The sequence below is a fragment of the Daphnia pulicaria genome, chromosome 1 (assembly GCF_021234035.1).
Source record: "Daphnia pulicaria isolate SC F1-1A chromosome 1, SC_F0-13Bv2, whole genome shotgun sequence".
In the NCBI taxonomy this organism is placed as follows: Eukaryota; Metazoa; Arthropoda; class Branchiopoda; order Diplostraca; family Daphniidae; genus Daphnia; species Daphnia pulicaria.
Window position 1 is genome coordinate 17,269,092 of NC_060913.1, and position 72,089 is coordinate 17,341,180.

The window sequence follows — 72,089 nt, forward strand, 5'->3', positions numbered from 1 at the left end:
TGAGTCGGACGTCCAATCCGACGACAATAGGACGGACGTCGCCCATCCCAATGTCACTCCGTACGACGTGGTAATTTGAACAGCCCTTGAACGTCATCAAATATTTGTCCATACGACATCCAAGCGTGGACTGCTCATTGCCGTCACCAAAACGACGTTTTTGGATCACAAATTGCTATCCTGATATCTTCGTAGTTAGACCTAAATTGACTATACTTTATACAACTGCTTTAACTTTTGTATTTAACCATGGAAAGACAAACAGATTTACACGACGCAAAAGATAAGGATTGGCAGATCAGCGACAAAAGATAAGGTTTGACTAAATAGTTTTGATTAGACAATTTCCAAAAGATCACAGGTCCATTTTTTCATGGGTTCCAAGGAAAACATCGTGTTTCATTCCTCCATAAATACAGCTTCCATACACGAAGATATAAAAATGGAGGAGTTTTCAAAACTTTACCAGACATTTCTTCTATTCTTTCTGTCCATTGGTTAGCACAGGCCACAATCTATCCGAAAAGAAATATAGTCACAATAAATCTAATTTGCATTCAAGACCTTTGTTGTACCTGTCGACGAAATTTAAATTCACATGGTCAGCATTTCTCGTAAAATGATATAAAGCTTCTGAGTGACAGAACTTTCATCTCATATTTGCTTGTTGACATGAATGTTACATTCATTAGGAGAATCTCCAGTGGCATACAAACCAAGGGAATCCATATCACTCAAAATTTGTCTGAATAAGGTTAAAGTTCTATGACAAAAACAGTTAATAAGTGAAATAAAAGATTGGGAAAGTTCATACATTGCTCCTCTTTTGAGGAAGTAGTTATCCTAGAAGAACGGACATCGACATTCTCTTGGTTGGTTGTTTTAGTTATATAATTTTGGAATGGTGCACAAGCTGATTCTCTTTTACACCAGCAAAGCTGACGCGGAATTTTTGCACCAACACCCATAGACCTGTTACTGCCTTTTAAACTTTCTCAGCAGTAAAAGTTCGTGATATTTCGTCTCTTATTTTGTCCTGCCCTTTAGTCCTCCCCTCTTGATCCAATACCAACTTTTGTTCTCAAGGAATGTTTGTCTGATTTGACTCCTTCTATAACGAACATTATTAATCTGTCTCTTTCTTCTGGAATTTTCCCTCGTGAAATGAAACTCGCTCTAATCACTCCATTATTGAAAAAACAAGGCCTTGACCCTGATGTGCTCTCTAATTATAGATCTTGGTCCCTATTCTCTTTTCTCTCCAAACTTCTTGAAAGTGTGGTTGCTTAACAGCTAGTCTCCCACCTAGTATCCCAGTCTCTTTTTGTCTACGTGCAATCTGCTTATAGAGCTGCCGATTCCACCAAAACTGCCATTCTAAAAGTCTTGAACGATTTACTATCGTCGTTCGACAATGGCAATGCTGTCATTCTCACACTTCTCGATCAAAGCGCTGCTTTCAACACCATCACCATTCTACTGGATTGCCTGTCGCCTTTTTTTGGTGTCTCTAGCCTTTCTCTTGCATGGTTCGCCTCGTATCTCGACGGAAGGCGGCAGTCAGTCAGTGTTCGTGGCGTCACTTCAACTCTTACCCCCTCCCCCCTAGTCTATGGTGTTCCGCAAGGATCCGTGCTAGTCCTATTTTGTACATTCTTTACAATTCTCCCATCCACGATATTGCAGAATCAGCGGTAATCTCCGATCATTATTACGGTGATGTTTCACAGAAATACTGTTCTCGAATACTGAGTCTTTTGTCCGATCGCCATCTGTAGCCGACCAGCAACCTATCGGTTAAGTATTGGTCCTATTATAACAACCTATCGGCGTGCCTCAACGATCAAATCCTTAGCCGACGGGCAATACATTGTTGCAATATCATACGTCCCCTTTTTTAGTTAAAGTTGGCACTTTCACTTTTTGATTAAATGAATGATATTAAGAGAAGAGATAGGCATTGATAGAGACGATTGTACATGCAAAGAAAAAATGAAATTGTTCTATTTAGTGTATCGCGTGGGACGTTTAGTCTGGCGTGTTATGATTGTCTCGGCGTATTGTTTGAGATTCTCTTTGATTTTCCGCGCTTACGGCGGGTTGTTTCAGCTGTTCCGTTCGACACGGATTGATTTTCTTCCAGTGGAGTTGGGGCCGGCTGGACAGATGGCCCCTGAAACGGATTGCCTGGCATAACCGGCACTTTCTTTCGCAGCATTCGTCGATTGCGGAAAAGACGACCGGCTGGTGTATTTACGATATAATCCTGGTTTGGGCCCACCTCAACGACGACTGCTGTAGTAGCCCAGCATTTAACAAACAATCTCCCACTCAACCGCACCGAAATACCCCCTTTTTTTACGAAGGTCGTTTTCGGATTGTAATCCGTAAAAGAACTCTAAAAATCAAGACTAGGTCTATTCTGCTCAGAAAAGCAAGGCAATTCAAACGGAATAAAGTCCGGATTTTCATCTTGTTTCGTTCCCGAGATAATCGGGATTGAAAATCACGAAATATCACGAAAACCCAAAGTCTCTCCTTCCGACTACATCGCTTTTAGCCGTATATTCGGCTTCTACAAAAAAACTAATTGATACAAAATGTAGCCCTTTTATCTCTTTTTCATAATACAAAAGGATTTTTGATAATTCGCTGAGATGTCTGAGATATCATGATTTTCGTGATACCCCCATTTCGACACATTTTTCAGGCATTTTATTCGGCGTTGTCGATTGCCGTATATATGACTTTGCCCCCACTCTTTCGCTTTTTCCATTGTTTCCTATGTATCAAAACCCATCTGTATCGATATACAAGGCCTTGACACATGGGAAACGGGGAAAAGCGAAGGAGTGGACAGAAAAGGGGGCGAAAAGCACATATACGGCAATCGGCAACGCCGAATAAAATGCCTGAAAAATGTGTCGAAATGAACGTCAAATGAAAACAAGAAGAAATAAATGAACGAAAAATCGTCAGGCTTTAAACTGGTAACGCTGCATCTTGAGTAGAAGGCAGAGAATACGAGGGTTGTCAAGTTTATCGAGGCTGTGGTTATTCAGGATCGGTACTAACGGCTTGTTATCTGGGATGAGCTCAAACGTTGGTGAGTTTTAGATAAATTCCCGACACTTCTCTAATCGCGCTCCTAATGCATCGCCCACATTGCTCCTAAACACTCCAATTCGATCATCGCATAGCGCGATTCAGTTTCGGATAAATACTTGGAGCCTGCTTGGAGCATTCGCCAGCTCCCCTCGGTGTCTCTTTTCATCAAGATGAAACCAAGGCCGATAAGTCAAGATGCGTCGACGTGTAGAGCTGTCGGTCAATTCTGGTCATAAAAGGCTAGGTCAAGCGTTTCAGACAGGGCATTTTTGGCTTTCAGGAACGCGTTTTCATGAGTTTTCGTCCACTCCTACAATTTTCCTTCTTTCAGAAGGATTGTACAGTGGCTTCAGCGACTTGCGACTTTGGTAGAAAAAATTCCAGCCTGTTTACATAAACCATGAAATGCTCTTACGTCTGTGATGTTTTTTGGCAGCGGGAACTCGCGGATTTGTTTAGTTAGATCCGAATTGGGCTTGAAACCTTGGGAGCTCACGATGTAGCCCCTGAATCTCGCTGTTGGCTGGGCAAATACAATTTTTGTAAAGATTGATTGTGATGTTGTGGTCGGTCTCTCGTTGGAAAAAAGTGGGCGCCAGCTCGATATGCTCCTCGTAGGTTGCAGAAAAACCATCTCGTCTTCGACGATTTGGCGGCAGTTTGGGATATCATCAAAGACTTCAGAGACGCGACGGCTGTAGTCATCTCCTGCGGGTGGGATACCAAACGAAAGGCACCGATATTGATACCGGCCAAACGGAGTTGAAAACGTTGTCAAGGCTTCCGATTCTTCTTCCGGTCGCACTTGGTGGTAAACTTTTAGGGCGTCAGTTACTGTGAACAAATTAATACTTGGCAGAATCGTTCTCATTGCCTGAAAGGGTGTGGCCGTATCGAATTTCGGCCGGATGATGTTTTGATTTAAGATTGTGAATTCCACAAATACTCTTATGCCACCATCTTTCTTCGTGGCCAGCACCATCGAATGGACCCATGCTGTTGGTCTCGTTACTCTTTGGATTATATCGGATTATGCTTTTCGAGGAGGTCCAGCTCCTGTTTTAATCTTGGCATGAGAGGGACTGAGACAGGACGAGATCCGTGGATGGCGGCTGGAATTGCGCCTTCCTTGAGCTCGAAATGGCATGCCGGGCTCGCCACGGGTCGACAGTTCCGTCAAAGATGTGGGGATGGACGACCGTTAACTGGTTTAGGTCTTCTTTCTTCTTCTCTTCCGTCGGGTTGATCCCGACTGTAGTCATAAGATGTGGGAATAACTTGGAGCCAGGATTGTTTCGTGACTCATCTTTTTAGATCGCGTTGATGCTCTCGTGAGGGTAACAAGCTGTTAACATTCCGAATGCCTATTGAATCTGTTTCGATAGCACCGGTTGTTTCAGATCCTGTAATACGTGAAAAGTATTTTGATTGCTTTACTCTTTTTACCCGTAGGCCAATGGATTGTTGCTTCGATCGTTCCAATGCTGATAATGGAGATTCCGGTAGCTGTAATGGCGTTGGTGCCCCTGGGTAAGAGATTGGTGTCTTGAATCTCGTTATGGTACATATCGGCCGAAATGGCGTCAATTTGTGCCCCATTTTCTGGTAAAATTTGAATGAAAATTTCTTTCTTACTGCCACTGGGATGAATTCCTGCTTTAACGAGATCAAATCCTTCTATGCCAGCGATACATGCTGGAGAGTTGGGTTTGAGTGTGATACATCCGGTTTGAAGCGGTTTTTGCTCTTCTTCTAACTGCACATTCTGGCAAAAAGTCCGATTTTTGTGCATTTGCCACATTCCTTTCCATTGTCTGGGCATAGTTGGCGTGAGTGGCGAGTTTCACTGCCACAGTTCCAGAATCCATATTCTGATTTGTTGTCATCTTTAGACTGCTTACCGGGCGGTCTGTACTTTGCCGGCTGTTGAAATTGTGTGCTGGGAGGTTCTTGCGTTTTCCTTTTCTTTGTATGACGATTTGGACAGCGCTTTAATTGCTGCCGCGTAACCTGTATTCAGATTTAATGTTTTTTTTGGAAGCAGGCTCTGCTACGCGTAGGATGTCGATGGCTTGGTTGAGTGTTAGGGTTCCACCTTTCTCGAGGACTTTCCGGCGGATTTCATCAACGTAAACTCCATGGACTACTTGACCAAGGATGCGGTTGACAATTTGCGAAGCAGTCGGTGGCAAATTCGCACTTGCGAGCTAGATTGCGGAGATCGCACAGCCAATTGTCGGCCGCCTCGTTCGCTCGGTGCTTCCTTAAAGCGAATTGTTGGCGCTAGACATGTCGATTTTGTCCTGCATTTTAACGTTCACGCAATTTCTGAATCACAATCTTGTGATACCCATCTGAGCATCTGTTTTCCTTTAAAAAACAAGAAAGTAAAATATTAGTTTTGTAGGCTGGGCGCTCATCAAGTAAAAAGTCGATGTTTGAAAATTGTCCATTGTTGGTGCCAAAGCTCGAACGAATGCTTGTATTTGTCGAGATCAAACCTAGAAGGCGATCCATTCGGCTTGAATGCCTTCGGTGACATAGCTGTCACATGGGTAACTTATTCTTCTTCTTCTAAAGCCACGGGGAATAGTTGGGATAAACCAAAAATATCTGCTAGTGATTTTCTGCCTTTAGTTTTGCGTTTTACCATGAATAATTTACTCGTCGATCGTAGACAGCGTTCAATGCAGCAGTGGATGTAGCTTTGTTAGCTTGACTTTTCAAATGCCCCAATACATACACAACTCCGACCAATTGCTGAGACCAAGAGCACAGAATGACAGCAAGCAGAAAAAATTTGCGGAAAAATGGCGGACGATCAGTCACCTGGGGTCGTTTTTGCTTCGACCCTTACAAAAATGATATACTGGTTTGATAGTTAACAATACTTAAGACCAGATACTTAAGGGTGGTGTAGAATAAGTAACCAACTGCGCCATGTAATGACGTCAATTAGCAAAAAATTTTGAAGTAGACTATGCAGCTATGTATTTCTCAGCGAATAATTCAGACATTGCACTTGAAGGTAACACTGTTCGTTGGAGTACATTGTAAAAATCAGTTGCTAACTTTATACTTAATACCACAGGCAGAATGTCTGTTGGAAGTATGTCGAGGGGATATCACAGTTTGCAGAGTGAATCTAGAATGTCAACAACCACAGAATTTCACGTTGAGCTGCACCAAATGCTCGGAGGTATATAAAACCTTAATATGTTATTAAACCTGTAAAAACATTTACCTGCCTATGTATTTGTATAGATGTAAGTAAACCAAATCAGACTCACATCAGACAGAAATGTAAATCACTGCTATCATCTTGAACCAATAGAATCTCCAACACCTATTTCCAACACTGAAGAAACGCAGAAAGTTGAGGATTTGTTTGTCAACTCATCAGACATAGATCTCTAAGGTAACATTACTGTTGGAGTATATTTTAACAACTATCCTTCAAAATATATTTACTATTACAGGCAGAATTTCTGTTGACAGCCTGTTTAGTGGATATTACAGTTTGCAGTGTGAATCTATATTGTCAACAACCACAGAATGTAATATGGCTCTGCACCACGCCCTTGGAGGTATAATAAAACTTTATATGTTATTCAACCTGTTTTAACAGTTGTTATGTCTTTGTATAGATGCTTGTGAACACAATCATACTTCTTTTAACAACTACTATCGTCATGAACAAATGGAAACTTCTACACCTATTGTTGTCAACAAAGAAACACAGACTGATTACAAGCAATTTCTCTAATCACTTTCAATCAAAGAAACTCAAAACAAACTGTTAGCAAGAAATCACAAGTTAAGTAAAGGAGTTCAACACAATCTTATTACTTGGGCTCAAAAAGATGCAGCGTGTAGTCCTTACTGGAAAGTGATGCCACTTTTGGCAACTAGTCCTGTTCTGAAGTTGAGGAGCTCGCAATTGTCAAAAGTGAATCCGTGGGATGTGACAGCACAGGATTTTAACAGTCCATCACCTATCAAGTGTACATCACCACAGCAGTCTTGGCAAATCAGTTCCACCCCATTATCTGCTAAACGAAAACTGATAGATTCACTCGCTATTGAAACGTCGTCTTACGGTAATGTGAGAAAGAAGAGGAAATGTGCAAGATCTCTTTCATATGAAGAAATCTCTTCAAATAAAGGTGATACATCTTCGTGTGGAAAATCAATGCCGAAAGAAGATTCATCTTGGTATCAATAATTCACGTCAAATGGCATATCAGTACTGCCCTCCCCCTGTCGTTTGTTTACTGTGCGACTGAATTTAAACATAGAAGTTCCAAACGTGCAATACAACTAATGTAATCTGATCCCAAAACTTATCTCGGTGTTGATCGCGATTGGATTTCTGTACTTCTCCTCGTTGGCTCTAAGTTTAAGGTAAAAGGAAACCTAACATGATTGCATGTTGTATAACTAGTATTAAGAAAATTACGTTTGAATGAATCGTTCATGGTACTTGGGCACGAGTTTGGAATATACTACAGTCAAGCCTCGAGATATTTCACACGGTTTTTTCACTTGATCTCAAGTAACTTCAGACAACTAATTGTGTGGCCAAGTGATGAATCGATTCATCGAGCAATGCCCATTGGCTTCCGTAAATCATTCAAAAAAGTAAGTAGGGTTGGAGATTGCCTCGAAATAGCTATACAAAAGCCAGTTCATGCTTTCGACACAAGCATTGACACGGTCAGACTACAAGAAGGCTAACACTATTAAATACTATGTTGTGATTACACTTAATGGTTTATTCTCTTTCTGTTCAGCTGGATATAGTGGAAGAGCAACGGACAAAATGATCGTCTCCCACTGCGGCTTCTTGGACTTGTTAAAGCAAGGCATGGTCATTATGTTTGATGGAGGTTTAAAAAAAAAGTCCAAAGTATGGTGTTGGAAAAAGGATGTGAAGTAGTTCGTCCGCCCAGTGTAAGTGAAGGCAAACAACTCTCTAAAGAACAGGTTCTTAATGGTCGCAAAATTGCTGGCGTCAGAATTCACGTAGAGCAAGGGATCCGTCGCATCCGCGAATTAAAGTTACTTGCCCCACACGCATGTATTCATAGTTCATTGGTTTCATTTGCGGACGATGCTTTTTTCTAGTCTGTGGATTGATTAACATTCAGAGTTGCTTAACTAGATGCTAATTACTTTATCAACGCTTTACTTGTATTCAGAAACTCTCATCTGTTTGTGTTTTTATCTGCTTATGAATAACCGCCTGTAACGTTTTTTACTCTATGCTGTCAATCTGTAAAAATTTTTTCCTTATCGTGGTCTTATCTGTTTTATATTTCCTCGGTATATTTCTGGTTGCGTACGGATACAATACAGAATTCAACATGAACAACAAGTTATTCCAATACAAATTTTCCAATAGTATTTGTCTAAAATTGTTCAGCTTTAACCATAACGGCTCTTATGTAGTTCTCATCATAGTCTACTGGCAAAATTTTTACTTTTCTGTTGTTCTCGAATGTGGGCTCGCAACACAAAAAATACTTTTCTTCCTTCCATATAGATGCATTTGCAGCTGAACTTGGGCCTTGCACTGTGGTTTTATTTTTCTTAAAATATAAAATTTATTGCAGTCATTGTAAGTGATGATTCTATTTACCTGAAGAATCAATGAAATTGAAATAGCTTTTGTAGTTATATATAGTTAGGCACTTGATCTCAACAGTAAAGTTTTCATTGATTCCGTCTGGTTAGGCGCCAAAAATCGGGTGTTTCGGATGAGTAATCAATCCGCAGCATTCAAATGTCATTTTTTGCTTTTTTGATACGATCTGTAGGACTTGGGACTCTAAACGAGTACCTCTGGCCACAGAAGACGTTTCTCTATTTTTTCCCCATGAAGTACTGTTTGTCGACGAGTGACCCATCTACAGTATTGCAGTGAGCGACTGCATACAAGTTTGACGCGGTGATACGTAGGTATCTATTTTATTAGGAGACATTAAATGTTATTGTAGCTGCCATGAAAGTTACAAATAGCCAAGAAAATTTCTATAATAAAGTATTAATTACTTGAACCGTCTCCACAGAGAATTATCTGTTTGATCACTTGTTGACTTAGCGACTTCATTACACAGTTATTCTGTCATGCTAGATTTGCAGAAACGTAAGAAATCAAGAACATTTGTCGACGTCGGATTTCTTTTTTTGAAGTCCCTCGACAGGGAATGGATATTTTTGCCAGTTCCGGAATCACTTTTTCGTTTCCCTTTTTGAATTTCCAATCCATGTGAGCAATTATTTCTTGTAAAAATGAAACGCCATCGGGATCCTTTCTGACATTGATTTTACTTTTCATTTTGTAAATTTTCCTATTCGGTTTTCTTTTCTGGATGGTTTCTGCAGACAACTTATTCTTCTTCTTACATCTATTTTTTCTCCTTTGTTATTTATTGTTATTTATTATTTACTTCAAGATCTTTGACCAAAATGAACTTTATGGTTTTCCCGACGTTTGACAGCTTGGACTTTTTCCAATAACAGGCTTTTTCCGTAGGGGTTTGATCTTCAAAACGACGATGCATCCATCCGAGAAGGGCAAGCTGGTGCTTGCACCTTCCCAGTGCCACAATGCAGCCATAACATTTACATGACGTTATTTCGCCTTTAGAAGAGTCAACTACAATTTCTACTTTGTAACCATTTGAAGTTACTTTATGTTCGGGAGAGACACAAGATAATACAGTGTTTATGTGGCCTTCTCGTTTGAGTTGAACATAATCAATGGCAGACTCACCGTACGATTCCCTGCCACTACGCATAGCTTTGATATTAGAGATTTCAGGTAAAATAAAATTACTGTCCTTGATGGCTATAAAATTGGCAAGGGCAATAATTTTTACTTCTGAAGGTTATCACTATTAGCCTCTTCGTAACCTTCCAGCAATTTGTGAGCCTTGTAAGCCATTCAAATAAACGGAAGAATGAAGAAACACGAGCCATGAAATACATAATAAAATTTAAGATACAGTTTATTGTAATTACATATTATTTTAAAATTTGTCATACCGTAATTCAGGAATTCAAATAGAAACAAACACAAACATTAAAATTATTTTAGACAGATTTAATTGTCTTTAACAGATTAGATTGTCCGAGTTATTGCCAATCTAGTAAAGTGTAATTTTGACCAGTTTCCCACCCAGCCTAGTCGCCATTTTTTATTACCCTCCCTCGCGTTCCTGGCGGATGACAGCCAAAACATACGAGTTCTCTGCACCTCGGGCTTCATATTGCTGGCCACTAGACTATATGAAAGGGCCTACAGTATGTCCCCCGTTGTAAAGTGAAGGCCAGGAAAGCGTAGCTTCGGCTGTTGTGATTTTTGACGCGAATTGATTCGAGTGGGAGCGCTAGTTCAAACCCACTCAAGACCAAAAACAAGAACTTGTCTAATAACAAGTTGAAGATGAATAAATATTCCACGCTGGACTATATAACCATAAACACAACAACCAGATTCCCGTCAAAATTTTAAAAGTAGTAAAACTGTTATTTCACCAATAATATTGTGAGCCAACAAATTTGGGTGCAAAAATATATTGGAAAAATATTTTAAAAAATTATTTTACCAACATCTCAATTGTAGGAATATAATATTTTAGCAATATTTGGGAAATATACTCTGCTAGCTGGGCTGTATCGTCTTGGGAAGATTCGAAATCAGCTGACATCATCTGCTACAAAAACCATGGTTCACTCCCTGGTCATCTCTCATCTGGATTATGCTAATTCTCTTCTCGCGGGTCTGCCGGCCTACAAACTCAATTCTCTTCAAGCAGTCCAGGATTCAGCAGCTCACCTTATCTGCCGCGGCCGGTCAATCTCGACCAAGGACGCAAGGTACCGCTTGCACTGGCTCCCAGTTCAGCAAAGGATTGACTTTAAGATCCTCTTGATGGTCTTTGACTGTCTTACGGGCTCGGCACCACTCTACCTCCAAGAGACAATCAACTTGCACGTTCCGGGCCACACACGACTTCGATCCTCTGCTCGGACACTCACTGTTGATGTTCATAAGGCTTCTAGCAGAAGATTGTCGATGAGGGCGATGCCCAGAGAGGGGAGACGAGGAGTTTACGCAAGACCATTCGCCACAAAGGGAAAGCTGCTGATGAGGTCTTTCGCCAACAGTGCCCCGCACACTTGGAATCGTCTTCAAGCTCTGATTCGCTCCACAACCAACCGCCCAGTTTTCAAGAAACTTATTAAGACTCATCTATTCTCCTTGGCGTTCCCTTCATTTTCTAAATAATGTAAATCGTAGCACACTCTGCCGTCATTTGATCTTTTTTGTGAAAGTGCGGGATACAAATGCAATACATACATACATACATAATATAATGACCAAAGCCATTTTAGTTTTTTGCGGAGGTATCTGAAACAAATGATTCTCTTTATAATCCTTTGGCGACCTCAGAAGAAGAAGAAGAAGATATTTATAATAGTATAATTTAATTTCTCAAACGAAACAACCCAAAAACTCATTGAACTTTATGAGAAAATACTAATAGGACGAAAACTCGTTAGCCCTCCATCTTTCTTGTTCTTCAACACTAACTTGAGCTCCGTGATTTCGTATCTGCTGTTTGCGAGGTACTCGAATGGATAGGTTGCCGAATGCCAAATGGGCTGCGCTTACAAAAAATAATTTGCATTGCATACTCAACTTTGCAGTACCGACGAGATCGTAACTTTGGCTGTGAAGGTTCCATGTATTCTAGAGCATAGTCTCAAGCTGGAAAAAGTAAAAAGAAGTTTGCAATTACAGCATAATCCTAGTTACATCTATATTAGTTGAAGACTGTGACTGATGTTTATGTATATTTTATTGACATTTGTGCCTCTATGAAAGACGACCTCAACACTTGATTTGACTTCATTATCGACTTTGTAAACCTCGTATTGTAAAACTGCTGTTATGAAGTCATGACCAATTTTGAAAAAGTGGTCCTTTGAGTTAAGCTTGTGATCCTACGGTTAAGATAACAAAGTGCCTGCCTAGTAAGCAGGAGATCACGAATTCCAGTCTCGTTGCGACCTGCAAGAAATGTCATCATAATCATCCCGTGTCTCTTTGAAATCAGAAGAAGAATTGATAGAATCGTAAAACAAGTTGTATTTTAGCGCAGAATTCCGTAAAATTTCTAGTTACAATGATGTAGTCTAATTTTGACTGCCTACTAGAAGAAGAACTAAAAAAATCGTTAAAACAATTTCTATTTCAGCGCAGAATACCGTTAAATTGTAGTTATAAAGATTATTTTCTTCGTAGTCTAATTTTGACTGCCAACTCGGGTAACATTCCATAGGAATTTTCCATACTGAAATTTAAACACCGAATCATAATAACTAATTATGCTGCATGGATCTGCTTTTCTTAGTAAGAGACCAGGACTCGTAGTGTCGTTGAAAATCTTTTTGATTTTTTTGTAAATTGTTCTTTGTGCTGTAGAACAGTTGGGAACTTTCAAATAGAAGTAATCAATTGTAAAACTGCTGTTATGACGTCATGACCAATTTTCAAATTGTTGTCTGAAGCATCCTATTTGTGGTCCTATGGCTTAGATGGCTAAGCGCCTGGCTAGTAAGCAGGAGATCACGAGTTCCAGTTTTGTTGGGACCTGCAAGAAATATTATCATAATAATCCAGTGTCTCTTTGAAATCAGAATAAGAAATGATAAAATTGTTAAAACTTGATGGATTTTAGCGCAGAATGCCGTTAAATTGCTAGTTATAAAGATTTTTTTCTTGGTAGTCTAATTTTTTGCTGCCTACTCAGGCAAAATTTTATAAAATTTTTCCATGCTGAAATTTAAAAATCAAATCAAAATAACTAATTGTGCTGCATGGATCTGCTCTTGCTAGTAAGAGACCAGAACTCGTAGTATCGTTGAAAATCTCGTTGATTTTTTTGTAAATTGTTTTTTGTGCTGTGGAACAGTTCGGAACTTTCAAATAGAAGTTATCAATTGTAAAACTGCTGTTATAACGTCATGACCAATTTGCAAATTGTTGTCTAAAGATCCCATGTGTGGTCCTATGGCTTAGATGGCAAAGCGCCTGCCTAGTAAGCAGGAGATCACGAGTTCGATTCTCGTTGGGATCTGTAAGAAATGTCATCTTAAACACATCCCGTGTCTCTTTGAAATCAGAATAAGAACTGATAGAATCGTTAAAATAAGTAATATTTTAGCGCAGAATACCGTTAAATTGCTAGTTCTAATGATTATCCCTGAGGGTGTGTGTGTGTTAATGGGGTGGGGGGAGTGTAAGCTGTTCTGGGCCACACTTCCAGAACCTTTATTCAGATTTCAGAATCAGAATAAATTTATAGAAATCTAAACTACTGCATCGATTTCCTTCAATTTTTTTGTGTAAACTTACAGTAATTTATCTCAGCGGATAGGTAAGTTTCGATTCATTTGGCAATACTAAATTTTTGGCATATTTGATTTTATGCGGAATTAGTCATTAGCTTTTTGTGACTTAGGACAACCATAACATCAATTCGATTGTCTGTTTGTTTTGTTTTTCTTTTCTGATTTACCAGTTACCGAACGTCGTCTTCATGTTGACATGGTTAGCTTGCAATTTGTAATTATTAAAGTAACGCATAATTTCAACATTCTTGTTTCAATTCTTAGGCAAAAGACTATACTATGGATTACCTTCTTCATGATTGTCATTGTAATTGTTTCGCATAGCTAAATGCTTCATGAAGGGTAAATCAACGCAATATCATTTGTTATTTTGAGTTTTCTTACATATTTTGTTTGCCTAACTAATTTTGTTGTGACGCCCAGGAAAATGACCATAAAATGGGTTTGCTTGATTTTCATGGTAGTGCACTAAACCATTTCTGTGAGTCACTCACTGATATCAATACCATATGATGAGTTGTCATCATGTATGGTAAGCAATGAAATAATTTACCATATTTGTAATGCCCTAACGAGAAATTTTATTTTGACTGTAAGGCTAATGATTAGAAGTTAGACATGAATAGGTATCGTCCTCACCTAAATTTGGATGTGCACATGTCTGTTTCAGAAAGAAAGTTAAGGACAGTAGAAGATGAGCACATAAGCTCAGGCATAGCAGTGATTTTATATCTACGTTGATTGCATCTGTTGGAAAAATGGAAAATTTATTTAACATTTGATTTTAACTGAATAGTCGTATGTGTAATATTTTTCAAATGCAATCATTGATGTTGTAAAATCTTTGAGAGTTGACTTGGCATTGTTGTAATCATTGTAAATTTTTTCATTTTCTAACCAACGTTTTAACTCTTCGTATACTCGCTTTTCCGATTGCATAATAGTTAGCACAAAAACAATTTTGTAGCGGTAAGAATCTCTTTTTTCGCGCCTTTTTTTCGGGGGGGGGGGGGAAGGGGGTATAGGGGGTAGATATTTATGGACTTGAGTATTGTTATATCTTGACTTGCCCCGGAAGTATTCGTTCCGTGCTGTCTGTCAAACAGGTTGATTTACTTGGAATTTTGCTAAAAGATGCCACCAAAATCAAAAGAGTGTTTTTCAAGTCCAAAGGATAAAAGGCGGAGTTAAAAACGTCAGCAGCTTAAAGCTACAAATTGCGAACAGAATAACATTATGGATAATCATCTCAGAATTGCTAAACAAAATTTTTCCGCACTACAGATTCAGGTAATTAGTTTAATAGAAAAAAAGTAATCTTAACATGGAAAGGTAGCCAACTGTTTTTTTCTGCCCAACCATAGTGATATTCAAGAACTTTTGATTACATTGTTTTTCACCAGCAATTGGTATTCCTCTCCATTTAGGAAGGTTCTTCCGAAACGACAGATATTGTGGATCAACCAATTGACGATAGTCCTACACCTGATGGATTTGTCGATGTTGAAGTTGAGGTATTTTAAGTTCAAGAACATTGGGAATAATTTCAAATGTTGTATTTAGATTCCTGACATGTTCGAAGTCGAGGTCCTACATTATGCGGATTCATCTGTTCCATCTTTGAAGTTTAATCAAAATGCATCCAGGCCAATTCTTTTAAATTCTTTTACTTTATATTCAAAAGGAACTCCATTTTTTCAACAGCTCAAGCATTTTGAACGAGATCCCAGTATTGCACTTCTTATTATGGCAGTAAATTCAGGCCAAAGTCGATTTGCAAAAGTAAACCTGCTTCATTCTCATACATCTGCTGAAGTCGAAGAACAGACCGTCCATTGCCTAAAATAAGAAATTGAATCCAACCTGAAGCAAAGCGACTTCGGCGTTATTGTTGACCAGTTCCAGGCGGCGTTTGACAAGAACTGCGAGCTGCAAGGTTGTGCAAGCTGTGGAGTCATAGTGTCAATTCTGAAGTAATAGCGGTGTAAATTTAAATAAAAGGTGTTCTACCGGGAAGTAAAAGTAAATATAATGAATAAGGTTTGTATAAAAATAGTAATTGTCTTTTCTGTTTTTAGGTTCATGGCAAATATTACCATCTTCACCCTGAACTGGTGAAAAACAATTTTGCCACGTTATGTGGATCGTGTTACCAACAAATTTGTCGTCCCACACCAATTGTTCCCAATTATTCTATTGCGTCAGGGATAGATTTTGGTAATCCAGAACGTATCGGCCTTCCAACATTAACTCTTATCGAAGAACTACTCCTCGCGCAAAGCCGGCTGTACGTTTCCATCGTCAAGCTTATTGGAAATAAACTATCAGAACGCCAATCAGCAAAGAGAGGACACGTTATTACATTCCCACAACCTGATGGTCCCACAAAGTTAACGGAATTACAGAGAATGAATTCAGAAGAGATGGAAGATTATCCTAGAATCAAAAATCTTTCAGAATTCATCTCAGTTGTATTCGTCGGAACACGTCTTCAATTCGAAGCACTCGTCCAGAGTCGTTTCTCAGATGTAAGAGAACTTCGTGTCAGAGTTGAAATGGTTTATCAATGGCTACATGCACTGAAACACTTGAATCCATTGTATCGAAATGTTAACGTAGTGGAAACAAATGCCATGCACGATGCCTTGAATTTAATTTCGTCGGATTTGTTGAAAAATGTTACACTCGTTGACAACGAAACTGATATAAGAATAGATCGTATACTCACTCCGGAAGGGACAACATATGTTCCAGCTGAAGAAGTTAATCATATTTGTGATTCATCTTTAGATCAGACTCTGCCTTCCTCTTTCCTCACGAGGAGTATACCACTCACAGTTGAAAAGAGTGATTCAGTTCGTACAGCTATCCGTGGATTACTATCTACATTTGAAGGGCAAGCAAATTTGACGGAAGCAACTGAACTTCCAGAGCAAACTAAAGGTTTATATTTCATTCGGAAGGACTTTTATGGGTTAATAATATTTCCTTATTTACCAAACAAATAAAGGCTATCCTATCCTTAATATTTTCCAATAAGAATTATAATGAACTAAATATTTTTTTATTGATTTATTTATTATAGATACATGTCGAAAGAGAGAAAAAAAACGTTTAATGAATTTGAGTCCAATGACATGCTATTGTATGCATCATTTCCTTTTCTTTTTCTGCTTGGACGCGGACTTGAAAAATCTGGATCAGTAAAAGAAAAACGCATTAGGCACATAATGTTTCAATTCTCAGGGCGGTTTGCGGATTGTGAACGTCTCATTTTCTTACTTTTCGACCAATTTCAACGGCACGCGGCTACTCGAGTTATTGCTGCCAGGGTTAAATGTAACCCGGTTTCATTTTAAATGTTTACGCAGTGGATGAGCGACCCCAATTTTCTGACTGAACTTGAAGAAGCAGCTCACAATCCCAAAGCAAAATCATCCATTAAACTGCTTGAAAAGATCAGTCCACATATTTAATCATACACTTCTAGGATCCCGTTCACCAATGCGCACCGAGGAGCATCTATTTAGAATTTAATCGCGATGTGCTACATGCATGGACTGCCCAGCGTTTTTCTAACTTACACTCCCGATGACATTAATAGTGTTCTTAACCTACGATTGACTCTATCACAAACAGGAAATGATTCTTTTCCAGCCGATGGCGACGGTTTCGCTGAAGCAATTAGTGATAAAAAAAATTTCACGGAATCAAAATATCTCCACATCATCTAAGAGTTCTTTTAGCTAAAGGATCTCTGGCTGCAGCGGAAATTTTTCGACTTCTTAAGATGTATTTGCCATTTTGCTTGCTACACGGACTGATCACTCCACAAAAAGAACGGAGCCGCTGCCAAATAGACGGCCAGGAGTTTTTGGCGTGCCGGTCGCTTCCTTTGGATACGTTGAGGAACAAGCGAGAGGATCTTTGCATTTGCATGTTGTATATTGGGGCGGAATACCAGCTCATCTCTTACAGTGTGTGGCATCTTACGAAGCGCTATCAACTGCCGTTGCAAAAGCTTTAGACAACATCGTTAAATGTAAAGTGGAAGCTGAAATTCACGTCGAGCATCTTCTGCATAAAGCTGAAGGCATTGTACCTCCAAGACCTGCACTAACAACTCGTCACCCTATCAGACAACCAGACGAATTTTACGAAGATGTTCAGAAGACTGTGATTGGTTGCAATATTCATGGCCATTCCCAAACGTGCAAGGCAGGAAAACAAGGGAAAAAAAGTTGTCGGATGCGTCGCCCACAGCCCATAGTGTCCGAAACGTCCAGCTGCCAAATCGAACCCTTTCAAGATGGCAAAGGTGTTCGTACATACAGAATTCTACCTGGATTAACAGCACAGCATATTGATTCTCTCTCTATGAGAAACATTTCAAGATAACCAATTCCTTTGCGAGATAAAAGACTCATTATGTGGGAATACAAGCGAAGTCTAATACCCCAATTGAACTGTCCAACACAGACATGGATCCAAGAGATGTTTTAAGATTACCTGTGCATCTGCTGGAACAATATGCAAATTTGAGTCAAGAAAACCAAGACATCATGAACAAGGTATTACCTAAACGTAATGGCCTTATCGTCGAGTTCAACGAAGTAATCACGGGTATGCTTGGATGTAATACCAATGCTGATGTTCTGGGGAGTGTCGAGCAGGCTAAACGCACGCTATGTTACTTGCTAAAATACGTTACAAAGCCTACGACGGAAATAACTCCCAGCATAAGTTTAATACAACAAGCACGCCGCACTGTGGAAAACTATCCATCTGTAGCTGAAGACACCGGGACCGAAAAAAGGACGGCCATGCATATCTTGAATCGAGTAACTAACAAAATTAGCAGTACAATTGAAATATCATCTGCTTTTGCTGCGTTGGCCATATTGGGAGGCCCGGGAGAATTTTCTTCGTGCACATTTTTTAAGGTATATATAGATACGTTACCTGACGTTACCTTGAAAATAGTTACCAAAATATTGACTTTGATCTATCTCATATTTCATTTTTAAGGTATTTGTTGTCGAAGCAATAAAATATGCCGTTGAACACCCAAAGTATCAGAAATTGATAGAGGGATATGAGGATGAGGACTTCTCCTCTCTACCTGGCTATTAATTTGAGGAAGATGATTTGGAAGATGATTTTTTCCCTAGAAATACTCATCAACAAGATCTTTACCACGGTCTACATGAGAGGTACCCAAACGTCCTATCCCTTTCGTCAGCCAGAATAATCAAAGGACTTAGAAGCTTCCTCAAAATGCCGCTTGGATCGCGGGCGTGGCTTGGCCACCAGCTGTTGTGTGTTGCACACTCAACCTCTCCCCCCTCCCTCGATATATTCGTGGAATCCCACCCCAAGCCGCCAGCGGCAATTGGCGGCAATGGCAGCATTGAAGAGGTCTGACCAAGCTACGCCCGCGATCCAAGCGGCAAATTAGGGAAGATTCTGAGTCCCTTGATTATTCTGCTGCCATGGCGTTTGGGTACCTCTCCTGGTAGACCGTGATCTTTACGATGAAGACGTTGACCCACAAGTGTTGAACATAGAAGATGATGACGATCCACCAGAAAGCCTCGATATCCACTCAACCGCTCAAATATTTCTAGTGCCACGGGAAAAATTGCTGTTCCACGACATATCCATTACTCCCATCATGGGGTGGCGTTTAAGGAATATAGATTATATAAATTCGCTGCAATTGTAGTTGTCGTTCAAAGAAAAAAGGAGAATAATCTTGTCAATTCAACCAGCGATGAATCCTTAACATCTTCAACTGTGATAGATGAACAAGAAGAATTTGAATCAGTTCAATACAATCAAGTGGTAAGAAACTACATCATATTTCTATGTAAAACGCAGAATTTCGAAATTTTCTTTCTTTTATTCTAAAAACAATAGCAAAACCAACGCGAAAGACCATCTAACGGTTTCTATCTTTTCGCAAAAACACATCCGCTGTACGAAACACACCAAATGCGTCTATAATCGAAGACAAAGATACCAATTTTGTCTTACGTTCCAAAACCTCCTCCAGCAAAACCAGCTACATTAACAAACGCATGGAAAAAACAAGTAAAGACATTTGCGCGATATTTCCTCGTTCTTTTTCGACCATGGAATTTCGTAGGTTTACAAGGCAGTCTTCCAGGATCATTAACGTGGAGAAGTTTTGGCGAATTCATAAGGAAGCTGGAGGATGGAAGTGACGGATCTGGCCCATCCTTCCTTGATGTTGTAAGGATGCGATGGATAATAAACACGGGACAAGGTTTTCGCACTAGTGGCAACGATCGGGCAGCTGTCCAAATGTTTGGTAGAAGAGACGCGACAGTATGGGGTGTTGGAGATGGCACATCATTGCCATTAGAAACAAGGGAAAGAACGGAATATGAAAAAAACGAAGAAAATGATGAAGATTCAGCTGCATTAGCACAACTCACTATCGATGCTCTTCGAGCAGAAGCCGCAACAGGGGAACAAATGAGAAAGCCGTATTCCAAAGAAGATCAGTACCTTGTAGCAACTTTGACTGCTTTAACAAGCATCATTGGAAGCGCTGAAAATCCAGAAGTCTTGACACCACTTCCCTTGGATGAAGCCAACTAAATGGTGCATTCACAGCCGGAATTGGGACCTGAAATCACTGAAGTCATCACCAGACTAAGCCCTAAATACCATGAAGATGATCCAGTCGATGCTACTGAAGACACAGACAATCTTTTTAAAGGCAATCAAGAACGAAATGATGCGAATCAACCAGATGTGGATCTCAGTATGTTAAATAATAACCAAATGGCAGTCCTAGAGCAATGCACAAGATACTTCCAGGTAGGATCAACAAAAGAATAGGGTCTGAACCACAAAAAAAGATTTAAAAAAAAGAACTACACTAAAATTAAGAGAAAAAAAACAAGAAATATCTTCCAATCAATGTGTGTATGGGAAACCATTAATTAAAAAACACCTTTGTTTATTTTACAAGGGTCCTATAATAGTCCAAGCAATATCTTGGACCCTTGTTTATTTCTTTCCCATGTTTTGAATAGTTCAACAGAACAGAAGTTAAACAAGGCTCCACATGAGTTGCAATTTGAATAGACTAACCCAATACCCCTTTAACAATAACAATTTATATGTTGCGAGTAAGCAGTTATTAAAAGTGCATTTGCCATTGTATCATTTAAAAAACTTAGGCGAAAAGAGATTCCGATGAGCAAAGATCACCAGAGCCGGAAACCATCCAGTTACTTGTACATGGAGGACCTGGTACTGGTAAATCATATCTGACAAGTTGTATTCATAAAAAAAGCAAGAGATATGGGCTATTACGTGGCTTGTATGGCTCCTACAGGAATAGCAGCAAGAAACCTTCCCGGAGGACGCGCCGTTCACAACCAATTTGGGTTTTCAATAACCGATACAAAACGGGATCTTTTCTTGACGGACTTGTCCGCTGATTTGATAAATGGCTTGCATTTGCGGTTCCAATCAGAAAAATTGATTTTGATAATTATTGATGAAATATCTTACATCTCCCCGAGGTGCTGGGTCAAATCGACAATAGGTTACATCAACTAATGGGAAAACCGGAGTGCCCCTTTGGAGGAATTTATGTTTTGTTGATGGGAGATTTTTTTCAATTGCCTCCAGTTGGAACAGGCTACACGCTGTTCGAAGCCTGCAATAAAATGTTTTCTGAAGAAATTGAATTGGAAGAATCTTCCGGACCGAGGACAAGAGGGACAGTTCTCTTCAGCAAATTTAAGAAATTTGAGCTTCTACAACAAATCAGAGCAGCTCTTGACGTCAATCACACAGATATGCTCAACCAAATGCGGATTCCTCGACCTGGTAAACCAAGAATTAATGCTGCGCAAATCGAAAAATTGAAATTTCTAACATTTGATGATATTAAAGAAGATAATCAATGGCTATGGGCGCCTATTGTTGTCACAACTAACAAATAACGTCTAGTTATCAACAATTTTCAATCATCAAACTGGGCAAAGTATCACTGTTGTCCTCGATTCGTTTGGAAAATACCACTGAGGGGACAGTTGGTTCAAAGTGTACGAACACCTGCACAACGATACATTTACAACCATTTTAAAGCATTCACAGGCTGTTTCGTAGCTGGTTCCCCAGGGTATCTGACGGAAACATCAATCCCGCACTTGGCCTTTCAAATAGAACTCAAATCAAATACCAATCTCTAACTCTGGACCCATCAGAAGATATGCAGCGAATTATTGAACTGATAACTACAAATACGGGAAGTGACATAAAGCTGCAATACCCCCTATATACATTCATGTCGAGGTACCAGGTGCTGATCCACTTCAATTTAGAAAAAAATTCTATTATCCTAAACAACGTTGTCATACCTGTCCTCCTAAGAAAAAAATCTGAAGAAAAGAAAGTTTATTTTCCCTTTCGAGGACAACCGGTGATATTAAAAATAAAGCCACACGCTGTAGAATTCGGATTCGCTGTAACAATTCACAAGATGCAGGGTCAAACTTGCGAAAGACTTATCCTTGATTTAAACAAACGTCCATTTTCTCCTCAGATAGAATTTCATGGACTGTACGTAGCTTTATCAAGAGTGAAAAAAAGCAGATATCTTTGACTCCTACCGCTTGAGCCATGAGAACCAAATTTAAATTACTTGTTTGATTTAAAGCCGCCACTTGCTCTAACAAATTGGTTTCAAGGTTTTAACACAGACGGAATATGGACGGGGAAAAAGTGAAAGATACTGAGACACCAAACCAATTTCGCAAAAAAAAATTATTCACTTAAGAGAAAAAGATCCGAGTCCAACTGATGCCCTCCGAGTACCCCCCCCCCCCTTCCCCTGCTGAGAACTACTATTTACTTTACTGATGTCACCCAGATGATAGATCATAGATGTCATCGTTTTCAATTTTTCATTCCTCTCTTGGTGAAAATGTAACCTAACGACATCTCGGTGAACGAAATGTAACAGGCCTAGTGCGATGAGGTGATGTAATCTTGTAAAGAGCAAAATTCAATAAAAAAAAAAAAAATAATAAAATCAAGAGTATGTGGCTATGACTTTTAAATAATTAATAATAATACAACAATAATATGACAATAATAATATAAAAATTTGCAGAAGTAGGCCTAGTACTAGTAGCACCATGCTAGTAGGTTTACAGAAATGTAATGAACTTACATGAACATGCTAGTATAGTGCTTAGTTAATGGCCATGTAATTTTGAGAATAGGCCTGCGAAAAGTATTATTCACATGACGTTCAGTTTAAGTTTACTTCATGACTAGAAATTTTTTAAACGTCATTATCAATTTGCAGGCGAACTCGAAGAAACCATGGCTACACCAGGAACTCCTTCACCCCCCAAAAAAACAATCTAAACTGAGTTTGCATCGAGAAAGAGCCGGAATTGATTCACAAAAAAAATACTTCTAACTGAATTCGTCAAGATCGCCGACCTGACTGTTGGACTCCAAAAGTAAGTGTTTTAATAGTCTATTGAATATCAAATGTGCTTATAAAATACTTTAGTAATGTTTTCTTTTTCTATAGTGCCAAAATTAAGCCTCGTGTGATTTCAAGAACACAACAAATCCAAACAGCTCATGGAGTTATGTTTTCAGCAGTTATCTTGGATTCAACCTCATTTATCCGCATAGTAGGATGGGGATCAACACTGTGTGATCTATACTAAAACAAACTTAAGGTTAGTTTATAGCAATTGTATGATGTATCGTTGGATGTTGATGGATGGTCATATTGACTCAGTCTGTTTGTATGATGTATTGTTGGAAGTTGGTTGGTTATATTGTCTCAGTCTGTTGTGATCAGTTGTGTTAATGTTGGACATCTAAAGTCATAATCTGCTTTATATCTCAGGTTGGGAAAGTTGTAACCCTGGACAGTGTGGGAATTAACATGGCAACTCAACAATGCTATTCATGGGTAGCCAATGCATCCCAAAACAAACTCAACAAACTTTCATTGGTATATTGGTTCTTATCTTATTTTTTTTACCAGATTTTTAATAACAATTGTCTTTTCATTATCAAGGTTGATGAATCAGAAGATTCCGCAGACATACCACGACATCACCTGACATTCACAAAATTGGAAAAATGCGTGGATTCAGGAAAAGTAGTTCCATGTGCTTCGTGCGCTGATGAAATACATGGTCATGGATCCGTGCAATAGCGCCTTGATTATCACATCGAAGAGGTGTTGCCGATTCAGTGGCTCCCAGTTCGAGATGGAGGCGTTTTAGCCATATCCCTTCTTTTGTACCTTCCGCTGCTGAAATGAACTCGGCCTCTGTTGTGGAGAGGGCTACGCATGTCTGGCGCTGACTGAACCATGACACGGCACCATTGTGCAGAGTGAAGACGGCTCCTGACGTGGATCTTCTACTCTCCAGATCTCCGGCGTAGTCTGAATCACAATAGCCACATATTTCGCTTCTTCCACCACCAAAGAGAAGACCAAAGTCGATTGTTTTTTTATATAGGCTAGAATACGTTTCAAAGCCTTCCAATGCTCCTTGCCGGGGTTTTGCGAATATCTGGATACTTGTCCAACTGCGTATGCAATGTTCGGTCCGCGTTAGATGTGTGAGGTGCATTACTGACCCGATGCATTCCATGAAGGGGACATTGGTCATGTTCGGAATAGTAAGCCGTGTCTACTTACGTACCGAAATATTTTTAGTTTAGACGAGTTGAATGACACGGGAAGATAGATGTGTGTCCTGATTCTATTGTATTAAGACTGAGCGTGACAAGATATGATGTGAGAGTGACTCTTGCAAGTGATGATAAGAGAGAGCCGGGGCCCGACCCCCTCCAGAATACTACATTAACACCAGGGGAGGGGGGAAAGGGCACAAAGAAATAGCGCAATCAAGCGGGTGACAACGGGGCCACCTGTCGGGCCCTTTAAATATATACAGTTGAGTTAAGTAATTCAGCTGGATGTTGCAGCCATCTGTTGGAAGTCCATTTCATTTCCAACATACTCCCCACTAGAGCCCATTCCATGGGATTCGATATCGATGGCTGGATCGTAGGCTGAATCATCTTCTGGTTGGTTGGAAGAGATGCGAGAACGGCTGGCTCGGGTAATGTGAATACTGAGGAGCAGCTATGCCGCTGGCTCCGGATCCGTTTGCTGTCCGTTAACTCGTCTTCCTGTTGGTCGTTTCGTTTCGTTGTTGGCGTCAATGAATGAAGTTTCAGATTCGGGTCCGAGTGAGAGTCGGCTGACTCTATTTGTGGCTTTACCACCAGGATCCCAGACGAATTGGAGATTTTTAGATATTACTTCTGTGACAAGAACGAAAACATTGATTAGTTGTTGTGAAAGATTTGCGTTTGATACTTGGATTGAAAGTTTAACGCATAGCAGTTGATCGATGAGATTTTCTGCTTTCGCTGACTCTTTGTCGAGACGGAGTGGTGTGACTCGCTCCAAGCGTTTTCGTGTTGGGGAATTTTGGGTACGGAATTTCTCCAGTGATGATGTTAAATCTGGTTGTTTGTCGTCGTCTGCCTCTGGAGCTTCCTCTGAAGGTGGCTCCGTTTCATCTGGATTCTTCTGTTCGGTTTGAGTCTTCAAGATGATCCGCTTGACAGATGGTGTTGATTTATTCTTCTTTCTTGTTGAGTCGTGCTGTCTTCCCGGTACTGAAGCTGACCGTCTCAGGAGAGAGAGGACAGCGTGTTGAGGGTCTTTCGGAGAGGATTGCCTTTTATCCAGCGGTGAAGCTGGCCTTTCCGAGAAAGAAGGAGCAGCCGCTGACTCCGGTTTGGAGTCAGGCGGCAGAAAATTGGCGGATGAATCCAGCGACGTAGCTGGCCCTTCCGACTGAGAGAGAGAGGCCGCTGATTCCAGCTTGGAGCCCGGCGGCAGAAGATTGGCGGATGAATCCAGCGATGTGGCTGGCCCTTCCGACAGAGAGAGAGAGGCCGCTGATTCCAGTTTGGAGCCCGGGTGCAGAAGTTTGGCGGTTGAGTCCAGCGATGTGGCTGGCCCTTCCGAGGGAGAGAAAGCAGCCATTTTCTCCGTATTGAAGTCAGGCGGCTGATGTTTGACGGATGAAACTGGATCTCCTAGAACTTGAAATGTGCAAGAAGATTTGATTAGTTGTGAATTGTTTGGTTGAAGTTGTGAAGCGTCCAGCGATATAGCTGGCATTTCCAAGAGAGAGAACGCAGGCACTTGATCCGATATGGAGTCGGGTTGTGGATGAATTCCGACTGGTTCATCCACGAGGAGGCGTGTGAACTCTTCTTTTACTTCGGGTTGCGGATTGTGGATTGAGTAGCGAGGGACGTCAAGAAAGCTGAAGCAATTCGCAGCAAAGACCGATGTTGCTGTTGGCACCGTGATGGCTCCTGTTGCCAAGTTTGAGGCTGCTGAATTGGCCATTATTAGCTGCATCATTGGGTCTCTGTAATCTTGCATACTTCTGATAAGAGACCCATGCAACCTAATCTGTTCTTCTGTCTGTTTTGCCTCGCACTCCTCTATCTTTTTCTTCGCAGTGTTGAGTGCGTGATCTACTGTAGCTTATATTGTCTTTTGAAAGGCTTGTTCGTGATCGAATTCCTCTTGAGTGGCGTGGGCTACTGCTAGGTCTCCTAAAACGCCAGGTGAATAATTAGTAAATTTGTAGAATTGATTTAGAAGCATACATTCTGCTGACAACAGTGAATACGATTTTGGCAAATCCATGATCTCGTTCTTGTAGTCGTTGATTTTGTTGATCCATTTGGTGATGTGTTTTAGGTGGATGCTTCGAAGGGAAGCGTGAGTTGGAGGAGTCATTCCTTTTTGTTTTGATGTAAGAAAGATAATGTTAAGTGGTTTCGATAAATTTATGAATGGGCAAAGCCTGTGTTTGAGTCTTGATTGCTTGAGGGGCTGATTCAAGTTTGATTGCAGCGCCTCTTGTGGTGTTGTTTGCTTGAGTGGCTGCTTCAAGTTTGACTACAGCGCCTCTTGCGGTGTTGTTTGCTTGAGTAGCTGCTTCAAGTTTGACTGCAGCGCCTCTTGCGGTGTTGTTGGAGAGCGGAATGTTTTCTGTTCTCCTTCCTTCCGGTAGACGGCGTGGCGAGTGGTGGTCGGCTAAGTTTTGGCTCGACCCTCGTTCACCTTTGGAAAGCTGAGTTCCTGTTTGCTACTGAAAGGAAAATTGTTTCGAAAGTTTGTTCGGAGTTCGGCTGGATTGCCTATCTCCTTGGGTGATTGACTCAATTTAACACAAGGGTTTGACGAGAATTGTTTGTTAAGACGTGTTTGTTAATTTACTCTTGGAGATGGTGTGCCAGCTCCTTGAGTTGTTGCAAGATATTTAAATAAGGGAAATTTTAATTTTGTTCGATAGAAGGGAAGTTGTTTCCGGTGTGTCTCCTCTTCTCAATGGTGTTCTTATCTTGTAATCGCTGACTGAATTCGTTCTTTCTCTGGACTTCAGGCCATGATGGCGAGCCTCTACTCTTCCTCCTTTGATCTGGCTAAATCTTGAAAATAGAAAAGAAAAAGGAGCTTCCGACTGAAAGCTCCGCGAGTTTGCGGAGGGCGAACAGAAGGAAATAATTTTTAATTTGCACAAGAATTCAAGTGAGAAAGAGTTTTGGTGAAGAATGATTAACGAAGTCCACGAAAAAAAAGAGAATCTTAAATTTAAGAAAAAAGGGAATTTACGATTACAAAGGTTTAAGTTTAAGTTAGTTGTTACAGAAGAAAGTTTAATTGAAAAGATTTTAGATGAATGAGTTTACTTTTAAATTAAAGAAAGAGAAATGACAAAGTAGAAGCTACAGCTGAGTGTGTGTAAGTGTGTGGCGGCTCAGAATATCTGACGCCCCAGGCCGCCATGCGGTTTCGCCGAAAAAATGGCGATGGCGGTCGGACGATTTTGTTGAAATCGCACACGTACATACACTTAACTAAATTTCACTTTCGAGTTTGTTGGATAGTTTAGAGTTTAGACAGTAAGAAAGAGAGAGAAGGGGGTCCTTTACGAAGAGGACCCGGTTCAAATTAAATTTCTTGCCGAATGGTGTTTTAGTTTGTTTTAAGCTTTAAAATCGGACACACAAATTGACGGTTACAAGAATTAAGTACGAGGGACCAAGTCCGGTCCAACTTAATTAATGTCTCCGGTTCGAAGGACCATGTTCGGAATAGTAAGCCGTGTCTACTTACGTACCGAAATATTTTTAGTTTAGACGAGTTGAATGACACGGGAAGATAGATGTGTGTCCTGATTCTATTGTATTAAGACTGAGCGTGACAAGATATGATGTGAGAGTGACTCTTGCAAGTGATGATAAGAGAGAGCCGGGGCCCGACCCCCTCCAGAATACTACATTAACACCAGGGGAGGGGGGAAAGGGCACAAAGAAATAGCGCAATCAAGCGGGTGACAACGGGGCCACCTGTCGGGCCCTTTAAATATATACAGTTGAGTTAAGTAATTCAGCTGGATGTTGCAGCCATCTGTTGGAAGTCCATTTCATTTCCAACAGGTCATTTCTTTCTTTTCTTCTTCGTTTTGTGGGCTCATTTGTGGTGATAGCTTGACACATGGATCGGCTGGGACCGCTAGAGGATTGCAGTTGCTCATGTTGAATCTCTCTAGAATTTTTTTGGACGCATTCCGGTTGTGAGAGATGAATGGTTCCTAGATGTCGGTTGCGATTGATGTCGACACCTATGAAGCGATCTGTGGGAAGAGATCGAACTTCAAATTCTTTACCGAGGAATTCCACCTTGTCTGTGAGAATTCACTTGATGTTACTCAGGATGAGTCCGTCATCGACGTATAGGATGAAGATGGTTAGCTCTTCATCAGCCTCCCCCAGACGGAGGTGTAAGTAGTAGATGCATGGGTCCGCTTGACTTCTAGTTAGGCCAAACTTGATGATGATATCAATGAACTTGATGTTCCATACTTTGGAGGCTTGTTTTAGACCGTAGATGCTTTTGACAAGGCGGCAGACTTCATGTTCCTTTCCGGGGATGACGAAATCTTCAGGCTGTTTCATGTATATCTTCCGTCCAGCGTTCCATATTGTAAGGATTGGCTGTCAGAGTTCTGCTTATCGGCAAAATAGTTCATTCCCCTCGTTTGTTTATTGCTCCCTCGCTGACCTCGATACAAGTCATTCCCCCCTTCTGTTTTATGACCCACGCTAACCTTGACTCTACTGTCAATGACCGCGTTTGACCCTGTTCTGACTTGTATAAAACCCCACCCAACGCAGTTCTTCTTCAGTCAATGCTAGGCTGTTCAATCGGTCTGGTGTTGGCTCACCCCTTCTCGAGTCAATGCTAGGCTGTTCAGTCGGTCTAGTGTTGGCTCACTCCTTCTGGCTCGCAGGATGTCACATTCTGTCGGGTTATTGTTTCTTCTTTTTCCATTGTAGTTATGTTTTTGTATTTGCTCGCCTCATGCTAGAGAAGTCTCGCACTTCGCATGTAGGACCGTAAAGCCATGTATGTTTCTACAATAAAATCTTTACCCCGTCTATCACCGTGTTGGAGTGAGTAACTTTTCAGTTCTCACAATATAAGAAGGCTGTCTTCACGTCGAGCTGGATCATCTCGAGATTTTTTGCAGCAGCTATGGCCAGGATAAGACAGAGAGATTAATTTTTGGCTACGGGTGCGTAGGTTTCGGTGTAGTCCAGTCCAAATACTTGCGAGTACCCTTTAATGTTATGTTATGTTATGTTTCAATTTATATGGCGCCTTTTCCACTCGTTTCCAAGTGCTCAAAGGCGCTTTTTTCCAGTTTATCAAGATGTGATACACATCACAGTATGTTTAACGTCATGTTTCTTGAAAGCAATCAAGAAACTGTGTTGGCGTGCAGCCGCTATAGGGCGCTTCTAACAATTTTTATGACGGGTTAAGCAGGGATGATGAATGACAAAACGGGCTTTATATCTTGCGGGTGTTGACTTGAATTCAGGCTTGAATTTCATCACCCATTGGCCTTCGATTGCCTTCCGTTTTGGTGGAAGTTGACAGAGTGTCCAGGTGCCGTTTTGTAGGAGCGAGTCATATTCTTCAAAGATGGCGGGTATCAAGTATTTGACATCAGCACAGGAGATGGCTTCCAGATAACTCGAGGGTTCCAGTGAAGGAGAAGGAGTGTTGACTTCTTGGGTTTCGGCTGATACGTAGGATAAAGTTGCTTGTTTGGCCAAGGATTGTTGCCATTCGAGGAATATCTCGCTGTACTTCGGTGTACGAGTTGATTGGCGCACTCGCTGATGAGGACGAGAGTCTTCATCTCTTTGATAAGTTTTAGTAGTGGAAGGAGTCTTGTCCTCGTAAATCAGGTTTTCAGGAAGAGTTTCCTCCTCGTTGACGATTGGATTGTCATGGATAGGCACGTCTTCGAAGAGAGTCAAGTCAGTAAACGGAGTTGAAGCTTCGTCTGATTGAGGACCATTTGGATGAGTGAGTGGTTCAGCTTCGTCTACATTCATTTCTTCATCTTCCGTGTCAGTGATTCTCAGTTCATGCTGTAGTAATGGATAAAGATATAAGTAATGACGCAAAAAAAAATGTAATGCTTGAGGTTACCGTTGAGGATGGTAGATTCTTCATGTCACGGTAAAGGACTTCCTAATCAACCTTAACGTCTTTGCTGACTACAATCTTTCTGGTGTCAGGGATGAATACTCTTGATGCGTTTTGAGTGTTGCACCGCCCTACGAATATGCCTTCTTGGCTTCTAGCATCCAGTTTTGCTGTGTCAGGGACTCGTACAAAGGCCCTTGCTCCAAAAATACGTAAATCTGATACGTTTGGCTTCCTTCCGTTCCAGTGCTTGAAGGGAGTAATATTGGATGTCCGAGAGAGAACTCTGTTGCGAACATAAGTGGTGTAGGAGACAGCCTCAGCCCACAGAGTTGCTGGAAGACCACTTGAGATGATCATACAGCGAACGGAATCTAGTATTGTTCGATTGGTCCGTTTGGCTACACCGTTTTGTTCGGGGGTGTAGGGGTTTCATAGAATTTTTCCATGCTGAAATTGAAACACCAAATCATAATAACTAATTGTGCTGCATGGATCTGCTCTTCCTAGTAAGAGACCAGGACTCGTAGTATCGTTGAAAATCTCGTTGATTTTTTTATAAATTGTTCTTTGTGCTGTGGAACAGTTGGGAACTTTAAAAAAGAAGTAATCAATTGTAAAACTGCTGTTGTGACGTCATGACCATTTTTGAAATTGTTGTCCTATGAAAAATGTTTGTGGTCCTATGGCTTAGATGGCAAAGCGCCTGCCTACTAAGCAGGAGATCACGAGTTCGAGTCTCGTTGGTACCTGTAAGAAATGTCATCATAATCATCCCGTTTCTCTTAGAAAACAGAAAAAGAACTGATAGAATCGTTAAAATAAGTTCTATTTTAGCGCAGAATACCGTTAAATTGCTAGTTATAATGATTATTTTCTTGGTAATCTAATTTTGACTGCCTACTCGGGCACAATTCCATAGGTATTTTCCATGCTGAAATTGAAACCCCAAATCATAATAACTAATTGTGCTGCATGGATCTGCTCTTCCTAGTAAGAGACCAGGACTCGTAGTATCGTAGAAAATCTCGTTGATTTTTTTGTAAATTGTTTGGAACAGTTGGGAACTTTAAAATAGAAGTAATCAATTGTAAAACTGCTTTTGTGACGTCATGACCACTTATTACATTGTTGTCCTATGAAGCCGTATTGTGGTCCTATGGCTTAGATGGCAAAGCGCCTTCCTAGTAAGCAGGAGATCACGAGTTCGAGTCTCGTTGGGACCTGTAAGAAATTTCATCATAATCATCGCGTGTCTCTTAGAATTCATAAAGAGAACTGATAGAATCGTTAACATAATTTCTATTTTAGCGCAGAATACCGTTAAAATGCTAGTTATAATGATTATTTTCTTGGTAATATAATTTTGACTGCCTACTCGAACACAATTCCATAGGTATTTTCCATGCTGAAATTGAAACACCAAATCATAATAACTAATTGTGCTGCATGGATCTGCTCTTCCTAGTAAGAGACCAGGACTCGTAGTATCGTTGAAAATCTCGTCGATTTTTTTATAAATTGTTCTTTGTGCTGTGGAACAGTTGGGAACTTTAAAATAGAAGTAATCAATTGTAAAACTGCTGTTGTGACGTCATGACCACTTTTGAAATTGTTGTCCTATGTAAATGGTTTGTGGTCCTATGGCTTAGATGAAAAAGCGCCTGCCTAGTAAGCAGGAGATCACGAGTTTGAGTCTCGTTAGGACCTGTAAGAAATGTCATCATAATCATCCCGTGACTCTTAGAAAACAGAAAAATAACTGATAGAATCGTTGAAATAAGTTCTATTTTAGCGCAGAATACCGTTAAATTGCTAGTTATAATGATTATTTTCTTGGTAATCTAATTTTGACTGCCTACTCGGGCACAATTCCATAGGTATTTTCCATGCTGAAATTTAAACACGAAATCATAATAACTAATTGTGCTGCATGGATCTGCTCTTCCTAGTAAGAGACCAGGACTCGTAGTATCGTTGAAAATCTCGTAAATTTGTTTGTAAATTATTCTTTGTGCTGTGGAACAGTTGGGAACTTTAAAGAGAAGTAATCAATTGTAAAACTGCTGTTGTGACGTCATGACCACTTTTGAAATTGTGGTCCTATGAAAAAGGTTTGTGGTCCTATGGCTTCGATGGCAAAGCGCCTGCCTAGTAAGCAGAAGATCACGAGTTCGAGTCTCATTGGTACCTGTAAGAAATGTCATCATAATTATCCCGTGTCTCTTAGAAATCAGAAAAAGAACTGATAGAATCTTTAAAATAAGTTCTATTTTAGCGCAGAATACCGTTAAATTGCTAGTTATAATGATTATTTTCTTGGTAATCTAATTTTGACTGCCTACTCGGGCACAATTCCATAGGTATTTTCCATGCTGAAATTTAAACACCAAATCATAATAACTAATTGTGCTGCATGGATCTGCTCTTCCTAGTAAGAGACCAGGACTCGTAGTATCGTTGAAAATCTCGTTGATTTTTTTGTAAATTGTTCTTTGTGCTGTGGAACAGTTGGGAACTTTAAAAAAGAAGTAATCAATTGTAAAACTGCTGTTGTGACGTCATGACCACTTTTGAAATTGTTGTCCTATGAAAAAGTTTTGTGGTCCTATGGCTTAGATGGAAAAGCGCCTGCCTAGTAAGCAGAAGATCACGAGTTCGAGTCTCGTTGAGACCTGTAAGAAATGTTATCATAATCATCCCGTGTCTCTTAGAAAACAGAAAATGAACTGATAGTATCGTTGAAATAAGTTGTATTTTAGCGCAGAATACCGTTAAATTGCTAGTTATAATGACTATTTTCTTGGTAATCTAATTTTGACTGCCTACTCGGGCACAATTCCATAGGTATTTTCCATGCTGAAATTTAAACACCAAATCATAATAACTAATTGTGCTGCATGGATCTGCTCTTCCTAGTAAGAGACCAGGACTCGTAGTATCGTTGAAAATCTCGTTGATTTGTTTGTAAATTATTCTTTGTGCTGTGGAACAGTTGGGAACTTTAAAAAAGAAGTAATCAATTGTAAAACTGCTGTTGTGACGTCATGACCACTTTTGAAATTGTTGTCCTATGAAAAAGTTTTGTGGTCCTATGGCTTAGATGGAAGAGCGCCTGCCTAGTAAGCAGGAGATCACGAGTTCGAGTCTCGTTGGGACCTGTAAGAAATGTTATCATAATCATCCCGTGTCTCTTAGAAAACAGAAAAAGAACTGATAGTATCGTTTAATAAGTTCTATTTTAGCGCAGAATACCGTTAAATTGCTAGTTATAATGACTATTTTCTTGGTAATCTAATTTTGACTGCCTACTCGGGCACAATTCCATAGGTATTTTCCATGCTGAAATTTAAACACCAAATCATAATAACTAATTGTGCTGCATGGATCTGCTCTTCCTAGTAAGAGACCAGGACTCGTAGTATCGTTGAAAATCTCGTTGATTTGTTTGTAAATTATTCTTTGTGCTGTGGAACAGTTGGGAACTTTAAAAAAGAAGTAATCAATTGTAAAACTGCTGTTGTGACGTCATGACCACTTTTGAAATTGTTGTCCTATGAAAAAGTTTTGTGGTCCTATGGCTTAGATGGAAGAGCGCCTGCCTAGTAAGCAGGAGATCACGAGTTCGAGTCTCGTTGGGACCTGTAAGAAATGTTATCATAATCATCCCGTGTCTCTTAGAAAACAGAAAAAGAACTGATAGTATCGTTTAATAAGTTCTATTTTAGCGCAGAATACCGTTAAATTGCTAGTTATAATGATTATTTTCTTGGTAATCTAATTTTGACTGCCTACTCGGGCACAATTCCATAGGTATTTTCCATGCTGAAATTAAAACACCAAATCATAATAACTAATTGTGCTGCATGGATCTGCTCATCCTAGTAAGAGACCAGGACTCGTAGTATCGTTGAAAATCTCGTTGATTTGTTTGTAAATTATTCTTTGTGCTGTGGAACAGTTGGGAACTTTAAAATAGAAGTAATCAATTGTAAAACTGCTGTTGTGACGTCATGAACACTTTTGAAATTGTTGTCCTATGAAAAAGGTTTGTGGTCCTATGGCTTCGATGGCAAAACGCCTGCCTACTAAGCAGGAGATCACGAGTTCGATTCTCATTGGTACCTGAAAGAAATGTCATCATAATTATCCCGTGTCTCTTAGAAATCAGAAAAAGAACTGATAGAATCTTTAAAATAAGTTCTATTTTAGCGCAGAATACCGTTAAATTGCTAGTTATAATGATTATTTTCTTGGTAATCTAATTTTGACTGCCTACTCGGGCACAATTCCATAGGTATTTTCCATGCTGAAATTGAAACACCAAATCATAATAACTAATTGTGCTGCATGGATCTGCTCTTCCTAGTAAGAGACCAGAACTCGTAGTATCGTTGAAAATCTCGTTGATTTGTTTGTAAATTATTCTTTGGGCTGTGGAACAGTTGGGAACTTTAAAATAGAAGTAATCAATTGTAAAACTGCTGTTGTGACGTCATGAACACTTTTGAAATTGTTGTCCTATGAAAAAAGTTTGTGGTCCTATGGCTTCGATGGCAAAGCGCCTGCCTACTAAGCAGGAGATCACGAGTTCGAGTCTCATTGGTACCTGTAAGAAATGTCATCATAATTATCCCGTGTCTCTTAGAAATCAGAAAAAGAACTGATAGAATCTTTAAAATAAGTTCTATTTTAGCGCAGAATACCGTTAAATTGCTAGTTATAATGATTATTTTCTTGGTAATCTAATTTTGACTGCCTACTCGGGCACAATTCCATAGGTATTTTCCATGCTGAAATTGAAACACCAAATCATAATAACTAATTGTGCTGCATGGATCTGCTCTTCCTAGTAAGAGACCAGGACTCGTAGTATCGTTGAAAATCTCGTTGATTTGTTTGTAAATTATTCTTTGTGCTGTGGAACAGTTGGGAACTTTAAAATAGAAGTAATCAATTGTAAAACTGCTGTTGTGACGTCATGACCACTTTTGAAATTGTTGTCCTATGAAGCCGTTTTGTGGTCCTATGGCTTAGATGGCAAAGCGCCTGCCTAGTAAGCAGGAGATCAGTAAGCAGGAGATCACGAGTTCGAGTCTCGTTGGGACCTGTAAGAAATGTCATCATAATCTTCCCGTGACTCTTAGAAAACAGAAAAAGAACTGATAGAATCGTTAAAATAAGTTCTTATCCCTGAGGTATATTTATATACGAAGGTCCTTAACAATATAGGGTGTGGGGTATAGGGGGTAGGGTAGTAGTAGCTAGTAGTGAAATTCAGAGGGTTTAATGTCCATTCGGTAATCCTTTATACGTTTCTTCCCTGAATGACCAATCGTCACCAAATTTTGTACATAATTCTGTCAAAATTTGATACATTGCGTAGTGGGGTTTTCATTTGTTTTCATTACTGTTTTAAAAATCTAATTTGCGTACTTGTTACCTAGCTGGTTGCCGAATCCTAGGCAGTGAATTCGCTTTTTTTGCGTAACCTTCCAACTCTCAGTGCATGCTCAGCAGTGTAAAAAAAAAAGAAAAAAAAAGTTTGGATCTTCCCTAGCAAGACAAGTTTTCTGCTATGGGAGTGGAGAGTATTAATTATTTGATTTGGTTTTTATGTTTGATTTCGATTTCGTCTTTATTCTTCTTTTTACTTTGTATTTTCCCACTCTTATTTTTTTAACCTTTTTTGTTTTATTATTACCTCTTTTTGTTTACTATTTTTTATCTTGATTTTAATAAATTTGGTTGTCAGTAAAATTTCTATGCCTCCTTTTTTAACAGTTGGTCATCAACCAAGAAGTTGAGGAACATTTGAAAAATGTTATATTATATTCATTTTGAAGCTCTGGGTCATCTCTCCCTTCTTCCTCTGTCCTCTCCTCGGTCATCAACATCTTCTTGCGGTCGTGAAGAGTTACCACCGATCTTCCACTTCCATTTACCTCCGAAAGCTTAGTAAGAGGAATTTTTCAAAATTACAAACTTAGTTTTCCTTTCCGACTTGATCGAGATTCGAACCGCCAACCATGCGAATAGCAGCCTGGGTTGATGACCATTAGACCATCATTGTTATATTATTGGAAGGGAAAAAATGGGTATGATGGTAGCTCGCTATCTATTAGCCAAGATTCATGTAATGCAACATGTGACCGCATGATATAATTGTATTGTTACTATAGTAATAAGTGTTACTTTAACTTAATCTAAACATGAAGTGCGACGTGGGGTGGCGGGGCGAAGCCTCCGCCACACCTAAGTCGCACCACTCATAATATTGACAGATTATTAGTCAATAAGTAATAAGAATCAAATCATTTAAGAGAATAAAGGGAAACAGGATTTTCCAAACATAATAGTATGTTTACTATTTACTTTCTACTATTTAATATTGATTTTCTGTCTCTTTAACGTTTAAAAAAATTCCCGAAGGACATTACCGAAGGAATCTTGTTTAGCGCAGAATACCGTTAAATTGCTAGTTATAATAATTATTTTCTAGGTAATCTAATTTTTACTGCCTACTCGGGCACAATTGCACAGGTATTTTCCATGCTGAAATTTAAACACCAAATCATAATAAGTAATTGTGCTGCATGGATCTGCTCTTCCTAGTAAGAGACCAGGACTCGTAGTATCGTTGAAAATCTCGTTGATTTTTTTGTAAATTGTTCTTTGTGCTGTGGAAAAGTTGGGAACTTTAAAATAGAAGTAATCAATTGTAAAACTGCTGTTGTGACGTCATGACCACTTTTGAAATTGTTGTCCTATGAAAAAGTGTTGTGGTCCTATGGCTTAGATGGCAAAGCGCCTGCCTAGTAAGCAGGAGATCACGAGTTCGAGTCTCGTTGGGACCTGTAAGAAATGTTATCATAATCATCCCGTGTCTCTTAGAAAACAGAAAAAGAACTGATAGTAACGTTGAAATAAGTTGTATTTTAGCGCAGAATACCGTTAAATTGCTAGTTATAATGATTATTTTCTTGGTAATCTAATTTTGACTGCCTACTCGGGCACAATTCCATAGGTAATTTCCATGCTGAAATTTAAACACCAAATCATAATAACTAATTGTGCTGCATGGATCTGCTCTTCCTAGTAAGAGACCAGGACTCGTAGTATCGTTGAAAATCTCGTTGATTTGTTTGTAAATTATTCTTTGTGCTGTGGAACAGTTGGGAACTTTAAAATAGAAGTAATCAATTGTAAAACTGCTGTTGTGACGTCATGACCACTTTTGAAATTGTTGTCCTATGAAGCCGTATTGTGGTCCTATGGCTTAGATGGCAAAGCGCCTGCCTAGTAAACAGGAGATCACGAGTTCGGGTCTCGTTGGGACCTGTAAGAAATGTCATCATAATCTTCCCGTGACTCTTAGAAAACAGAAAAAGAACTGATAGAATCGTTAAAATAAGTTCTATTTTAGCGCAGAATACCGTTAAATTGCTAGTTATAATAATTATTTTCTAGGTAATCTAATTTTTACTGCCTACTCGGGCAAAATTGCACAAGTATTTTCCATGCTGAAATTTAAACACCAAATCATAATAACTAATTGTGCTGCATGGATCTGCTCTTCCTAGTAAGAGACCAGGACTCGTAGTATCGTTGAAAATCTCGTTGATTTTTTTGTAAATTGTTCTTTGTGCTGTGGAAAAGTTGGGAACTTTAAAATAGAAGTAATCAATTGTAAAACTGCTGTTTTGACGTCATGACCACTTTTGAAATTGTTGTCCTATGAAGCCGTTTTGTGGTCCTATGGCTTAGATGGCAAAGCGCCTGCCTAGTAAGCAGGAGATCAGTAAGCAGGAGATCACGAGTTCGAGTCTCGTTGGGACCTGTAAGAAATGTCATCATAATCTTCCCGTGACTCTTAGAAAACAGAAAAAGAACTGATAGAATCGTTAAAATAAGTTCTATTTTAGCGCAGAATACCGTTAAATTGCTAGTTATAATAATTATTTTCTAGGTTATCTAATTTTTACTGCCTACTCGGGCACAATTGCACAGGTATTTTCCATGCTGAAATTTAAACACCAAATCATAATAACTAATTGTGCTGCATGGATCTGCTCTTCCTAGTAAGAGACCAGGACTCGTAGTATCGTTGAAAATCTCGTTGATTTTTTTGTAAATTGTTCTTTGTGCTGTGGAAAAGTTGGGAACTTTAAAATAGAAGTAATCAATTCTAAAACTGCTGTTGTGACGTCATGACCACTTTTGAAATTGTTGTCCTATGAAAAAGGTTTGTGGTCCTATGGCTTAGATGGCAAAGCGCCTGCCTAGTAAGCAGGAGATCAGTAAGCAGGAGATCACGAGTTCGAGTCTGGTTGGGACCTGTAAGAAATGTCATCATAATCATCCCGTGTCTCTTAGAAAACAGAAAAAGAACTGATAGAATCGTTAAAATAAGTTCTATTTTAGCGCAGAATACCGTTAAATTGCTAGTTATAATGATTATTTTCTTGGTAATCTAATTTTGACTGCCTACTCGGGCACAATTCCATAGGTATTTTCCAGGCTGAAATTTAAACACCAAATCATAATAACTAATTGTGCTGCATGGATCTGCTCTTCCTAGTAAGAGACCAGGACTCGTAGTATCGTAGAAAATCTCGTTGATTTTTTTGTAAATTGTTCTTTGTGCTGTGGAACAGTTGGGAACTTTAAAATAGAAGTAATCAATTGTAAAACTGCTGTTGTGACGTCATGACCACTTTTGAAATTGTTGTCCTATGAAGCCGTTTTGTGGTCCTATGGCTTAGATGGCAAAGCGCCTGCCTAGTAAGCAGGAGATCACGAGTTCGAGTCTCGTTGGGACCTGTAAGAAATGTCATCATAATCATCCCGTGTCTCTTAGAAAACAGAAAAAGAACTGATAGAATCGTTAAAATAATTTCTATTTTAGCGCAGAATACCGTTAAATTGCTAGTTATAATGATTATTTTCTTGGTAATCTAATTTTGACTGCCTACTCGGGCACAATTCCATAGGTATTTTCCATGCTGAAATTTAAACACCAAATCATAATAACTAATTGTGCTGCATGGATCTGTTCTTGCTAGTAAGAGACCAGGACTCGTAGTATCGTTGAAAATCTCGTTGATTTTTTTGTAAATTGTTCTTTGTGCTGTGGAACAGTTGGGAACTTTAAAATAGAAGTAATCAATTGTAAAACTGGTGTTTTGACGTCATGACCACTTTTGAAATTGCTGTCCTATGAAAAAGGTTTGTGGTCCTATGGCATAGATGGCAAAGTGCCTGCCAATAAGCTTGAGATCACGAATTCGAGTCTCATTGGGACCAGTAAGAAATGTCATCAAAATCATCCCGTGTCTCTTAGGAATCAGAAAAATAACTGATAGAATCGTTAAAATCAGTTCTATTTTAGCACAGAATACCGTTAAATTGCTAGTTATAAATATTATTTTCTTTGTAGTCTAATTATGACTGCCTATTCAGGCAAAATTCCATAGGTATTTTCCATGCTTAAATTTAAACACCAAATCATAATATCTAATTGTGCAGCATGGATCTGCTCTTCCTAAAAAGAAACCAGGACTCGTAGTATCGTTGAAAATCTCGTTTATTTTTTTGTAAATTGTTCTTTGTGCTGTGGAACAGTTGGGAACTTTGAAATCGAAGTAATCAATTGTAAAACTGCTGTTGTGACGTCATGACCACTTTTGAATGTGTTGTCCTATGAGAAAGGTTTGTGGTCCTATGGCTTTGATGGCAAAGCGCCTGCCTAGTAAGCAGGAGATCACGAGTTCGAGTCTCGTTAGGAACTGTAAGAAATGTAATCATAAGCATCCCGTGTATCTAAGAAAACAGAAAAAGAACTGATAGAATCGTTAAAATAAGTTCTATTTTAGCGCAGAATACCGTCAAATTGCTAGTTATAATGATTATTTTCTTGGTAATCTATTTTTGACTGTCTACTCGGGCACAATTCCATAGGTATTTTCCATGCTGAAATTTAAACACCAAATCATAATAACTCATTGTGCAGCATGGATCTGCTCTTCCTAGTAAGAAACCAGGACTCGTAGTATCGTTGAAAATCTCGTTGATTTTTTTGTAAATTGTGCTTTGTGCTGTGGAACAGTTGGGAACTTCCAAATAGAAGAAATCAATTGTAAAACTGCTGTTGTGACGTTATGACCACTTTTGAAATTGATGTCCTATGACAATGGTTTGTTGTCCTATGGCTTAGATGGCAAAGTGCCTGCCAATAAGCTTGAGATCACGAATTCGAGTCTCATTGGGACCAGTAAGAAATGTCATCAAAATCATCCCGTGTCTCTTAGAAATCAGAAAAATAACTGATAGAATCGTTAAAATCAGTTCTATTTTAGCACAGAATACCGTTAAATTGCTAGTTATAAATATTATTTTCTTTGTAGTCTAATTATGACTGCCTATTCAGGCAAAATTCCATGGGTATTTTCCATGCTTAAATTTAAACACCAAATCATAATATCTAATTGTGCAGCATGGATCTGCTCTTCCTAAAAAGAAACCAGGACTCGTAGTATCGTTGAAAATCTCGTTGATTTTTTTGTAAATTGTTCTTTGTGCTGTGGAACAGTTGGGAACTTTGAAATCGAAGTAATCAATTGTAAAACTGCTGTTGTGACGTCATGACCACTTTTGAATGTGTTGTCCTATGAGAAAGGTTTGTGGTCCTATGGCTTAGATGGCAAAGCGCCTGCCTAGTAAGCAGGAGATCACGAGTACGAGTCTCGTTGGGACCTGTAATAAAAGTCATCATAATCATCCCGTGTCTCTTAACAAGCAATCCACCACTCAACCGCACCAAATCCATGGATCCCCCTATATTTTCCCATTCCGCTATGGAACTTAAAAATCTGAAATAATTCAGGCATATCCAGTTTATTACTCCTGATTCGCCTGTGTTTGCAAAATTTAAATATTCTCTGCCGTTCGGGAGATATTTAATGTTAAAGTTTGGGTTTTTTCAAATTTGAACAATTTTGGGGTGTCTTTGGCATCGCTTTTTGGGTAAATGCTAACCTTTAGAAAAAATCAAATTCTCACAAAAGTTTGCTCGGCCATCCCTCAATACCAATCCAAAAGGAATTTACATTCCGGATTAGATTGGCCGAGTTATTCTAAATCTAGTAAAGTGTAATTTTTACAAGTTTCCCACCCAGTCTAGTCGCCATTTTTTATCACTCTCCCTCGCGTTCCTGGCGGATGACAGCCGAAGCTACGCTTTCCTGGCCTTCACTTTAGACCGGGGTTCATACTGTGGGGCCCTTTTATATAGTCTAGTGGCAAGCAATATGAAGCCCGAGGTGCAGAGAACTCGTATGCTTCGGCTGTCATCCGCCAGGAACGCGAGGGAGAGTGATAAAAAATGGCGACTAGACTGGGTGGGAAACTTGTAAAAATTACACTTTACTAGATTTAGAATAACTCGGCCAATCTAATCCGGAATGTAAATTCCTTTTGGATTGGTATTGAGGGATGGCCGAGCAAACTTTTGTGAGAATTTGATTTTTTTTAAAGGGTAGCATTTACCCAAAAAGCGATGCCAAAGACACCCCAAAATTGTGAAAATTTGAAAAAACCCAAACTTTAACATTAAATATCTCCCGAACGGCAGAGAATATTTAAATTTTGCAAACACAGGCGAATCCGGAGTAAAAAACTGGATATGCCTGAATTATTTCAGATTTTTAAGTCCCATAGCGGAATGGGAAAATATAGGGGGGTCCATGGATTTGGTGCGGTTGAGTGGTGGATTGCTTGTTAAAAATCAGAAAAAGAACTTATAGAATCGTTAAAATAAGTTCTATTTTAGCGCAGAATACCGTTAAATTGCTAGTTATAATGATTATTTTCTTGGTAATCTAATTTTGACTGCCTACTCGGGCACAATTCCATAGGTATTTTCCATGCTGAAATTGAAACACCAAATCATAATAACTAATTGTGCTGCATGGATCTGCTCTTCCTAGTAAGAGACCAGAACTCGTAGTATCGTTGAAAATCTCGTTGATTTGTTTGTAAATTATTCTTTGGGCTGTGGAACAGTTGGGAACTTTAAAATAGAAGTAATCAATTGTAAAACTGCTGTTGTGACGTCATGAACACTTTTGAAATTGTTGTCCTATGAAAAAAGTTTGTGGTCCTATGGCTTCGATGGCAAAGCGCCTGCCTACTAAGCAGGAGATCACGAGTTCGAGTCTCATTGGTACCTGTAAGAAATGTCATCATAATTATCCCGTGTCTCTTAGAAATCAGAAAAAGAACTGATAGAATCTTTAAAATAAGTTCTATTTTAGCGCAGAATACCGTTAAATTGCTAGTTATAATGATTATTTTCTTGGTAATCTAATTTTGACTGCCTACTCGGGCACAATTCCATAGGTATTTTCCATGCTGAAATTGAAACACCAAATCATAATAACTAATTGTGCTGCATGGATCTGCTCTTCCTAGTAAGAGACCAGAACTCGTAGTATCGTTGAAAATCTCGTTGATTTGTTTGTAAATTATTCTTTGTGCTTTGGAACAGTTGGGAACTTTAAAATAGAAGTAATCAATTGTAAAACTGCTGTTGTGACGTCATGAACACTTTTGAAATTGTTGTCCTATGAAAAAAGTTTGTGGTCCTATGGCTTCGATGGCAAAGCGCCTGCCTACTAAGCAGGAGATCACGAGTTCGAGTCTCATTGGTACCTGTAAGAAATGTCATCATAATTATCCCGTGTCTCTTAGAAATCAGAAAAAGAACTGATAGAATCTTTAAAATAAGTTCTATTTTAGCGCAGAATACCGTTAAATTGCTAGTTATAATGATTATTTTCTTGGTAATCTAATTTTGACTGCCTACTCGGGCACAATTCCATAGGTATTTTCCATGCTGAAATTGAAACACCAAATCATAATAACTAATTGTGCTGCATGGATCTGCTCATCCTAGTAAGAGACCAGGACTCGTAGTATCGTTGAAAATCTCGTTGATTTGTTTGTAAATTATTCTTTGTGCTGTGGAACAGTTGGGAACTTTAAAATAGAAGTAATCAATTGTAAAACTGCTGTTGTGACGTCATGAACACTTTTGAAATTGTTGTCCTATGAAAAAGGTTTGTGGTCCTATGGCTTCGATGGCAAAACGCCTGCCTACTAAGCAGGAGATCACGAGTTCGATTCTCATTGGTACCTGTAAGAAATGTCATCATAATTATCCCGTGTCTCTTAGAAATCAGAAAAAGAACTGATAGAATCTTTAAAATAAGTTCTATTTTAGCGCAGAATACCGTTAAATTGCTAGTTATAATGATTATTTTCTTGGTAATCTAATTTTGACTGCCTACTCGGGCACAATTCCATAGGTATTTTCCATGCTGAAATTGAAACACCAAATCATAATAACTAATTGTGCTGCATGGATCTGCTCTTCCTAGTAAGAGACCAGAACTCGTAGTATCGTTGAAAATCTCGTTGATTTGTTTGTAAATTATTCTTTGGGCTGTGGAACAGTTGGGAACTTTAAAATAGAAGTAATCAATTGTAAAACTGCTGTTGTGACGTCATGAACACTTTTGAAATTGTTGTCCTATGAAAAAAGTTTGTGGTCCTATGGCTTCGATGGCAAAGCGCCTGCCTACTAAGCAGGAGATCACGAGTTCGAGTCTCATTGGTACCTGTAAGAAATGTCATCATAATTATCCCGTGTCTCTTAGAAATCAGAAAAAGAACTGATAGAATCTTTAAAATAAGTTCTATTTTAGCGCAGAATACCGTTAAATTGCTAGTTATAATGATTATTTTCTTGGTAATCTAATTTTGACTGCCTACTCGGGCACAATTCCATAGGTATTTTCCATGCTGAAATTGAAACACCAAATCATAATAACTAATTGTGCTGCATGGATCTGCTCTTCCTAGTAAGAGACCAGGACTCGTAGTATCGTTGAAAATCTCGTTGATTTTTTTGTAAATTGTTTGGAACAGTTGGGAACTTTAAAATAGAAGTAATCAATTGTAAAACTGCTGTTGTGACGTCATGACCACTTTTGAAATTGTTGTCCTATGAAAAAGTTTTGTGGTCCTATGGCTTAGATGGCAAAGCGCCTGCCTAGTAAGCAGGAGATCACGAGTTCGAGTCTTTTTGGGACCTGTAAGAAATGTTATCATAATCATCCCGTGTCTCTTAGAAAACAGAAAAAGAACTGATAGTAACGTTGAAATAAGTTGTATTTTAGCGCAGAATACCGTTAAATTGCTAGTTATAATGATTATTTTCTTGGTAATCTAATTTTGACTGCCTACTCGGGCACAATTCCATAGGTATTTTCCATGCTGAAATTGAAACACCAAATCATAATAACTAATTGTGCTGCATGGATCTACTCTTCCTAGTAAGAGACCAGAACTCGTAGTATCGTTGAAAATCTCGTTGATTTGTTTGTAAATTATTCTTTGTGCTTTGGAACAGTTGGGAACTTTAAAATAGAAGTAATCAATTGTAAAACTGCTGTTGTGACGTCATGAACACTTTTGAAATTGTTGTCCTATGAAAAAGGTTTGTGGTCCTATGGCTTCGATGGCAAAGCGCCTGCCTACTAAGCAGGAGATCACGAGTTCGAGTCTCATTGGTACCTGTAAGAAATGTCATCATAATTATCCCGTGTCTCTTAGAAATCAGAAAAAGAACTGATAGAATCTTTAAAATAAGTTCTATTTTAGCGCAGAATACCGTTAAATTGCTAGTTATAATGACTATTTTCTTGGTAATCTAATTTTGACTGCCTACTCGGGCACAATTCCATAGGTATTTTCCATGCTGAAATTTAAACACCAAATCATAATAACTAATTGTGCTGCATGGATCTGCTCTTCCTAGTAAGAGACCAGGACTCGTAGTATCGTTGAAAATCTCGTTGATTTGTTTGTAAATTATTCTTTGTGCTGTGGAACAGTTGGGAACTTTAAAAAAGAAGTAATCAATTGTAAAACTGCTGTTGTGACGTCATGACCACTTTTGAAATTGTTGTCCTATGAAGCCGTTTTGTGGTCCTATGGCTTAGATGGCAAAGCGCCTGCCTAGTAAGCAGGAGATCAGTAAGCAGGAGATCACGAGTTCGAGTCTCGTTGGGACCTGTAAGAAATGTCATCATAATCTTCCCGTGACTCTTAGAAAACAGAAAAAGAACTGATAGAATCGTTAAAATAAGTTCTTATCCCTGAGGTATATTTATATACGAAGGTCCTTAACAATATAGGGTGTGGGGTATAGGGGGTAGGGTAGTAGTAGCTAGTAGTGAAATTCAGAGGGTTTAATGTCCATTCGGTAATCCTTTATACGTTTCTTCCCTGAATGACCAATCGTCACCAAATTTTGTACATAATTCTGTCAAAATTTGATACATTGCGTAGTGGGGTTTTCATTTGTTTTCATTACTGTTTTAAAAATCTAATTTGCGTACTTGTTACCTAGCTGGTTGCCGAATCCTAGGCAGTGAATTCGCTTTTTTTGCGTAACCTTCCAACTCTCAGTGCATGCTCAGCAGTGTAAAAAAAAAGAAAAAAAAAGTTTGGATCTTCCCTAGCAAGACAAGTTTTCTGCTATGGGAGTGGAGAGTATTAATTATTTGATTTGGTTTTTATGTTTGATTTCGATTTCGTCTTTATTCTTCTTTTTACTTTGTATTTTCCCACTCTTATTTTTTTAACCTTTTTTGTTTTATTATTACCTCTTTTTGTTTACTATTTTTTATCTTGATTTTAATAAATTTGGTTGTCAGTAAAATTTCTATGCCTCCTTTTTTAACAGTTGGTCATCAACCAAGAAGTTGAGGAACATTTGAAAAATGTTATATTATATTCATTTTGAAGCTCTGGGTCATCTCTCCCTTCTTCCTCTGTCCTCTCCTCGGTCATCAACATCTTCTTGCGGTCGTGAAGAGTTACCACCGATCTTCCACTTCCATTTACCTCCGAAAGCTTAGTAAGAGGAATTTTTCAAAATTACAAACTTAGTTTTCCTTTCCGACTTGATCGAGATTCGAACCGCCAACCATGCGAATAGCAGCCTGGGTTGATGACCATTAGACCATCATTGTTATATTATTGGAAGGGAAAAAATGGGTATAATGGTAGCTCGCTATCTATTAGCCAAGATTCATGTAATGCAACATGTGACCGCATGATATAATTGTATTGTTACTATAGTAATAAGTGTTACTTTAACTTAATCTAAACATGAAGTGCGACGTGGGGTGGCGGGGCGAAGCCTCCGCCACACCTAAGTCGCACCACTCATAATATTGACAGATTATTAGTCAATAAGTAATAAGAATCAAATCATTTAAGAGAATAAAGGGAAACAGGATTTTCCAAACATAATAGTATGTTTACTATTTACTTTCTACTATTTAATATTGATTTTCTGTCTCTTTAACGTTTAAAAAAATTCCCGAAGGACATTACCGAAGGAATCTTGTTTAGCGCAGAATACCGTTAAATTGCTAGTTATAATAATTATTTTCTAGGTAATCTAATTTTTACTGCCTACTCGGGCACAATTGCACAGGTATTTTCCATGCTGAAATTTAAACACCAAATCATAATAAGTAATTGTGCTGCATGGATCTGCTCTTCCTAGTAAGAGACCAGGACTCGTAGTATCGTTGAAAATCTCGTTGATTTTTTTGTAAATTGTTCTTTGTGCTGTGGAAAAGTTGGGAACTTTAAAATAGAAGTAATCAATTGTAAAACTGCTGTTGTGACGTCATGACCACTTTTGAAATTGTTGTCCTATGAAAAAGTTTTGTGGTCCTATGGCTTAGATGGCAAAGCGCCTGCCTAGTAAGCAGGAGATCACGAGTTCGAGTCTTTTTGGGACCTGTAAGAAATGTTATCATAATCATCCCGTGTCTCTTAGAAAACAGAAAAAGAACTGATAGTAACGTTGAAATAAGTTGTATTTTAGCGCAGAATACCGTTAAATTGCTAGTTATAATGATTATTTTCTTGGTAATCTAATTTTGACTGCCTACTCGGGCACAATTCCATAGGTAATTTCCATGCTGAAATTTAAACACCAAATCATAATAACTAATTGTGCTGCATGGATCTGCTCTTCCTAGTAAGAGACCAGGACTCGTAGTATCGTTGAAAATCTCGTTGATTTGTTTGTAAATTATTCTTTGTGCTTTGGAACAGTTGGGAACTTTAAAATAGAAGTAATCAATTGTAAAACTGCTGTTGTGACGTCATGACCACTTTTGAAATTGTTGTCCTATGAAGCCGTATTGTGGTCCTATGGCTTAGATGGCAAAGCGCCTGCCTAGTAAACAGGAGATCACGAGTTCGGGTCTCGTTGGGACCTGTAAGAAATGTCATCATAATCTTCCCGTGACTCTTAGAAAACAGAAAAAGAACTGATAGAATCGTTAAAATAAGTTCTATTTTAGCGCAGAATACCGTTAAATTGCTAGTTATAATAATTATTTTCTAGGTAATCTAATTTTTACTGCCTACTCGGGCAAAATTGCACAGGTATTTTCCATGCTGAAATTTAAACACCAAATCATAATAACTAATTGTGCTGCATGGATCTGCTCTTCCTAGTAAGAGACCAGGACTCGTAGTATCGTTGAAAATCTCGTTGATTTTTTTGTAAATTGTTCTTTGTGCTGTGGAAAAGTTGGGAACTTTAAAATAGAAGTAATCAATTGTAAAACTGCTGTTTTGACGTCATGACCACTTTTGAAATTGTTGTCCTATGAAGCCGTTTTGTGGTCCTATGGCTTAGATGGCAAAGCGCCCGCCTAGTAAGCAGGAGATCAGTAAGCAGGAGATCACGAGTTCGAGTCTCGTTGGGACCTGTAAGAAATGTCATCATAATCTTCCCGTGACTCTTAGAAAACAGAAAAAGAACTGATAGAATCGTTAAAATAAGTTCTATTTTAGCGCAGAATACCGTTAAATTGCTAGTTATAATAATTATTTTCTAGGTTATCTAATTTTTACTGCCTACTCGGGCACAATTGCACAGGTATTTTCCATGCTGAAATTTAAACACCAAATCATAATAACTAATTGTGCTGCATGGATCTGCTCTTCCTAGTAAGAGACCAGGACTCGTAGTATCGTTGAAAATCTCGTTGATTTTTTTGTAAATTGTTCTTTGTGCTGTGGAAAAGTTGGGAACTTTAAAATAGAAGTAATCAATTCTAAAACTGCTGTTGTGACGTCATGACCACTTTTGAAATTGTTGTCCTATGAAAAAGGTTTGTGGTCCTATGGCTTAGATGGCAAAGCGCCTGCCTAGTAAGCAGGAGATCAGTAAGCAGGAGATCACGAGTTCGAGTCTGGGGGGGACCTGTAAGAAATGTCATCATAATCATCCCGTGTCTCTTAGAAAACAGAAAAAGAACTGATAGAATCGTTAAAATAAGTTCTATTTTAGCGCAGAATACCGTTAAATTGCTAGTTATAATGATTATTTTCTTGGTAATCTAATTTTGACTGCCTACTCGGGCACAATTCCATAGGTATTTTCCAGGCTGAAATTTAAACACCAAATCATAATAACTAATTGTGCTGCATGGATCTGCTCTTCCTAGTAAGAGACCAGGACTCGTAGTATCGTAGAAAATCTCGTTGATTTTTTTGTAAATTGTTCTTTGTGCTGTGGAACAGTTGGGGACTTTAAAATAGAAGTAATCAATTGTAAAACTGCTGTTGTGACGTCATGACCACTTTTGAAATTGTTGTCCTATGAAGCCGTTTTGTGGTCCTATGGCTTAGATGGCAAAGCGCCTGCCTAGTAAGCAGGAGATCACGAGTTCGAGTCTCGTTGGGACCTGTAAGAAATGTCATCATAATCATCCCGTGTCTCTTAGAAAACAGAAAAAGAACTGATAGAATCGTTAAAATAATTTCTATTTTAGCGCAGAATACCGTTAAATTGCTAGTTATAATGATTATTTTCTTGGTAATCTAATTTTGACTGCCTACTCGGGCACAATTCCATAGGTATTTTCCATGCTGAAATTTAAACACCAAATCATAATAACTAATTGTGCAGCATGGATCTGCTCTTCCTAGTAAGAGACCAGGACTAGTAGTATCGTAGAAAATCTCGTTGATTTTTTTGTAAATTGTTCTTTGTGCTGTGGAACAGTTGGGAACTTTAAAATAGAAGTAATCAATTGAAAAACTGCTGTTGTGACGTCATGACCACTTTTGAAATTGCTGTCCTATGAAAATGGTTTGTGGTCCTATGGCTTAGATGGCAAAGCGCCTGCCTAGTAAGCAGGAGATCACGAGTTTGAGTCTCGTTGGGACCTGTAAGAAATTTCATCATAATTATCCCGTGTCTCTTAGAAAACAGAAAAAGAACTGATAGAATCGTTAAAATAAGTTCTTATCCCTGAGGTATATTTATATACGAAGGTCCTTAACAATATAGGGTGTGGGGTATAGGGGGTAGGGTAGTAGTAGCTAGTAGTGAAATTCAGAGGGTTTAATGTCCATTCGGTAATCCTTTATACGTTTCTTCCCTGAATGACCAATCGTCACCAAATTTTGTACATAATTCTGTCAAAATTTGATACATTGCGTAGTGGGGTTTTCATTTGTTTTCATTACTGTTTTAAAAATCTAATTTGCGTACTTGTTACCTAGCTGGTTGCCGAATCCTAGGCAGTGAATTCGCTTTTTTTGCGTAACCTTCCAACTCTCAGTGCATGCTCAGCAGTGTAAAAAAAAAAGAAAAAAAAAGTTTGGATCTTCCCTAGCAAGACAAGTTTTCTGCTATGGGAGTGGAGAGTATTAATTATTTGATTTGGTTTTTATGTTTGATTTCGATTTCGTCTTTATTCTTCTTTTTACTTTGTATTTTCCCACTCTTATTTTTTTAACCTTTTTTGTTTTATTATTACCTCTTTTTGTTTACTATTTTTTATCTTGATTTTAATAAATTTGGTTGTCAGTAAAATTTCTATGCCTCCTTTTTTAACAGTTGGTCATCAACCAAGAAGTTGAGGAACATTTGAAAAATGTTATATTATATTCATTTTGAAGCTCTGGGTCATCTCTCCCTTCTTCCTCTGTCCTCTCCTCGGTCATCAACATCTTCTTGCGGTCGTGAAGAGTTACCACCGATCTTCCACTTCCATTTACCTCCGAAAGCTTAGTAAGAGGAATTTTTCAAAATTACAAACTTAGTTTTCCTTTCCGACTTGATCGAGATTCGAACCGCCAACCATGCGAATAGCAGCCTGGGTTGATGACCATTAGACCATCATTGTTATATTATTGGAAGGGAAAAAATGGGTATGATGGTAGCTCGCTATCTATTAGCCAAGATTCATGTAATGCAACATGTGACCGCATGATATAATTGTATTGTTACTATAGTAATAAGTGTTACTTTAACTTAATCTAAACATGAAGTGCGACGTGGGGTGGCGGGGCGAAGCCTCCGCCACACCTAAGTCGCACCACTCATAATATTGACAGATTATTAGTCAATAAGTAATAAGAATCAAATCATTTAAGAGAATAAAGGGAAACAGGATTTTCCAAACATAATAGTATGTTTACTATTTACTTTCTACTATTTAATATTGATTTTCTGTCTCTTTAACGTTTAAAAAAATTCCCGAAGGACATTACCGAAGGAATCTTGTTTAGCGCAGAATACCGTTAAATTGCTAGTTATAATAATTATTTTCTAGGTAATCTAATTTTTACTGCCTACTCGGGCACAATTGCACAGGTATTTTCCATGCTGAAATTTAAACACCAAATCATAATAAGTAATTGTGCTGCATGGATCTGCTCTTCCTAGTAAGAGACCAGGACTCGTAGTATCGTTGAAAATCTCGTTGATTTTTTTGTAAATTGTTCTTTGTGCTGTGGAAAAGTTGGGAACTTTAAAATAGAAGTAATCAATTGTAAAACTGCTGTTGTGACGTCATGACCACTTTTGAAATTGTTGTCCTATGAAAAAGTTTTGTGGTCCTATGGCTTAGATGGCAAAGCGCCTGCCTAGTAAGCAGGAGATCACGAGTTCGAGTCTTTTTGGGACCTGTAAGAAATGTTATCATAATCATCCCGTGTCTCTTAGAAAACAGAAAAAGAACTGATAGTAACGTTGAAATAAGTTGTATTTTAGCGCAGAATACCGTTAAATTGCTAGTTATAATGATTATTTTCTTGGTAATCTAATTTTGACTGCCTACTCGGGCACAATTCCATAGGTAATTTCCATGCTGAAATTTAAACACCAAATCATAATAACTAATTGTGCTGCATGGATCTGCTCTTCCTAGTAAGAGACCAGGACTCGTAGTATCGTTGAAAATCTCGTTGATTTGTTTGTAAATTATTCTTTGTGCTTTGGAACAGTTGGGAACTTTAAAATAGAAGTAATCAATTGTAAAACTGCTGTTGTGACGTCATGACCACTTTTGAAATTGTTGTCCTATGAAGCCGTATTGTGGTCCTATGGCTTAGATGGCAAAGCGCCTGCCTAGTAAACAGGAGATCACGAGTTCGGGTCTCGTTGGGACCTGTAAGAAATGTCATCATAATCTTCCCGTGACTCTTAGAAAACAGAAAAAGAACTGATAGAATCGTTAAAATAAGTTCTATTTTAGCGCAGAATACCGTTAAATTGCTAGTTATAATAATTATTTTCTAGGTAATCTAATTTTTACTGCCTACTCGGGCAAAATTGCACAGGTATTTTCCATGCTGAAATTTAAACACCAAATCATAATAACTAATTGTGCTGCATGGATCTGCTCTTCCTAGTAAGAGACCAGGACTCGTAGTATCGTTGAAAATCTCGTTGATTTTTTTGTAAATTGTTCTTTGTGCTGTGGAAAAGTTGGGAACTTTAAAATAGAAGTAATCAATTGTAAAACTGCTGTTTTGACGTCATGACCACTTTTGAAATTGTTGTCCTATGAAGCCGTTTTGTGGTCCTATGGCTTAGATGGCAAAGCGCCCGCCTAGTAAGCAGGAGATCAGTAAGCAGGAGATCACGAGTTCGAGTCTCGTTGGGACCTGTAAGAAATGTCATCATAATCTTCCCGTGACTCTTAGAAAACAGAAAAAGAACTGATAGAATCGTTAAAATAAGTTCTATTTTAGCGCAGAATACCGTTAAATTGCTAGTTATAATAATTATTTTCTAGGTTATCTAATTTTTACTGCCTACTCGGGCACAATTGCACAGGTATTTTCCATGCTGAAATTTAAACACCAAATCATAATAACTAATTGTGCTGCATGGATCTGCTCTTCCTAGTAAGAGACCAGGACTCGTAGTATCGTTGAAAATCTCGTTGATTTTTTTGTAAATTGTTCTTTGTGCTGTGGAAAAGTTGGGAACTTTAAAATAGAAGTAATCAATTCTAAAACTGCTGTTGTGACGTCATGACCACTTTTGAAATTGTTGTCCTATGAAAAAGGTTTGTGGTCCTATGGCTTAGATGGCAAAGCGCCTGCCTAGTAAGCAGGAGATCAGTAAGCAGGAGATCACGAGTTCGAGTCTGGTTGGGACCTGTAAGAAATGTCATCATAATCATCCCGTGTCTCTTAGAAAACAGAAAAAGAACTGATAGAATCGTTAAAATAAGTTCTATTTTAGCGCAGAGTACCGTTAAATTGCTAGTTATAATGATTATTTTCTTGGTAATCTAATTTTGACTGCCTACTCGGGCACAATTCCATAGGTATTTTCCAGGCTGAAATTTAAACACCAAATCATAATAACTAATTGTGCTGCATGGATCTGCTCTTCCTAGTAAGAGACCAGGACTCGTAGTATCGTAGAAAATCTCGTTGATTTTTTTGTAAATTGTTCTTTGTGCTGTGGAACAGTTGGGGACTTTAAAATAGAAGTAATCAATTGTAAAACTGCTGTTGTGACGTCATGACCACTTTTGAAATTGTTGTCCTATGAAGCCGTTTTGTGGTCCTATGGCTTAGATGGCAAAGCGCCTGCCTAGTAAGCAGGAGATCACGAGTTCGAGTCTCGTTGGGACCTGTAAGAAATGTCATCATAATCATCCCGTGTCTCTTAGAAAACAGAAAAAGAACTGATAGAATCGTTAAAATAATTTCTATTTTAGCGCAGAATACCGTTAAATTGCTAGTTATAATGATTATTTTCTTGGTAATCTAATTTTGACTGCCTACTCGGGCACAATTCCATAGGTATTTTCCATGCTGAAATTTAAACACCAAATCATAATAACTAATTGTGCAGCATGGATCTGCTCTTCCTAGTAAGAGACCAGGACTAGTAGTATCGTAGAAAATCTCGTTGATTTTTTTGTAAATTGTTCTTTGTGCTGTGGAACAGTTGGGAACTTTAAAATAGAAGTAATCAATTGAAAAACTGCTGTTGTGACGTCATGACCACTTTTGAAATTGCTGTCCTATGAAAATGGTTTGTGGTCCTATGGCTTAGATGGCAAAGCGCCTGCCTAGTAAGCAGGAGATCACGAGTTTGAGTCTCGTTGGGACCTGTAAGAAATTTCATCATAATTATCCCGTGTCTCTTAGAAAACAGAAAAAGAACTGATAGAATCGTTGAAATAAGTTGTATTTTAGCGCAGAATACCGTTAAATTGCTAGTTATAATGATTATTTTCTTGGTAGTCTAATTTTGACTGCCTACTCGGGCACAATTCCATAGGTATTTTCCATGCTGAAATTTAAACACCAAATCATAATAACTAATTGTGCTGCATGGATCTGTTCTTGCTAGTAAGAGACCAGGACTCGTAGTATCGTTGAAAATCTCGTTGATTTTTTTGTAAATTGTTCTTTGTGCTGTGGAACAGTTGGGAACTTTAAAATAGAAGTAATCAATTGTAAAACTGGTGTTTTGACGTCATGACCACTTTTGAAATTGCTGTCCTATGAAAAAGGTTTGTGGTCCTATGGCATAGATGGCAAAGTGCCTGCCAATAAGCTTGAGATCACGAATTCGAGTCTCATTGGGACCAGTAAGAAATGTCATCAAAATCATCCCGTGTCTCTTAGGAATCAGAAAAATAACTGATAGAATCGTTAAAATCAGTTCTATTTTAGCACAGAATACCGTTAAATTGCTAGTTATAAATATTATTTTCTTTGTAGTCTAATTATGACTGCCTATTCAGGCAAAATTCCATAGGTATTTTCCATGCTTAAATTTAAACACCAAATCATAATATCTAATTGTGCAGCATGGATCTGCTCTTCCTAAAAAGAAACCAGGACTCGTAGTATCGTTGAAAATCTCGTTTATTTTTTTGTAAATTGTTCTTTGTGCTGTGGAACAGTTGGGAACTTTGAAATAAAAGTAATCAATTGTAAAACTGCTGTTGTGACGTCATGACCACTTTTGAATGTGTTGTCCTATGAGAAAGGTTTGTGGTTCTATGGCTTTGATGGCAAAGCGCCTGCCTAGTAAGCAGGAGATCACGAGTTCGAGTCTCGTTAGGAACTGTAAGAAATGTAATCATAATCATCCCGTGTATCTAAGAAAACAGAAAAAGAACTTATAGAATCGTTAAAATAAGTTCTATTTTAGCGCAGAATACCGTCAAATTGCTAGTTATAATGATTATTTTCTTGGTAATCTATTTTTGACTGTCTACTCGGGCACAATTCCATAGGTATTTTCCATGCTGAAATTTAAACACCAAATCATAATAACTCATTGTGCAGCATGGATCTGCTCTTCCTAGTAAGAAACCAGGACTCGTAGTATCGTTGAAAATCTCGTTGATTTTTTTGTAAATTGTGCTTTGTGCTGTGGAACAGTTGGGAACTTCCAAATAAAAGAAATCAATTGTAAAACTGCTGTTGTGACGTTATGACCACTTTTGAAATTGATGTCCTATGACAATGGTTTGTTGTCCTATGGCTTAGATGGCAAAGTGCCTGCCAATAAGCTTGAGATCACGAATTCGAGTCTCATTGGGACCAGTAAGAAATGTCATCAAAATCATCCCGTGTCTCTTAGAAATCAGAAAAATAACTGATAGAATCGTTAAAATCAGTTCTATTTTAGCACAGAATACCGTTAAATTGCTAGTTATAAATATTATTTTCTTTGTAGTCTAATTATGACTGCCTATTCAGGCAAAATTCCATAGGTATTTTCCATGCTTAAATTTAAACACCAAATCATAATATCTAATTGTGCAGCATGGATCTGCTCTTCCTAAAAAGAAACCAGGACTCGTAGTATCGTTGAAAATCTCGTTGATTTTTTTGTAAATTGTTCTTTGTGCTGTGGAACAGTTGGGAACTTTGAAATCGAAGTAATCAATTGTAAAACTGCTGTTGTGACGTCATGACCACTTTTGAATGTGTTGTCCTATGAGAAAGGTTTGTGGTCCTATGGCTTAGATGGCAAAGCGCCTGCCTAGTAAGCAGGAGATCACGAGTACGAGTCTCGTTGGGACCTGTAATAAAAGTCATCATAATCATCCCGTGTCTCTTAACAAGCAATCCACCACTCAACCGCACCAAATCCATGGATCCCCCTATATTTTCCCATTCCGCTATGGGACTTAAAAATCTGAAATAATTCAGGCATATCCAGTTTATTACTCCCGATTCGCCTGTGTTTGCAAAATTTAAATATTCTCTGCCGTTCGGGAGATATTTAATGTTAAAGTTTGGGTTTTTTCAAATTTTAACAATTTTGGGGTGTCTTTGGCATCGCTTTTTGGGTAAATGCTAACCTTTAGAAAAAATCAAATTCTCACAAAAGTTTGCTCGGCCATCCCTCAATACCAATCCAAAAGGAATTTACATTCCGGATTAGATTGGCCGAGTTATTCTAAATCTAGTAAAGTGTAATTTTTACAAGTTTCCCACCCAGTCTAGTCGCCATTTTTTATCACTCTCCCTCGCGTTCCTGGCGGATGACAGCCGAAGCTACGCTTTCCTGGCCTTCACTTTAGACCGGGGTTCATACTGTGGGGCCCTTTTATATAGTCTAGTGGCAAGCAATATGAAGCCCGAGGTGCAGAGAACTCGTATGCTTCGGCTGTCATCCGCCAGGAACGCGAGGGAGAGTGATAAAAAATGGCGACTAGACTGGGTGGGAAACTTGTAAAAATTACACTTTACTAGATTTAGAATAACTCGGCCAATCTAATCCGGAATGTAAATTCCTTTTGGATTGGTATTGAGGGATGGCCGAGCAAACTTTTGTGAGAATTTGATTTTTTTTAAAGGGTAGCATTTACCCAAAAAGCGATGCCAAAGACACCCCAAAATTGTGAAAATTTGAAAAAACCCAAACTTTAACATTAAATATCTCCCGAACGGCAGAGAATATTTAAATTTTGCAAACACAGGCGAATCCGGAGTAAAAAACTGGATATGCCTGAATTATTTCAGATTTTTAAAACCCATAGCGGAATGGGAAAATATAGGGGGGTCCATGGATTTGGTGCGGTTGAGTGGTGGATTGCTTGTTAAAAATCAGAAAAAGAACTTATAGAATCGTTAAAATAAGTTCTATTTTAGCGCAGAATACCGTTAAATTACTAGTTATAATGATTATTTTCTTGGTAATCTAATTTTGACTGCCTACTCGGGCACAATTCCATAGGTATTTTCCATGCTGAAATTTAAACACCAAATCATAATAACTAATTGTGCAGCATGGATCTTCTCTTCCTAGTAAGAGACCAGGACTCGTAGTATCGTTGAAAATCTCGTTGATTTTTTTGTAAATTGTTTTTTGTGCTGTGGAACATTTGGGAACTTTAAAATAGAAGTAATCAATTGTGAAACTGCTGTTGTGAGGTCATGACCAATTTTGAAATTGTTGTCCTATGAAAAAGTGTTTTGGTCCTATGGCTTAGATGGCAAAGCGCCTGCCTAGTAAGCAGGAGATCACGAGTTTGAGTCTCGTTGAGACCTGTAAGAAATGTCATCATAATCATCCCGTGTCTCTTAGAAGTCATAAAAAGAACTGATAGAATCGTTAAAATAAGTTCTATTTTAGCGCAGAATACCGTTAAAATGCTAGTTATAATGATTATTTTCTTGGTAATATAATTTTGACTGCCTACTCGAACACAATTCCATAGGTATTTTCCATGCTGAAATTGAAACACCAAATCATAATAACTAATTGTGCTGCATGGATCTGCTCTTCCTAGTAAGAGACCAGGACTCGTAGTATCGTTGAAAATCTTGTTGATTTTTTTGTAAATTGTTCTTTGTGCTGTGGAACAGTTGGGAACTTTGAAATAGAAGTAATCAATTGTAAAACTGCTGTTGTGACGTCATGACTACTTTTGAAATTGTTGTCCTATGAAGCCGTTTTGTGGTCCTATGGCTTAGATGGCAAAGCGCCTGCCTAGTAAGCAGGAGATCACGAGTTTGAGTCTCGTTGGGACCTGTAAGAAATGTCATCATAATCATACCGTGTTTCTTAGAAAACAGAAAAAGAACTGATAGAATCGTTAAAATAAGTTCTATTTTAGAGCAGAATACCGTTAAATTGCTAATTATAATGATTATTTTCTTGGTAATCTAATTTTGACTGCCTACTCGGGCAGAATTCCATAGGTATTTTCCATGCTGAAATTTAAACACCAAATCAAAATAACTAATTGTGCAGCATGGATCTTCTCTTCCTAGTAAGAGACCAGGACTCGTAGTATCGTTGAAAATCTCGTTGATTTTTTTGTAAATTGTTTTTTGTGCTGTGGAACATTTCGGAACTTTAAAATAGAAGTAATCAATTGTGAAAATGCTGTTGTGACGTCATGACTACTTTTGAAATTGTTGTCCTATGAAATTGGTTTGTGGTCCTATGGCTCAGATGGCAAAGCGCCTGCCTACTAAGCAGGAGATCACGAGTTCGAGTCTCGTTTGGATCTGTAATAAATGTCATCATAATCATCCCGTGTCTCTTAGAAAACAGAAAAAGAAATGATATAATCGTTAAAATATGTTCTATTTTAGCGCAGAATACCGTTAAATTGCTAGTTATAATTATTATTTTCTTGGTAATCTAATTTTGACTCCCTACTCGGGCACAATTCCATAGGTATTTTCCATGCTAAAATTTAAACACCAAATCATAATAACTAATTGTGCAGAATGGATCTGCTCTTCCTAGTAAGAGACCAGGACTCGTAGTATCGTTGAAAATCTCGTTGATTTTTTTGTAAATTGTTTGGAACAGTTGGGAACTTTAAAATAGAAGTAATCAATTGTAAAACTGCTTTTGTGACGTCATGACCACTTTTTAATTTGTTGTCCTATGAAGCCGTTTTGTGGTTCTATGGTTTAGATGGCAAAGCGCCTGCCTAGTAAGCAGGAGATCACGAGTTCGAGTCTCGTTGGTAACTGTAAGAAATGTCATCATAATCATCCCGTGTCTCTTAGAAATCAGAAAAAGAACTGATAGAATCGTTAAAATAAGTTCTATTATAGCGCAGAATACCGTTAAATTGCTAGTTATAATGATTATTTTCTTGGTAGTCTAATTTTGACTGCCTACTCGGGCACAATTTCATAGGTATTTTCCATGCTAAAATTTAAACACCAAATCATAATAACTAATTGTGCAGCATGGATCTGCTCTTCCTAGTAAGAGACCAGGACTCGTAGTATCGTTGAAAATCTCGTTGATATTTTTGTAAATTGTTCTTTGTGCTGTGGAACAGTTGGGAACTTTAAAATAAAAGTAATCAATTGTAAAACTGCTGTTGTGACGTCATGACCACTTATTACATTGTTGTCCTATGAAGCCGTATTGTGGTCCTATGGCTTAGATGGCAAAGCGCCTGCCTAGTAAGCAAGAGATCACAAGTTCGAGTCTTGTTGGGACCTGTAAGAAATGTCATCATAATCATCCCGTGTCTCTTAGAATTCAGAAAAAGAACTGATAGAATCGTTAAAACATGTTCTATTTTAGCGCAGAATACCGTTAAATTGCTAGTTATAATGATTATTTTCTTGGTAGTCTAATTTTGACTGCCTACTCGGGTACAATTCCATAGGTATTTTCCATGCTGAAATTTAAACACCAAATCATAATAACTAATTGTGCAGCATGGATCTGCTCTTCCTAGTAAGATACCAGGACTCGGTAGTATCGTTGAAAATCTCGTTGATATTTTTTTAAATTGTTCTTTGTGCTGTGGAACAGTTGGGAACTTTAAAATAAAAGTAATCAATTGTAAAACTGCTGTTGTGACGTCATGACCACTTATTAGATTGTTGTCCTATGAAGCCGTTTTGTGGTCCTATGGCTTAGATGGCAAAGCGCCTGCCTAGTAAGCAGGAGATCACGAGTTCGAGTCTTGTTGGGACCTGTAAGAAATGTCATCATAATCATCCCGTGTCTCTTAGAATTCAGAAAACGAACTGATAGAATTGTTAAAATTAGTTATATTTTAGCGCAGAATACAGTTAAATTGCTAGTTATAATGATTATTTTCTTGGTAGTCTAATTTTGACTGCCTATTCGGGCACAATTCCAAAGGTATTTTCCATGCTTAAATTTAAACACCAAATCATTATAACTAATTGTCCAGCATGGATCTGCTCTTCCTAGTAAGAGACCAGGACTCGTAGTATCGTTGAAAATCTCGTTGATTTTTTTGTTAATTGTTCTTTGTGCTGTGGAACAGTTGGGAACTTTAAAATAGAAGTAATCAATTGTAAAACTGCTGTTGTGACGTCATGACCACTTTTTAAATTGTTGTCCGATGAAGCCATTTTGTGGTCCTATGGCGTAGATGGCAAAGCGCCTGCCTAGTAAGCAGGAGATCACGAGTTCGAGTCTCGTTGGGACCTGTAAGAAATGTCATCATAATCATCCCGTGTCTCTTAGAAATCAGAAAAAGAACTGACAGAATCGTTAAAATAAGTTCTATTTTAGCGCAGAATACCGTTAAATTGCTAGTTATAATGATTATTTTCTTGGTAGTCTAATTTTGACTGCCTATTCGGGCACAATTCCATAGGTATCTTCCATGCTGAAATTTAAACACCAAATCATAATAACTAATTGTGCAGCATGGATCTGCTATTCCTAGTAAGAAACCAGGATTCGTAGTATCGTTGAAAATCTCGTTGATTTTTTTGTAAATTGTTTGGAACAGTTGGGAACTTTAAAATAGAAGTAATCAATTGTAAAACTGCTTTTGTGACGTCATGACCACTTTTTAAATTGTTGTCCTATGAAGCCGTTTTGTGGTTCTATGGCTTAGATGGCAAAGCGCCTGCCTAGTAAGCAGGAGATCACGAGTCCGAGTCTCGTTGGTACCTGTAGGAAATGTCATCATAATCATCCCGTGTCTCTTAGAAATCAGAAAAAGAACTGATAGAATCGTTAAAATAAGTTCTATTATAGCGCAGAATACCGTTAAATTGCTAGTTATAATGATTATTTTCTTGGTAGTCTAATTTTAACTGCCTACTCGGGCACAATTCCATAGGTATTTTCCATGCTAAAATTTAAACACCAAATCATAATAACTAATTGTGCATCATGGATCTGCTCTTCTTAGTAAGAGACCAGGACTCGTAGTATCGTTGAAAATCTCGTTGATATTTTTGTAAATTGTTCTTTGTGCTGTGGAACAGTTGGGAACTTTAAAATAAAAGTAATCAATTGTAAAACTGCTGTTGTGACGTCATGACCACTTATTACATTGTTGTCCTATGAAGCCGTGTTGTGGTCCTATGGCTTAGATGGCAAAGCGCCTGCCTAGTAAGCAAGAGATCACAAGTTCGAGTCTCGTTAGGACCTGTAAGAAATGTCATCATAATCATCCCGTGTCTCTTAGAATTCAGAAAACGAACTGATAGAATCGTTAAAATAAGTTCTATTTTAGCGCAGAATACCGTTAAATTGCTAGTTATAATGATTATTTTCTTGGTAGTCTAATTTTGACTGCCTACTCGGGCACAATTCCAAAGGTATTTTCCATGCTGAAATTTTAACACCAAATCATAATAACTAATTGTGAAGCATGGATCTGCTCTTCCTAGTAAGAGACCAGGACTCGTAGTATCGTTGAAAATCTCGTTGATTTTTTTGTAAATTGTTTGGAACAGTTGGGAACTTTAAAATAGAAGTAATCAATTGTAAAACTGCTTTTGTGACGTCATGACCACTTTTTAAATTGTTGTCCTATGAAGCCGTTTTGTGGTTCTATGGTTTAGATGGCAAAGCGCCTGCCTAGTAAGCAGGAGATCACGAGTTCGAGTCTCGTTGGTAACTGTAAGAAATGTCATCATAATCATCCCGTGTCTCTTAGAAATCAGAAAAAGAACTGATAGAATCGTTAAAATAAGTTCTATTATAGCGCAGAATACCGTTAAATTGCTAGTTATAATGATTATTTTCTTGGTAGTCTAATTTTGACTGCCTACTCGGGCACAATTTCATAGGTATTTTCCATGCTAAAATTTAAACACCAAATCATAATAACTAATTGTGCAGCATGGATCTGCTCTTCCTAGTAAGAGACCAGGACTCGTAGTATCGTTGAAAATCTCGTTGATATTTTTGTAAATTGTTCTTTGTGCTGTGGAACAGTTGGGAACTTTAAAATAAAAGTAATCAATTGTAAAACTGCTGTTGTGACGTCATGACCACTTATTAGATTGTTGTCCTATGAAGCCGTTTTGTGGTCCTATGGCTTAGATGGCAAAGCGCCTGCCTAGTAAGCAGGAGATCACGAGTTCGAGTCTTGTTGGGACCTGTAAGAAATGTCATCATAATCATCCCGTGTCTCTTAGAATTCAGAAAACGAACTGATAGAATCGTTAAAATAAGTTCTATTTTAGCGCAGAATACCGTTAAATTGCTAGTTATAATGATTATTTTCTTGGTAGTCTAATTTTGACTGCCTACTCGGGCACAATTCCAAAGGTATTTTCCATGCTGAAATTTTAACACCAAATCATAATAACTAATTGTGAAGCATGGATCTGCTCTTCCTAGTAAGAGACCAGGACTCGTAGTATCGTTGAAAATCTCGTTGATTTTTTTGTAAATTGTTTGGAACAGTTGGGAACTTTAAAATAGAAGTAATCAATTGTAAAACTGCTTTTGTGACGTCATGACCACTTTTTAAATTGTTGTCCTATGAAGCCGTTTTGTGGTTCTATGGTTTAGATGGCAAAGCGCCTGCCTAGTAAGCAGGAGATCACGAGTTCGAGTCTCGTTGGTAACTGTAAGAAATGTCATCATAATCATCCCGTGTCTCTTAGAAATCAGAAAAAGAACTGATAGAATCGTTAAAATAAGTTCTATTATAGCGCAGAATACCGTTAAATTGCTAGTTATAATGATTATTTTCTTGGTAGTCTAATTTTGACTGCCTACTCGGGCACAATTTCATAGGTATTTTCCATGCTAAAATTTAAACACCAAATCATAATAACTAATTGTGCAGCATGGATCTGCTCTTCCTAGTAAGAGACCAGGACTCGTAGTATCGTTGAAAATCTCGTTGATATTTTTGTAAATTGTTCTTTGTGCTGTGGAACAGTTGGGAACTTTAAAATAAAAGTAATCAATTGTAAAACTGCTGTTGTGACGTCATGACCACTTATTACATTGTTGTCCTATGAAGCCGTATTGTGGTCCTATGGCTTAGATGGCAAAGCGCCTGCCTAGTAAGCAAGAGATCACAAGTTCGAGTCTTGTTGGGACCTGTAAGAAATGTCATCATAATCATCCCGTGTCTCTTAGAATTCAGAAAAAGAACTGATAGAATCGTTAAAACATGTTCTATTTTAGCGCAGAATACCGTTAAATTGCTAGTTATAATGATTATTTTCTTGGTAGTCTAATTTTGACTGCCTACTCGGGTACAATTCCATAGGTATTTTCCATGCTGAAATTTAAACACCAAATCATGATAACTAATTGTGCAGCATGGATCTGCTCTTCCTAGTAAGATACCAGGACTCGTAGTATCGTTGAAAATCTCGTTGATATTTTTTTAAATTGTTCTTTGTGCTGTGGAACAGTTGGGAACTTTAAAATAAAAGTAATCAATTGTAAAACTGCTGTTGTGACGTCATGACCACTTATTAGATTGTTGTCCTATGAAGCCGTTTTGTGGTCCTATGGCTTAGATGGCAAAGCGCCTGCCTAGTAAGCAGGAGATCACGAGTTCGAGTCTTGTTGGGACCTGTAAGAAATGTCATCATAATCATCCCGTGTCTCTTAGAATTCAGAAAACGAACTGATAGAATTGTTAAAATTAGTTATATTTTAGCGCAGAATACAGTTAAATTGCTAGTTATAATGATTATTTTCTTGGTAGTCTAATTTTGACTGCCTATTCGGGCACAATTCCAAAGGTATTTTCCATGCTTAAATTTAAACACCAAATCATTATAACTAATTGTCCAGCATGGATCTGCTCTTCCTAGTAAGAGACCAGGACTCGTAGTATCGTTGAAAATCTCGTTGATTTTTTTGTTAATTGTTCTTTGTGCTGTGGAACAGTTGGGAACTTTAAAATAGAAGTAATCAATTGTAAAACTGCTGTTGTGACGTCATGACCACTTTTTAAATTGTTGTCCGATGAAGCCATTTTGTGGTCCTATGGCTTAGATGGCAAAGCGCCTGCCTAGTAAGCAGGAGATCACGAGTTCGAGTCTCGTTGGGACCTGTAAGAAATGTCATCATAATCATCCCGTGTCTCTTAGAAATCAGAAAAAGAACTGACAGAATCGTTAAAATAAGTTCTATTTTAGCGCAGAATACCGTTAAATTGCTAGTTATAATGATTATTTTCTTGGTAGTCTAATTTTGACTGCCTATTCGGGCACAATTCCATAGGTATCTTCCATGCTGAAATTTAAACACCAAATCATAATAACTAATTGTGCAGCATGGATCTGCTATTCCTAGTAAGAAACCAGGACTCGTAGTATCGTTGAAAATCTCGTTGATTTTTTTGTAAATTGTTTGGAACAGTTGGGAACTTTAAAATAGAAGTAATCAATTGTAAAACTGCTTTTGTGACGTCATGACCACTTTTTAAATTGTTGTCCTATGAAGCCGTTTTGTGGTTCTATGGCTTAGATGGCAAAGCGCCTGCCTAGTAAGCAGGAGATCACGAGTCCGAGTCTCGTTTGTACCTGTAGGAAATGTCATCATAATCATCCCGTGTATCTTAGAAATCAGAAAAAGAACTGATAGAATCGTTAAAATAAGTTCTATTATAGCGCAGAATACCGTTAAATTGCTAGTTATAATGATTATTTTCTTGGTAGTCTAATTTTAACTGCCTACTCGGGCACAATTCCATAGGTATTTTCCATGCTTAAATTTAAACACCAAATCATAATAACTAATTGTGCAGCATGGATCTGCTCTTCTTAGTAAGAGACCAGGACTCGTAGTATCGTTGAAAATCTCGTTGATATTTTTGTAAATTGTTCTTTGTGCTGTGGAACAGTTGGGAACTTTAAAATAAAAGTAATCAATTGTAAAACTGCTGTTGTGACGTCATGACCACTTATTACATTGTTGTCCTATGAAGCCTTATTGTGGTCCTATGGCTTAGATGGCAAAGCGCCTGCCTAGTAAGCAAGAGATCACAAGTTCGAGTCTTGTTGGGACCTGTAAGAAATGTCATCATAATCATCCCGTGTCTCTTAGAATTCAGAAAAAGTACTGATAGAATCGTTAAAACATGTTCTATTTTAGCGCAGAATACCGTTAAATTGCTAGTTATAATGATTATTTTCTTGGTAGTCTAATTTTGACTGCCTACTCGGGCACAATTCCATAGGTATTTTCCATGCTGAAATTTAAACACCAAATCATAATAACTAATTGTGCAGCATGGATCTGCTCTTCCTAGTAAGATACCAGGACTCGTAGTATCGTTGAAAATCTCGTTGATATTTTTTTAAATTGTTCTTTGTGCTGTGGAACAGTTGGGAACTTTAAAATAAAAGTAATCAATTGTAAAACTGCTGTTGTGACGTCATGACCACTTATTAGATTGTTGTCCTATGAAGCCGTTTTGTGGTCCTATGGCTTAGATGGCAAAGCGCCTGCCTAGTAAGCAGGAGATCACGAGTTCGAGTCTTGTTGGGACCTGTAAGAAATGTCATCATAATCATCCCGTGTCTCTTAGAATTCAGAAAACGAACTGATAGAATTGTTAAAATTAGTTATATTTTAGCGCAGAATACAGTTAAATTGCTAGTTATAATGATTATTTTCTTGGTAGTCTAATTTTGACTGCCTATTCGGGCACAATTCCAAAGGTATTTTCCATGCTTAAATTTAAACACCAAATCATTATAACTAATTGTCCAGCATGGATCTGCTCTTCCTAGTAAGAGACCAGGACTCGTAGTATCGTTGAAAATCTCGTTGATTTTTTTGTAAATTGTTTGGAACAGTTGGGAACTTTAAAATAGAAGTAATCAATTAAAAAACTGCTTTTGTGACGTCATGACCACTTTTTAAATTGTTGTCCTATGAAGCGGTTTTGTGGTTCTATGGCTTAGATGGCAAAGCGCCTGCCTAGTAAGCAGGAGATCACGAGTTCGAGTCTTGATGGGACCTGTAAGAAATGTCATCATAATCATCCCGTGTCTCTTAGAATTCAGAAAACGAACTGATAGAATTGTTAAAATAAGTTCTATTTTAGCGCAGAATACCGTTAAATTGCTAGTTATAATGATTATTTTCTTGGTAGTCTAATTTTGACTGCCTACTCGGGCACAATTCCAAAGGTATTTTCCATGCTGAAATTTAAACACCAAATCATAATAACTAATGGTGCAGCATGGATCTGCTCTTCCTAGTAAGAGACCAGGACTCGTAGTATCGTTGAAAATCTCGTTGATATTTTTGTAAATTGTTCTTTGTGCTGTGGAACAGTTGAGAACTTTAAAATAGAAGTAATCAATTGTAAAACTGCTGTTGTGACGTCATGACCACTTTTTAAATTGTTGTCCTATGAAGCCGTTTTGTGGTCCTATGGCTTAGATGGCAAACGCCTGCCTAGTAAACAGGAGATCACGAGTTCGGGTCTCGTTGGAACCTGTAAGAAATGTCATCATAATCATCCCGTGTCTCTTAGAAATCAGAAAAAGAACTGACAGAAACGTTAAATAAGTTTATTGTAGCGCAGAATACCGTTAAATTACTAGTTATAATGATTATTTTCTTGGTAGTCTAATTTTGACTGCCTACTCGGGCACAATTCCATAGTTATTTTCCATGCTGAAATTTAAACACCAAATCATAATAACTAATTGTGCAGCATGGATCTGCTCTTCCTAGTAAGAGACCAGGACTCGTAGTATCGTTGAAAATCTCGTTGATTTTTTTGTAAATTGTTTGGAACAGTTGGGAACTTTAAAATAGAAGTAATCAATTGTAAAACTGCTTTTGTGACGTCATGACCACTTTTTAAATTGTGGTCCTATGAAGCCGTTTTGTGGTCCTATGGCTTAGATGGCAAAGCGCCTGCCTAGTAAGCAGGAGATCACGAGTTTGAATCTCGTTGGGACCTGTAAGAAATGTCATCATAATCATCCCGTGTCTCTTAGAATTCAGAAAAAGAACTGATAGAATCGTTAAAATAAGTTCTATTATAGCGCAGAATACCGTTAAATTGCTAGTTATAATGATTATTTTCTTGGTAGTCTAATTTTGACTGCCTACTCGGGCACAATTCCAAAGGTATTTTCCATGCTAAAATTTAAACACCAAATCATAATAACTAATTGTGCAGCATGGATCTGCTCTTCCTAGTAAGAGACCAGGACTCGTAGTATCGTTGAAAATCTCGTTGATTTTTTTGTAAATTGTTCTTTGTGCTGTGGAACAATTGGGAACTTTAAAATAAAAGTAATCAATTGTAAAACTGCTGATGTGATGTCATGACCACTTCTTAGATTGTTGTCCTATGAAGCCGCTTTATGGTCATATGGCTTAGATGGCAAAGTGCCTGCCTAGTAAGCAGGAGATCACGAGTTCGAGTCTCGTTGGGACCTGTAAGAAATGTCATCATAATCATCCCGTGTCTCTTAGAATTCAGAAAAAGAACTGATAGAATCGTTAAAATAAGTTCTATTATAGCGCAGAATACCGTTAAATTGCTAGTTATAATGATTATTTTCTTGGTAGTCTAATTTTGACTGCCTACTCGGGCACAATTCCATAGGTATTTTCCATGCTAAAATTTAAACACCAAATCATAATAACTAATTGTGCAGCATGGATCTGCTCTTCCTAGTAAGAGACCAGGACTCGTAGTATCGTTGAAAATCTCGTTGATTTTTTTGTAAATTGTTCTTTGTGCTGTGGAACAGTTGGGAACTTTAAAACAAGATTCCTTCGGTAATGTCCTTCGGGCATTTTTTAAACGCCGGGGAGTGGATCCTAACGAAAAAAACATCTACGCGTAATTTTTGTATTAACATTACTAGAAATGGAAAATTGTCTATTTGCTCGAACAACATCATTTTCCCAATCCCAAAAAGCAGCTCGTTGAGTTGACTATTTTACAGACTAGAAACAGACATTTTTCAGGTCTGTACACCATTCATGATTATATTAAAAAATACACTATTTGGCAGTAGAAAACAATTTATTTAATTATAAAAGTTTATCACACATACGAACCATGAATGTTTTATTTTTAGAAAGTTAAATAAAATTGTTGCGAAAATCAAAACTTATTTTTTCAAACTTGAGTATGGAGGTGATTTCAGTAGACAACCAGTAGGGGATTAGGGGCCTTGGTGTAGTAGAAAGTAGCAGCAGTCTTGTAATATTCCATCCCACAGTGGTTTAGTACTTGGAGACCTCGTTGTTGTGAAGTATGGCAGCTTGTGGTGATTTGGTATCGGCCATATCCAGGAGACATCAGTGCACCCGTGGTCGACCCAGCCTTAAACAATATAACACATATCAGCGCTATCTAATCAATGAAACAATACAGTTTAAAAATTTAATGTTCTTGTCAACAACCAAAAATGAGATAAAATTGATTCACAACTAAAAATAAAATGAATATTTACCCATGATTGGAAACCGATTTAATACGGTAAAGAAGACAGTTGTGACACACAGTGAGCTGCAGTAGGTTGTAGTCTAGTACTTGGACACTTCGGTGAAGATCGCTCTGATGGTGAATATCTGGAGACTCGGTGTAGTAGCTGCAAGCAGAATATAATTTGGAGCATCAGTATAGTGAGCTAAAAAAGCGTAGATTGTAGTGTAACGTTAAAGGTTGGACCTTGAACTTTGGTGTTGTAGAACTTGGAAGACTCAGTGCACTCAGGCGCTTGCGTGATGTGACTCGGGGCAGATTAAGTTTTCGACTTGTACTTTGGAGCCTTGGTGGTGTAGTACTCTGGAGCCTGTTAATGTAGTAAGTTGTGTTGCGTATCAAGTACTATTCTTTCGCTGCTGTTACTTGGTATACACCATACCCAGGAAACACCAGTGTAGTCGAACCAGCCATTAACGATGGAACGTCCAACAGCAGCATGTCGCCATAGTTAACTAGAAAATTAACATACATAGTTAAACGTTTATATACAACAGTAACGAGCATATTTACCAAACAGTCAATAAATATCCTTGTAAAGAAACGGAATATTTACCCATTGTTGCGAACCAGTAATACGATGAAGAAAAATCCTTGGTACAGGTAGTGCACTGAAGTTGTTGCCTTGTCCGTGATGATCAGTTTACTGGTGTCTCTGGCCTTTTCTATCTCCTTTTATACGATTTATTTCTCACCCTCGCTTCTTAGCCTTGCGGTATTGTACCTGCTTGATGATGATTAAACACGTTAAATTCTCACCCAACATCTACACTACTCCATGACACGTTTTACGGACATGTTGTATGAAAAACAAATTATCTTGAAAATTCTTTCATTCACTAAATCGCTTTCTTCATGACAACGATCATGTGTCATCAGAAAAGCCGTCAGAAATAGCTGCTTTTGCCACGAAGGGTAGAATTGACAACGTGCTCCACATTAGCAGATGAATGAAGCAAATGGTAATTCTTCCCTCCACACTCGCCAACCAAACGTGGCAAATTCCGGAAGCGGTCAACATTTTCTCCTACTTGCTTCCACAACCAGTGGACTGTACTGTTTCCAAAAAAAAAAAATAGCAATAGAATTTCGTCGGTACCACCAGGTATCTAAAAATATTACAGAACAGATCCTGTGAAATTAATGGCGCTTAGATGCGTCGAGTTGGTAATCGCTCGTCCAAAAGTAGGACCCTCTGCAGGCAAGAAATTCACTACGCCAGGAAGAATTCCACTTTCTTCCATCAATCGGAATGCTATATAGTTCGACAACAATGCTGTGTCAGAGGGTTTCCACAGAACAACATTTCCCTAATCACAAAACCATTCTAAACATAAATAAATTCTTAAATAAAGAATGGTTGAAGAGTACCATAATCGCAGGGGCATATGCAAGGTTTCCTCCAATGGCTGTGAAATTGAATGGAGAAATAGCGGCGATAAATCCTTCCAACACTCTATGTCGAACCTACACATGAATTAAGTTAATCTTAAAGTTTATGGTTTCTTTAATGTAAATAAATATTTTACCGAATTTTGTATCGAAGGAACAACGTTTACTGGTTGATAATCATACAATCGTTGAGCAAACTCTGCAATAAATCTATTTTTATAAAACTTCTTGAGTAACGTCATCAATACCAATATGTTCTATATTTGTTTTACCGCAAAAAATCCGCTAATTCACAAGCTGCATCAATTTCAGCTTGATAAACTGTTTTGCCTTGTCCCAGCATGGTAGATGCATTGAGTTGACTACGATATTTTGTGGAAACCAAATCTCCGGCTTTAAAAAAAATATAAACTTTTTTATTCAAAGGAACCTTCTCCCACGCGCTTCTGGCTTTCAATGAAACGCCAAAAGCTTTTTGTAGTAGTTCCTAATTGCATGGAAATAAAAAATTAAGAAACAAAAATAACCCCTTTTAAAAAAAAAGTAAAATACGGGAGAAGCATAGCAGAATATCGCGATCTTTTTCTGATGGTTAGAGGGCTGCAATTTAATAAATAAAAAAACAAAACAATAAGCACGTCAATAAATGTGGTTTAAAACGGAAGAAATAGAATACCATTGTCTGATAAATGAACATCATCAGTCCAATATTCTTTGCCATCAATAACAATTGGAATTTCTTCAACAGCAGATTGCCTATGTTGTAATGCATTTTCCAGGGCAACTCTTTCTTCGCTGCTTTTCAAATAACCTAAATATGATAAACAAATAATGAAACCATCAAATCATAAGTAATTTTAACTTTTACCTAAAATAGGTTCAATTGCCAAATTTATTGGCTGAGCAATAGGTTTTTGAATAATAGATGGTCCACCCAAAAATCTAACAAATGATTTCCTATAAAGTGGGCAAACGTATATATAAATGTTGTACGCTTAGTTTTAACTCATTTATAGTCAACATTTAAAAACTTATTTACCCAACTAAAAGTCTCGGTAACCAAAGTCTCTGTGCTGATGAAAGATGAAGAGTATTTTTGGAAACGGATGAAATCATTTTAAAAATTTTGATGGTAGTAATAGACCTCTGGCAACACAACGGTACTTTCCACTATCAGACTCCTGTAACTTTGGGATTGTCAGGTGAAGGGTGTTGATAGCTCCTGGCTTGTTGAGTATATCATGCATGCTGTGTTTCAAAGAGAATATGGCATTAGGAGTTGAGCAGAGCAGGCGCTATGAATTTTGTCTGCAAATTTGACATACCGATTTGTACTGTGCTTTGGCAAGTGCCACTCTAGCTGAAATTTGACAAATGGTCCAGATTCTTTGACGACTTGGCAGGTATACTCGGCCTCTACATTGTAAAATTTAGTAAAATATATCAAAACTGTTAAAATTCAAGAAAAACTTATCACAAACCACTTTAATCTCACTTTTTCTTCTTCACTTTGTTCTCTTTACTCGTGTTGAATTGCGCATTAAAATACAAACACAAAGGAAAAAGTATTGTTTTTATGAAGTTACTCTAATAAAGATTACCCGAAGGGTTTCTTCTGCTGTCATGATTCAAAGAATTTGCTAGATGTTGCTAGAAATAGTTTTCCAGTTTAATCAGCAATCCAGTTTAAGAATTCTTCTGAAAACAACTTTTTTCTCTTGTTGTTGACACTACTGAGCACTGACTGCACTACACTGACAGTTAGAAGGTTAAGCAAACAAAGCGAATTCACTAACTTGGATTCGGCAACCAGCTAGGTAATAAACACGCAAATTAAATTTCTAAAACAGTAATAAAAACCAATGAAACCCCGTCACGACATGTATCAAATTTTGACAGAATTATGTACAAAATTTGGTGACGATTGGTCATTCAGGGAAGAAACGTATAAAGGATAACTAAATGGACATTAAACCCTCTGAATTCCACTACTAGCTACTACTACCCTACCCCCTATACCCCACACCCTATATTGTTAAGGACCTTCGTATATAAATATACCTCAGGGATAAAAGTAATCAATTGTAAAACTGCTGATGTGACGTCATGACCACTTCTTAGATTGTTGTCCTATGAAGCCGCTTTATGGTCATATGGCTTAGATGGCAAAGCGCCTGCCTAGTAAGCAGGAGATCACGAGTCCGAGTCTCGTTGGGACCTGTAAGAAATGTCATCATAATCATCCCGTGTCTCTTAGAATTCAGAAAAAGAACTGATAGAATCGTTAAAATAAGTTCTATTTTAGCGCAGAATACCGTTAAATTGCTAGTTATAATGATTATTTTCTTGGTAGTCTAATTTTGACTGCCTACTCGGGCACAATTCCATAGGTATTTTCCATGCTAAAATTTAAACACCAAATCATAATAACTAATTGTGCA

At 38.2% G+C, this 72,089-nt stretch overlaps 2 long non-coding RNA genes, 4 other non-coding genes and 1 pseudogene across 6 annotated transcripts; 6 read left to right on the forward strand and 1 right to left on the reverse strand.

Moving 5' to 3' along the window:
- The first annotated feature begins 6,429 nt into the window (after positions 1–6,429).
- LOC124338762 lies at positions 6,430–7,402 on the forward strand. Its single transcript, XR_006917995.1, has 3 exons — positions 6,430–6,526; positions 6,588–6,695; positions 6,756–7,402. It is a non-coding gene; the product is annotated as an uncharacterized LOC124338762 (long non-coding RNA).
- Positions 7,403–13,826: 6,424 nt separating this feature from the next.
- On the forward strand, positions 13,827–14,431 carry LOC124342569. Its single transcript, XR_006918913.1, has 3 exons — positions 13,827–13,875; positions 13,957–14,065; positions 14,131–14,431. It is a non-coding gene; the product is annotated as an uncharacterized LOC124342569 (long non-coding RNA).
- A 16,414-nt stretch (positions 14,432–30,845) lies between these two features.
- Positions 30,846–30,918, forward strand: Trnas-acu. The gene has a single exon. It is a non-coding gene; the product is annotated as a tRNA-Ser (tRNA).
- A 2,336-nt stretch (positions 30,919–33,254) lies between these two features.
- Positions 33,255–33,327, forward strand: Trnat-agu. The gene has a single exon. It is a non-coding gene; the product is annotated as a tRNA-Thr (tRNA).
- A 410-nt stretch (positions 33,328–33,737) lies between these two features.
- Trnat-agu lies at positions 33,738–33,810 on the forward strand. Its single transcript has one exon. It is a non-coding gene; the product is annotated as a tRNA-Thr (tRNA).
- A 24,188-nt stretch (positions 33,811–57,998) lies between these two features.
- Trnas-acu lies at positions 57,999–58,071 on the forward strand. The gene has a single exon. It is a non-coding gene; the product is annotated as a tRNA-Ser (tRNA).
- Positions 58,072–67,790: 9,719 nt separating this feature from the next.
- On the reverse strand, positions 67,791–71,346 carry LOC124328709 (annotated as a pseudogene).
- Between the last annotated feature and the right edge of the window lie 743 nt (positions 71,347–72,089).